General features: G+C 42.5%; 1 long non-coding RNA gene across 1 annotated transcript; it reads right to left on the bottom strand.

Moving 5' to 3' along the window:
* Positions 1–28043: 28043 nt before the first annotated feature.
* LOC121232887 lies at positions 28044–43962 on the bottom strand. Its single transcript, XR_005931743.1, has 3 exons — positions 43952–43962; positions 39699–39707; positions 28044–28183 (listed from the first exon to the last, which is right to left on the bottom strand). It is a non-coding gene; the product is annotated as an uncharacterized LOC121232887 (long non-coding RNA).
* Between the last annotated feature and the right edge of the window lie 28127 nt (positions 43963–72089).

The raw sequence follows: 72089 nt of genomic DNA, 5'->3' as shown, positions 1-72089 counted from the left end.
TTCCTTAAAGGGGTACCTTTCCTTCTGTCCTAGTTTCAGCTGGGATAGAGTTAACTGTCTTCCTAGTAGCTGGTACAGTGCTATGTTTTGAGTTCAGTATGAGAAGAATGTTGATAACACACTGATGTTTTCAGTTGTTGCTAAGTAGTGTTTAGACCAATGTCAAGGATTTTTCAGCTTCTCATGCCCAGCCAGCGAGAAGGCTGGAGGGGCACAGGAAGTTGGCACAGGACACAGCCAGGGCACCTGACCCAAACTGGCCAACAGGGTATTCCATACCTTGTGACATCACATCTAGTATAGGAACTGGGAAGTGGGGGCGGGGAATCGCCACGCGGTGTGTAGCGGGGTGCCGGTTGGCGGGTGGTGAGCAATTGCACTGCGCGTCATTTGTACATTCCAATCCTTTTATTATTGCTGTTGTCATTTTATTAGTGTTATCATTATCATTATTAATTTCTTTCTTTTCTGTTCTATTAAACCGTTCTTATCTCAACCCGTGGGTTTTGCTTCTTTTTCCCGATTTTCTCCCCCATCCCACTGGGTGGGTGGGTAGTGAGTGAGCGGCTGCGTGGTGCTTAGTTGCTGGCTGGGGTTAAACCACAACAAATACTCCCCGACTGCCTATTTTCCCTAAATTTTTAAGATAATTTTTGGCCCAGTTTGCCTGAAGAGAAACTGGTGGTTAACATTCTAAACTACACTGTAATTATAAACACTTGTCCTCATAATTGTTCCAAAAACATTGTTAGACAATTAAAATTTTCTTTGCCAAGGAAAATATGAATCCACTTGCCTAGTCCAGTAAAAAAAAAAGTGGAACAATTTTGAGTGAACCCCTCACTATTTCCAAATTTGGCATAGCTTGCAGTTCAGTAAGAAATACAATACATTGCTATGCATCTTATTTGGCAAAGCATATATTCATTAAAAAAAGAAAATATCCAGCTGGGAACAGACTTAAATAATATAAACCAACTTGAAAAATATCAATTAAACATAAAGCATCAGCTGTAAGAACTATAGTTATTTCAAAATATAACTGAAGATTCTATGCTAGTGCCTTTAAAAAGATATTATGTGTAATTAAATAAAAATTGAACATTCCAAATTTAATAGTTAAGGAAGTTTTACTTTTTTCTTTTTAGCACTTCCACCTTTCTCTGGAAGGGGAAAATGTTCTTCTAGGTATTCACCCAAAGCATTCAAGAGCTCTTTCTTATATGCCCTTAGTTTCAACATTTTATTTTTCAGTTCTTGAAATGCTCTAGTATCTAAAGTAATAGTAAAAACATAGCAATGGAATATGAAATTCAAGAAAATAATTAAAAAATTGTTCTTAAGTAAAAAACCCCTTATTTTCTACTTTTCTAAGTTGAACATCTTGAATCACGGGATATAAGCAGATTGTAGCAATATTTTCCATGTTTCAAATATGCATTACTTAGTTATTATTTAATCTATTTAACAAAACAAGTTGATGCCTTGAACAAAGGCAGGAGAAGGAAAAACGTTACTGTATCGCTGTACTAATGTACTTTTTGCTTGCTTGAATAACTTCGAAATTTTGGTATGTACTAATTAGATAAGGAAAACCTTGAGCTTTGTCAATGTTATGCGCTAAAGGCACCAACAGACAAGAAACCTTGGGCCCTGATGATAAGCTTTGATTTTTTGTAATTAAAAATTGCCAAGGCCAGCTAACTAGGAGAAAGAGATGACCCACACTGCGTGTGACCAAAGGGTGGACACTATGTAAATGATAATATGAATATGTATGACTGGAACAATATAAATTTTGATTGCTGTAGGTAACGGTGTGCACGATAGGTGGAGCGATCCCCCAGTTCACCCAGCGCTGCAATAAAGAATGCCTGCTTTCTAAAACTCCAAAATCGAGTCTTAGAGAGTTTCTTTGACCGGCTTTTTCAGTAACAAAGTAGTATGTTTTTAAGAGTTTGTTTGCTCAGTTGCTCTTGTTGGTATTTAAATTCTTCAATATAAAAAAATTCAACACTTTAGAAATACCTTTTTTCAGAAAATTGTACAACTTGTTTTTTCATCTCTTCTTCGATTCCATTAAGACCATCTAGTATCTGCTCCTGATCCTCATGCCACTGCTGTTCTCTTTGAAACATGAGAAGTAGGAAATGGCACAATAGATAAATAAAGTTTTCCTGGACAGTCAAAAAAATAAGGCGTGGTAAAATAAGCTTACAGCATTCATAAGTCCAAATTATTGTATTACCTTTTCAGGTCATCTTCAATTTTTTCATCCTTTGACTGAACTGCTGACAGCACCATGAAAAATAAAATGAATTGTTTTTTTTGCATTGTATGATGTAGATTTGTTTATACTGAAAATCAGCCTGGCTAGAGAGAAACTTGTGTAGCCTCTAAAAATCTAGCTTGGCTATCAGCAGCAGTTTAACCACATTTTGTGATGTCCTGCTGGGCTAATCTACCGTTAGTTTTCAGCTAATTAAATTAGACTGTGGTGTTAATGCTTCTGTGTTACTTTTTTGTACCTGAGCTAGTTCAGGTATATAATATTGAAATGCGAAGTACAGTCATACTTCAAGATAAGCAAGCCTGATTTTTCAGTGGAAGGGATTCCATCAACATTACCAACATGGGCAATCAAATTCCTCCAGTCTTCCAATTCCTCGTAAAACAGCCTTCTAACTGCTTGATCAGGACTGTAAAATCTATCAGATTTAAAGAATTTACAAAGCAAGGCAGGATCCTTACTGTTCACAAGAATAGCAACATGTAGGGAGACAAAAGGTCCAGCAAGGCCAATATTCTAACTCCAACCTTGAGCAACAGCAGTATTTAAGGGAAAATATGGTACCGTTGTGGTTTAACCCCAGCCAGCAACTAGGCACCATGCAGCTGTTCGCTCACTCCCCCCCTCCCAGTGTGATGGGGATGAGAATCAGAAAAAAAGTAACACTCATGGGTTGAGATAAGAATGATTTAATAACTAAAGTAAAATAAAATGTAATACTAACAATAATAATAATAAAATATAATAATAATAGTAATGAAAAGGAATAAAAATAAAACAAAGCCAACAAGAAAAAGACAAGTGATGCACAATGCAATTGCTCACCACCCGCTGACCGATGCCCAAGCAGCAATCTGCCCCTCCCAGCCAGCTCCTCCCCAGTTTATATACTGAGCATGATGTTCTATGATAATGTCCTGGGTTCAGCTGGGATAGAGTTAATTTTTACAGGAACCTGGGAGGTGGGGGGGCATAGCCGGGGCAGCTCACCTGAACTAGCCAAGGAGCTATTCCATACCATGTGACATCATGCCCAGTATATACATGGGGAGTGGGCCCGGGGGAGGGCTCTCCTGCTCTCTCTCTCGACTTTCGGTGGGGGAAGTGGCAGAGCGTCGGGTCCCGGGTGGTGAGCAGTTGCACTGTGCATCACTCTTTTCTGTATACTCTTTCATTAGTACCGTCGTTGTTGTTGTAACTTTTTTTGCGTTGTCCCAGTAAACTGCCCTTATCTCAACCCTCGAGGTTCCAGGTTTTTTTTTCTTTTCTCTCCTCCGTCTCCCCCCTATCCCACCGGAGGGGGCGGGAGGAGTGAGCGAGCGGCTGCGTGGCCCTTTGTTACCGGCTGGGCTGAAACCACGACAGTCCTTTTTGGCGCCCAACGTGGGGCACGAAGGGTTGAGATAACGACAGATCTGGCTAGAGCGTGTTGAAACAAATTTGTCATACGCATTCCTTATATTAGATAAATAGATGTTAGTCACAATGTTGATTAATTTGTTTACATGGTGGCGTTTTGTAAGTCCTTATATGCTCTATGTATTGCCTGTAGTTACGTTTCTCATCTCTGGGAGAGTGATTGGGATTATCATTTTGCTGTACTGGGCAATGTCGACTTGTGAAATGATTACATCACTGGTCATGAGGTTAAGCTGGTATCTGTATGAGGCAGTGATATAATTTCCATACTTTGGGCACCTTCTATCGGATTTTATTGGTAATTACAGCCAATCCATGGGGAAGTTAGGGGGGGATACTTCCCCCCGTCCGTTCGCCTCCCTTTTCTCCTTCCGACTAATTACAACAGCTTTTGAGAACTTTGAATATCCTTGGGATGCACAAGCCACTGTGCTGTTAGTGCTATGCCTCCTGAATATGTTTCAGGTCTTGTTTAGGGCTACAAAAAGGCTCTTTAAGAGTACCACCCAGAGATCTGCCCCAAAGCTGGATATTCATGGGTGGCACGGCATGTGGGAGGATATGGGCAGGTATCTAGAGAACTTCTCACCCCCAGTGGCTTGGAAGTTCACTCCCGAACAACTACAGAACCCTCATGAAGTGGTAGAATATTTGAAAGAAAAATGCTGTGGCTATTCCAAAGACGTACAACTCGCTGCACTGTGCTGGGCCCCTGGCCAGTATCTACCAAACACTGCTTGATATTAGGCAGCACCCTCAGGGAGAAAAGGGGGAAAAGATGGAAAACAGGACAGCAGGCACCGTGGCTACCCCTACCCCGACAGCAGGCACCGTGGCTACCCCTACCCCGGCAACAGGCACCGTGGCTACCCCTTCCCCGGCAACAGGCAGCGCGGCTACCCCTACCCCGGCAACAGGCAGCGCGGCTACCCCAACCGCAGTGACAGATACTGCAGCTAAACCAGAGAACCAACCTGTGCCAGTATCAGTCGCCCCTGTACAGAAAAAGAAACACACAAAGAAATCAGTTCGCTCAGTGAGAGATGAAGATGAACCAGGGTCATCACGAGAACAGGAGGAAGAGGCAGAACCTGAAATAATCACCCGATCTCTATCCCTGAGTGAGTTGCGTGACATGCGAAAAGATTTTAGCCGCCACCCAGGTGAGCACATTGTTACCTGGCTGCTCCGATGCTGGGATAATGGGGCTAGTAGTGTGGAATTAGAGGGTAAGGAAGCCAAGCAGTTGGGATCTCTGTCTAGGGAAGGGGGCATCGACAAGGCGATTGGGAGAAAAAACACAAGTCCTCAGCCTCTGGAGGCGACTTCTGTTAGGTGTAAAGGAAAGATACCCCTTCAAGGATGAAGTTACATGTCACCAAGGCAAGTGGACCACCATGGAGAGAGGTATCCAGTACCTGAGGGAATTAGCCGTGCTGGAGGTGATTTATAATGATCCAGAAAATGCGCAGTCACCCATAGACCCAGATGAAGTCCAATGCACACAACTGATGTGGCGGAAGTTTCTACGAAGTGCACCACCGACCTATGCCAACTCATTGGCAGTAATGTCCTGGAAAGAAGGCCATGGACAAACGGTGGATGAATTGGCTGTCCAACTCCGGCAATACGAAGGAAGTCTCTCTTCCTCCCTATGGGCCTGTGTCTCGGCTGTAGAGGAATTGTCCCGAGAGTTCCAGCAATTCAAAGTGGATATGTCCTCCTCCCCACCTGTACAGGCCCGCATCGCAGCTATTGGGAGTAAGCATTCCTCTGCCCAAGAGAGAGGAGAGAGAAAGTACACACGACGGGCTAACCTGTGGTTTTACCTGCGTGACCATGGAGAGGACATGAGGAAGTGGGATGGAAAACCTACCTCAGTCCTGGATGCACGGGTACGGGAGTTGCGAGAAAAAGCAACCAGAAAAGAGGATTCTTCTTGGAAAACTGCTGCTCCAGTTTCCTGTGAGCAGTTCCCCAGATGCAGTAGATGGGCTGATCACATTTCTGATCCTCTTGAAGGGACTTCTGATTCACGTGTGCGAAAAGTGAGTAACGAATATTCTAACCAGGATTAGAGGGGCCCTGCCTCCAGCCAGGTGGAGGAGAGGGACAACCGAGTCTACTGGACAATGTGGATTCGATGGCCTGGCACATCAGACCCACAGGAATATAAGGCTCTAGTAGACATTGGTGCACAATACACCCTAATGCCATCAAGTTATAAAGGGGCAGAACCCATCTGTATCTCTGGTGTGACAGGGGGATCGCAAGAGCTAACCGTATTGGAAGCTGAAATGAGTCTAACCGGGAATGACTGGCATAAACACCCCATTGCAACTGGCCCAGAGGCCCCGTGCATCCTTGGTATAGATTATCTCAGGAGGGGATATTTCAAGGACCCAAAAGGGTACCGTTGGGCTTTTGGTATAGCTGCATTGGAGACGGAGGAGATTGAACAGCTGTCTACCCTGCCTGATCTCTCTCAAGACCCTTCGGTTGTGGGGTTGCTGAAGGTTGAATAACAACAGGGGCCAATTGCTACCACGACGGTGCACCGGCGGCAATATCACACCAACCGAGATTCCCTGATCCCCATCCATAAGCTGATTTGCCAATTGGAGAGTCAAGGAGTGATCAGCAAGACTCACTCACCCTTTAATAGTCCCATATGGCCCATGCAGAAATCTAATGGGGAATGGAGACTAACAGTAGATTATCGTGGGCTGAATGAAGTCACGCCACCGCTGAGCGCTGCTGTGCCAGATATGTTAGAGCTTCAATATGAACTGGAATCACAGGCAGCTAAGTGGTATGCCACAATTGACATTGCTAATGCATTTTTTTCCATTCCTTTGGCAGCGGAGTGCAGGCCACAGTTTGCCTTCACTTGGAGGGGTGTCCAGTACACCTGGAATCGACTGCCCCAGGGGTGGAAACACAGCCCCACTATTTGCCATGGACTGATCCAGGCTGCACTAGAAAAAGGTGAAGCTCCAGAGCACCTGCAATATGTTGATGACATCATCGTATGGGGCAACACGGCAGAAGAAGTTTTTGAGAAAGGGAAGAAAATAATCCAAATCCTTTTGAAGGCTGGTTTTGCCATAAAAGAAAGTAAGGTCAAGGGACCTGCACAGGAGATCCAGTTTTTAGGAATAAAATGGCAAGATGGACATCGTCAGATCCCTATGGATGTGATCAACAAAATAGCAGCTATGTCCCCACCGACTAATAAAAAGGAAACACAAGCTTTCTTAGGTGTTGTGGGCTTTTGGAGAATGCATATTCCAAATTACAGTCAAATTGTAAGTCCTCTCTACCAAGTTACCCGGAAGAAGAATGATTTTAAATGGGGCCCTGAGCAACAACAAGCTTTTGAACAAATTAAACGGGAGATTGTTCATGCAGTAGCCCTTGGACCAGTCCCGGCAGGACAAGATGTTAAAAATGTGCTCTATACTGCAGCCGGGGAGAATGGCCCTACCTGCAGCCTCTGGCAGAAAGCACCTGGGGAGACCCGAGGCCGACCCCTGGGGTTTTGGAGTCGAGGATATCGAGGATCCGAGGCTCGCTATACTCCAACTGAAAAAGAGATATTGGCAGCATATGAAGGAGTCCGAGCTGCCTCAGAAGTGGTTGGTACTGAAACACAGCTCCTCTTAGCACCCCTACTGCCAGTGCTGGGCTGGATGTTCAAAGGGAAAGTCTCCTCTACACATCATGCAACTGATGCCATGTGGAGTAAGTGGGCCGCACTGATCACACAACGGGCTCGCATAGGAAACCCCAGTCGCCCAGGAATTGTGGAAGTGATCATGGACTGGCCAGAAGGCAAAAATTTTGGAATGTCACCAGAGAAGGAGGTAACGCGTGCTGAAGAAGCCCCGCTGTATAATAAACTGCCAGAAAATGAGAGGCAATATGCTCTGTTCACTGATGGGTCCTGTCGCATTGTGGGAAAGCATCGGAGGTGGAAGGCTGCTGTATGGAGTCCTACACGACTAGTCGCAGAAACTGCTGAAGGAAAAGGTGAATCGAGTCAGTTTGCAGAGGTGAAAGCCATCCAGCTAGCGTTAGACATTGCTGAAAGAGAAAAGTGGCCAGTGCTCTATCTCTATACTGACTCATGGATGGTGGCAAATGCCCTGTGGGGGTGGCTACAGCAATGGAAGCAGAGCAATTGGCAGCGCAGAGGTAAACTCATCTGGGCTGCCGCACTGGGGCAAGATATTGCTGTTCGGCTAGAGAATCTGGTTGTAAAAGTACGTCATGTAGATGCTCACGTACCCAAGAGTCAGGCCACTGAAGAACATCAAAACAACCAGCAGGCAGATCAGGCTGCCAAGATTGAAGTGTCTCAGGTGGACCTGGACTGGCAACGTAGGGGTGAGCTATTTATGGCTCAGTGGGCCCATGATACCTCGGGCCATCAGGGAAGAGATGCAACATATAGATGGGCTCGTGATCGAGGGGTGGACTTAACCATGGACACTATCGCACAGGTTATCCATGAATGTGAAACATGTGCTGCAATTAAGCAAGCCAAGCGACTGAAACCCCTGTCGTATGGAGGGCGATGGCTGAAATATAAACAGTGGGAGGCCTGGCAGATTGACGATATCACAATCCCACGAACCCGCCAAGGCAAGTGCCATGTGCTTAGAATGGTGGAAGCAACCACTGGATGGCTGGAAACATATCCTGTGTCCCACGCCACTGCCCAGAACACTATTCTGGGCCTTGATGAGAAAGTCTTATGGCAACACGGTACCCCAGAAAGAATCGAGTCAGACAACGGGACTCACTTCCGAAACAACCTCATAGACACCTGGGCCAAAGAGCATGGCATTGAGTGGGTGTATCACATCCCTTATCACGCACCAGCCTCTGGAAAAATCGAACGATACAATGGACTGCTGAAAACTACATTGAGAGCAATGGGGGGTGGAACTTTCAAACATTGGGATACACATTTAACAAAAGCCACCTGGTTAGTTAATACTAGAGGATCCACCAATCAGGCGGGCCCCGCCCAACCAAGACTTCCACATACTGTAGAAGGGGATAAAGTTCCTGTAGTGCACGAGGAGCATGTTAGGAAAGACAGTCTGGGTTAGTCCTCCCTCACGCAGAGACAAACCCATCCAAGGGATTGCTTTTGCTCAGGGACCTGGGTATACCTGGTGGGTGATGCAGAAGGATGGGGAAGTTCGATGCGTACCTCAGGGAGATTTGATTTTGGGAGAGAATAGCCAGTGAACTAGGCTGTATGATATTTAACTGCTAAATAACCTGCCAATGTATGTCATTGTATCTATAGTGTCTATATGCCATATCAAGGGTATTACTGTAAGAATTACCCAAATGACTGAAGAATGGACTTTGAAACTGAGCCAAGAACAACAGTGATAGAACTTGAACTGGCGCCCAGCAATTTCCTCAAGATCAACATCTTCGACCTGCAGACCAAGGGCATGGGTTGCACCAAATGTACCAGCCAGAAGTTCCAGAGACAGCATACAACAACCCAACACCTCACACCATCTCTCTTAGCCTGAAGAAGTGTTACAACAGATGGAGCCCCAAAGTCATGGACTAAATAAAATTGATGGACACATTGGAGGGATAACCCATTGACTAAGGGAATACTATTTGTATGTGTGTGTGTGGGGGGGGGGGGTCCATATACATATATATCTATATATAAGACAAGGAAAGTGGTAGTGGTTGATTGGAAAATGTAAGATCTGGGCATGATGTAAATGGTATAGAATAAGGGGTGGATAATGTCCTGGGTTCAGCTGGGATAGAGTTAATTTTTACAGGAACCTGGGAGGTGGGGGGGCATAGCCGGGGCAGCTGACCTGAACTAGCCAAGGAGCTATTCCATACCATGTGACATCATGCCCAGTATATAAATGGGGAGTGGGCCCGGGGGAGGGCTCTCCTGCTCTCTCTCAACTTTCGGTGGGGGAAGTGGCGGAGCGTCGGGTCCCGGGTGGTGAGCAGTTGCACTGTGCATCACTCTTTTCTGTATACTCTTTCATTAGTACCGTCGTTGTTGTTGTAACTTTTTTTGTGTTGTCCCAGTAAACTGCCCTTATCCCAACCCTCGAGGTTCCAGGTTTTTTTTTCTTTTCTCTCCTCCGTCTCCCCCCTATCCCACCGGAGGGGGGCGGGAGGAGTGAGCGAGCGGCTGCGTGGTCCTTTGTTACCGGCTGGGCTGAAACCACGACAGTATGGAATATCCCTTTGGCTAGTTTGGGTCAGGAAATCCTTAACCCTCTCATAAAAGCATTAAATGTCTCCTAAATAAAGTACAGTTGATTTCATAATTTTATAAAAGTACTTTTTTTTATAAAGTATATAGCTTTAAATCTCCACAAATTTTGAGATTAGTAGTTTTAAAAGCAGTTCAGAGATGAAAATCAGCAAATCTACTAAGTTCAAAATGCATTACATTTTATGTCACAATAAAATTCTTTTTACGTAGAGAATTACTGTCTCTAAATGTTGACACAAAATTTGAGTAGAGTGCTCCCAAATTAAGCTTATGTTTAAGAGCTGTGGGAGGTAGCAGTCTGTAGTATTATTAGAGCAAAATTTTTTTAATGACACAAATATCCTACATACACATGATAAAATTAATTGGTGCACTTTTATTCAGACTCACTGGCATACTTGAAGAAACCCATGCGACTCTTCCCCCCGCCCCCTGTGATTATTGTAAGCTCTCACTATCTGGAATTCTCAATTTCCACTATTGGTTTCTAACACTTCAGTGTTAAATACCTCATCCTGAGTATGTGATTCCCATTCAACAGTATTGCAGATTGTGTGAGTATCAGAATAGGAAGCCACATCTTCCCAGGTGTCCTGGTTTCAGCTGGGATAGAGTTAATTGTCTTCCTAGTAGCTGGTACAGTGCTATGTTTTTGAGTTAGGTATGAGAAGAATGTTGATAACACTGATGTTTTAGTTGTTGCTAAGTAGTGTTTAGACCAATGTCAAGGATTTTTCCAGCTTCTCATGCCCAGACAGAAAGCTGCAGGGACACAAGAAGTTGTGACAGGACACAGCCAGGGCAGCTGACCCAAAGTGGCCAACGGGGTATTCCATCCCATGTGATGTCACATCTAGTATATAAACTGGGGGGGAATGGGGGCGGGGGGATCACCACTCGGGGACTAGCTGGGTGTCAATTGGTGGTTGGCGAGCAATTGCATTGTGCATCACTTGTATATTCTAATCCTTTTATTATTACTGCTGTCATTTTATTATTGTTATTATTATCATTATGAGTTTCTTCATTTCTGTTCTATTAAACCATTCTTATCTCAACCCACGAGTTTTACTTCTTTTCCTGATTTTCTCCCCCATCCCACTGGGGGTGGGGGGAAATGAGTGAGCGGCTGCCTGGTGCTTAGTTGCCGAGTGGAGTTAAACCATGATACCAGGAAAGAAATCACTAACCCTAATTTAGTGATGGGACAGTGCAGATCATAAGAAACAGGGGCAACACAGTTATTGCAGTGTCACAACCCGTGCTGGACAGACCAAGGAGGGGTCATAGTGAGTTCTGAATTCCCTCGGGCTAAATTAAGGTGAAGTGACAGCAAACGATCAGTTGAATGTTTTATTCATGGCAGAAGCAAACTGAACTTGGAAGGCACAACAGTAGGTGGCATGGTTTCTCACAACAAGAACTGGCATGAAACTACATCAGTAAACGGTAACCACATATATATGGTTGTCAGCTCACCACACATTGTGTCTGCCACTCCTTCCTCTTCAGGGGGAGGACTCCTCACTCTTCCCCTGCTCCAGCGTGGGGTCCCTCCCACGGGAGACAGTCCTTCACAAACTATTCCAACATGAGTCCTTCCCCTGGGCTGCAGTCCTTCATGAACTTCCCCGGCATGGGTCCTTTCCATGGGCCGATCTTCAGTCACAGACTGCTCCAGCACGGGCTTTCCCATGGAGTCACGGCCATCTTTGGGAACATCCACCTGCTGTGGTGTGGGGTCCTCCACAGTCTGCAAGTGGGCATCTGCTTCACCGTTCACCTACATGGGCTGCTGGGGGACAGCCTGCCATATCACTATGGGCTGCAGGGGCATCACCTCCTCCAGTGCACCTCCTTCCCCTCCTTCTTCACTGACCTCTGTATCTGCATAGGTGTTTCTCTCACATTCCAATCTCCTCCCCCACTGTAGGTTCCCCTTCTTAAATATGTTATCCCAGAGGTGCTACCACCATCACTGATTGGGTCAGCCTTGGCCAGAGGCAGGTCCAACTTGGAGCCGGGGAAGCTTCTAGCAGCTTCTCACAGGAGCCACCCCTGCAGCCCCCTCCCCCACTACCAAACACCCCACCACACAAACCCAAAACAGATTCAGACAGTGTTTTCAATTAAGTAATTCCACATTCAAAAGAAACAATAGTTAGAAAGATGGACACACAAGATGTAAGCACAGTAAACTTCATTTTCATACAAGCAGTATAACTCTTGAAATTCTTAGCAGCAACTTCTTTTTCCCTCCCTCAGAAAGGTAGCCAAAAATGCAAAGCTTTGATTGCAAAATGATATTATTTGCATTACAGTACACATAGATCATTTCTCTAGTAGAAAATTATAATTTCTAATAATAAATTTTATGAGCTGGGAACAAGTAAGAATGGTTGAGCGAAGCAACTCAGCAAGCCAATAAAAATAGGTCAAGTCCCAAGAATATTTTTAAGCAAATAGCTCAAAGTTTAAAATAATTGCATATTTTAATAAGGAAAGCTAACATCTCCAGGTATTTTACCCAGATAAAAATTGTAAGTGCTTTCAATTCTTTTGCTTTAAGCCAGCAGCTTATTCATGAACAGCAGCCAAGAACAAGTATTTCCCAAAGTCATTTAGTGCCATACTCTTGGTCTACATACCTCTAAGAAGCATTTGAAGCTTACCATTCTTAGAAACAGGCTTACAAAGCACATGAACTATGAATTTATTCTAATAGAGCAACAATATCTATTTATAAGAAAGAAGAAATATTTTTTCCAGCTCCTATTACTTGATCACAATATTCAGCAAGTACATGAACTTGGAAAAAAACTGGAGATGTTACTTTAATGTTCATCTAAAAATGCATTCCAATTTGGCCAAATGACAAAGTATTGGAAATCACCATTTGCTGTCTACAACACATTTCTGTCATTGTGGAAACACTAAAAAAACCCAAGCCTCTTCTGGCATAAAAATATTCAAATAAGTCAATGTATCCACTTTAAAGATTAACCAATAAGTTTTACCGGGTTGAAAGGTACCAACAGGTCCTTGACAGGAGACATAACAGTTAATGCTACCAAAATACTAATGATAGTGCAGTGTAATCTGTTTTAGGAGTCTCCAAATGGGACATCTGAAAGACCAGATTACTTTACTCATGCTTAGATTCTGAATGGTTTTATTTTCACAGTGTCTAGCCACATCAGCCTTGCAACAAGAGTGAAATCAGGTAGCACTGATGCTTATGTACAGAAGGCATTTTGAAGAACTGAGGAATTTATACCTTTTGACTGATAATGCCTAACAACTATAAAAGCTACCACTTGTCTCAGTGGTTTGTGCTTCTAGGGATCAATAAGTGATCTGGATTCCTGTGCTGTTAAAATAAACTTAAGTGTCTTTTACTGCTTTTTCTTGATCTGAAATCTTGACCCCCTGTTAAATCCAACCTAGATATTTTATTAGAGTGTAGTGGGTTTACCACTAAAGGTTTATTTCAAAGTTTCAGCTAATACATCATAATACAAAACACTTCTGTGAAATATTAATAATAATAATAAAAAAATAAATCAAAGGAAGTATGGTTAAAAATATGTCTGAGTAAATTTTTGTTAGTTTATTAGCAATGCTTGCAAAGATAGAAAATATATCAGCTTCTTAAAAGACAAAATGAAGACAAAATTCTTTGCCAAAGTAGTTCTGTCCTAAAAAGGAAGTACAAGCAGAAGGAGAAGAAACAAGCACAGAAAGGAAAAAAACTGAAGGAGGGTAACAGCATAATCAACTTTTATTTGGGGCAAAACATTTTAGGAGATGTGCTAACAGGTTTTTTTCTGACTGATGAATGGTGATACAAATTATACATTTATTTGTCCAGAATCATAATATTAAGTTATAGTAAAATTCACTTTCAATTCTCTATTAACTTAGAACTAAAGTGCTAAAAGGATATAGAAATGAAACATACGTGCTATTGTGGGAAATATTTAAATTTAAGTAGTTACAGTATAATAATACAAATTAGCAGACATTCAATATATACACAGATTAAGATGCCTAGATGAAAGGGACTTTGCAGAAGTTTATATGAGTAGACCTTACATGTAAGCAGTTACTTACTTTCAAGACTTCTTTTTTGCCATTAATTATACTTCGCTGTTAAAGCTTTCACTCGCATCATTACCAAGGAAAGCTGTATAACAAGAAAAGAAGCATCTCTTGAAGTGTGCTGAGTTGCACTGGAGTAAAATGAGACAGAATGGGATAGAAATTCAATTTTTAAGTTTACACAAAATGAAAGAGCGCCTATCGCAAAAGACCACTTATTTCTTTAAAGGATTCAAAAAGCCACTTGCAGGGATCAAGAAATATTTTAATTCTTTTTTTTTTCAAAAGGGGGAAATCAGAAGTAGTTAGAGTTGGAATTTTCCCCCTAATTTCCTCTGCAATGTCAGACAATTACCACAACTGAAGATGAGCCACTAGAAACAATGACAATACTTCACATCCTCACTCCTCCTTAGATGCATGGTCGATACACATTTAAGGTTAAATGGACTGTGATTGATATGTGTGATGACTAAACAAAAGACTGTCTTCCAAAAAACCAGTAGTCAAATACATCTCCTATCAAAACCACATCTGTAGACTCAACAGAAATCCTTTAGAACTATTGTTCTAGCACACTGTAATCACTGAAAATATAGAAGCAATTAGACAAAACATCAGTTCAGGAAAGTTTATGAAGAAAAGCCCAAACTAAACAACTGTAGATTTAAAAAAATGTACTTATTTTAATTTCTTACTATGTTCTGGAGAAACAATATATTCATTATTACAATTCCATTTCCTGAAATTGGGGACTGCACCTATAATTTTTCTTCAAATACATTATGTTACATATAGATATCATATTACAAGTAATCTGATAAGAAATTAAGCATACATTTAAATACAAAAGGTACTGCTGATATGGTCAAGCATTCCATAAAAGGCACTGCAGATTGCATTTGGCTTTTCATCAACTAAAAAAAAAATTGAAGAGAAAAATGTGCTAAGAATCATCAGCCAAGTTCTCATAATAAAAATATCAAGAATTGAAAACTTAAGTTTGGCTTTTCACTACTCAAAATAATTTTGTAAAGTGCATCTTCAGAAGAAAACCTTTTAAAATAAAGGAAAAAACCCACAAAACAAAAGAAATAATCACCAGACAAACATTTCTTGTTTTCCAAATCAGGTGGTGTCATCTCTTTCATAATACTGGAGCACTACTGTTGACAGTACCATCAGCTCATTCTTTGATCCTTTAAACTTGATAAAAAAGGATGTATGAAATGTTCTGGATATTCCAGTAACTGGACAAAAAACTTATAACTAAATTAACACTACCATTCAGCAACCTTAAATCAAGGACAGTCTTTTCAACAGACAAATGCATACAGCAAATACGTACACCAGATGTGTCTCTCTCATGCCCTATATATTCCCAGCAAAATATGCTGCTCAGTAAGTAAACTATTACATTGTAGACTAGAATTAGTCCCCAAACTTAAAGCATAAAACCACACAGAATACATTTCAAGATTACAGTCTCAAGGTGATTAAGGAGTGAACATTAGTGACAAGGTCAACAGCAAGGAAAAAACCCATAGCTTCTTCACCAGCTACAATAAAAATGCAAGTGCCTATGTTAGGGCTGCAATAAGATCCCATGAAAGTTGCTGACAGAGGGTATAACATGACCTTTTCCTCTCCTCCCTACTTTCTATCACTAAGTGCAATCCATTGAATCATTGTCTTGCTATGACAGTTTTCAAGAAAAGCACATCTCCAAAGTTTAAATATTAATTGCAAGGGTATGATGTGGTTCAATAAAACTGCAAAGAAATATAAAAATCTGAATCTACACCCAATTAAAATTATACAAAATTTATTTCTGCTTTTAGGATTTTATCCCAAGTCCTAAAAGGAGAAAAAGATTGCATTTTATGCATTTGAATATGTATCTACATTTTTTTATTTGTTCTGATTAAATAATAGTTTAGAATATAGTTTATTACTAGCAAGAGACTTAGTAATTAACTAGTAACTAAATATCTGAATGTATTCAACAGATATATCTCTGAAGAAAAGTGCTCATTTTGTTAATCAGTAAAATATATTAACTATCTGAATACACTTAATGAAGTCATGCAAAATGGAGATTTATAAAACCTACATATTTCACCCAACCAGGTCAATGCTTAACTATTATATTTTCCAAATTTGGGGTCCTCATATAAATTCCATTTTAAAGGTTCCTATTTACAATTTACAAGCAACTAAACAGTCAGCCAGCGTTATGTTTTTGCACGTTCCCCAAAATTTGAGGGATACGGGAGCTCACAGTCATGCACTCAGCATCGCTCATTTCATTTCTAATTCAAGCACATCAGTTTTTTAATGATATTCACAAATGGGGAACAACTGTATTTTGCAAATACAAAGTTCCAGAGTAAAAATGAAGGGATCCATATACATTTTCACAAATTACATATACATTGATTAGGAAATAGTCCAAATGGCTATTAAAGTTACACACCCCTCCATTTTGCTGCCTATGTTAGTCATTTGCCAGATTGTGTAGCAGGACTCCATGGAACCTTTGCTACACTGTCCTGGTTTCAGCTGGGATAGAGTTAATTGTCTTCCTAGTAGCTGGTACAGTGCTATGTTTTTGAGTTTGGTATGAGAAGAATGTTGATAACACACTGATGTTTTAGTTGTTGCTAAGTAGTGTTTATACTAAAGTCAAGGATTTTTCAGCTTCTCATGCCCAGCCAGCAAGAAGGCTGGAGGGGCACAAGCAGTTGTGACAGGACACAGCCAGGACAGCTGACCCAAACTGGCCAAAGGGGTATTCCATACCATGTGACATCATGCCTAGTATATAAACTGGGGAGAGTTGGCCGGGGGGGGGGGGGCAGATTGCTGCTCAGGAACTAACTGGGCATCGGCCAGCGAGTAGTGAGCAATTGCATTGTGCATCACTTGATTTGTATATTCCAATCCTTTTACTATTATCTTCCGGAGCAACCACCACGCGTACTGAAGCCCTGCTTCCCAGGAAGTGGCCAGACATCACCTGCTGATGGGAAGTAGAGAATAACATAATTTGTTTTTCTTTGCTTTTGCGCGCGACCTTTGCTTTCACTTCATTAAACTGTCCTTATCTTGACCCACGAGCCTTTTGTCATATTTTCTCCCCCCTGTCCAGCTAAGGAGGGGGAGTGATAGAGCAGCTTTGGTGGGCACCTGGCACCCAGCCAGGGTCAACCTACCAGAATCACAAATTAACATATAGTCAGATTTTATCAATTGATAAGAGGTAAACGGAGCTGAATAATCAGTCACATCCCATCATTTTAGTAAAGTTACAGGCACAAATATTTGAGTGATTACTTGTATCTACAGTAATGTTATCTACCAATATGAAATTACAAAAAGTTCTCATGCAAACACACCCTTTTCCAATATATACAAGTACAGTTTCCAGGGTTTCATCAGGATGTATTTCAAAATGACAAACATTCTGTTCAGTGTCAAGACAAATGTCTTGAGCTTTGGTGGTATTGCTCTCACAAATAAATCCTTGTTGTTCTCATGTGATGCAGGCATCAACGTCAACAGTTGCCATTTATTTCTGTTTTGCTGGGCCCATACTCTATGTTCCAATGAATAGAGTATAGTTCCATCATGGTTTAATCCCAGCGCAATGCTTCGGTATATGGTATGTACCGAAGCATTGCGTATCATTAAGACAAAGGCATTGGCTTTACTCTCAGTGGGATCATAAGTGAAATTAACCAACTACCACCAGGATTGAAATTTCTTCTCCAATTCAGTTGCATTGTCCCACACTATTTTCCGAATTTCAGTAGGTAAGGTGCCTTCTTCACCTTCCCTTATGATTGTGGCTGCCATTGACTGCATCCACAGTTGAGCTTGGATACAACTAAGAGCCGGGGAAATGTTGTTTTGGGCTGCATCAAGTGCATTTATGATCAACTGATGATCCTTTTCACCAGTCTCTTCCCACTGAGGTAGTATGTTTGACAAAAGCCATTGGTTGGTTCCCAAAGCTAAGAGAGAAGATCGTAGAGGATGTTTCAACTTGTTTAGATCACTGGTTGTTGTGACCAGTTTATTTGCAAGCACTTCAGCATCTATGCTGTTTAAGACTCCTAATCCTGTTCCTAAGATTCCAGTCACATCTCTCTGATCGTCTCGAGGGAGTGAGGGTTCGTCCATGCAACCATGCTGACCATCCGGCATAAAAAATGCTCAGGAATGGTGAGCAGGTGGGTTTGGTCACAGAGATGTTGATCTGCATTCATAATTCCACTCGTTTGAGAGAATAAAATGGATTAAATAATACTTGTTGTTGACCCGTATTTTTAATTATATAAGGACCGATGTTAAAGATGTAAGGAGTTAGACTAATAAGAGGCCGAGTGGATACATTTTCAAAAGTCGGTGGGGACAGAGGTTTCTCACTCTTTACAATTGGCACAGAGGTTGCTGTGTCAATCATAAACTCAAATAATAATTCAGTGCCTCTGTAACCCCAAAGACAATATACAACGATAGGTTTGATAAAGGTAAAGTTATACCAGCAGTCTGAATTTGGTTCTGTTATTTTATAACACTCAGTGTTATAGTCTTTTGGTCTGGTAGAATCAACATAGACTGTCTTAATTTCGGTTGGTCTGCGATAGGTAGACCCATTGATCACTTGGCAGCTGATTTGTATTCTTTTTCCTGGAATGGCTTGGAGTTTAGCCATCCGAGGAGAGTCTTTCCAACTCCATTCACCTCTGGAATATACCTTGTTTCCTTGTATAACAAGAGTGGAGAGATTCCAATCTCTCTTGTTTTGTGGTGTTCCTATGCTTGCAGTGTATCTTGACAGTGCATGGTTCCAAGGGTCATCATCAGAAGCTATGGTATGAAGGGGTAGATTTCTAATTCCACTCAATAGTGTGGTCTCTGTATGGTTACTGACAGGCGTTTCAGATGGAGGAGGTGGGACTAGGTTAGGCAGTGTAGTTGGGTCAGGTCCAACCATATCTATTTTAACCTTGAATGACAATCCTATTTTGTGTTGTTGCCAAAGACAAACCACAATAGTGGGTTCCACCAGAGTGAAGTTATGCCAGCTATCCTGTTCATCGGTGGTTCAATGCTTTGTTGCTATTGGGTCTAAAAAAGTGTTGGCTGTTATTATTTGTGTGGCCCTTTCATGGGTCAACCCATTAATCATCCTACACCCTGCCTGAATTTCCTCTCCAGCTTTACCTCTCAGGAGTGGATACCACCTATCCCAGGTCCACTCGTGTTTTGAAAACACTTCGGTCCTATGCATAACTATGGTGGCCAAGTGTAAATTTTTCCCTGGCATTCCCATAATTCCAGTGTGTCTAACATAAGCTTGGGACCATGGCCATTCTGGGTCCCTTTGGCTGTAAATCAGAAAAAATTGCATTGTCAAGATACACATGAATCCAATCTGTTGGTTCATCATCTTAAAACCTGGTTTTCCAGGTACCAACACACAACAATAAAATAATGCAACAATAAAATAATACTGCAGCCAAGACGAGAGACAAAATTCCTTGGATACACTCAAGGTTAGCGTAGGTCGATCCGTCCATCCACATGCAGTTCATTTAGGGTTTCTGTAAACACACACAAAAAAATCTGCTCGGTCTTATTTGACCAACAGGGTTAAAAAGAAGGTGAGATCCACTGGGTGCTAATCCAGTGTATTTTTCCTGAACAGTCTCTAGCTTCCCATGCATAGAGATTTTTGGGTGTGGTTAGTACCAATGGTACTGTTCCAATCTGAGGCATTTTCACCAGTACAGGTTGCCCAGTATGAAATCCTGTAAGATATTCTCCTGGTTTGGTATGAACCTTTGGGGTGATTGTGTTAGCAGACACACAAAAGGCTTTCATTTTGGGGCAGCCATCCCCACTCCATCGGTTATTCAACTGATAGATGGCATCATTGAGTCGCAAATGCCACCCAGATTCATGAGGTTTTGCGAAACGCTTAACCAATCCATTGGTGCGTTCGACGATGCCATTAGCCCAAGGATAGTAGGGAGTATGGAATACCCACCGAATCCCTTTCTCTTTGGCCCAGTCCTGTATTATTGTAGCTGTAAAATGTAAGCCGTTGTCACTTTGAATTTCCTCTGGAAGGGGAAGTGTGCTGAACCATCTTTTAAGTCCCTTAACTGTGTTTTCTCCAGTGGCCAATGCAAAATCAGCAGCCATGGTAAGACCAGATATAACTTCTACCCCTACCAGGACATATTTTTTCCCACCCGATGGGTGCAATGGGCCAATATAGTCAATTTGCTAAGAGTGCCACAATGTTTTCTTATCCTGAATATGGAGGGGAGGCGCCTTGCTCAGATCGTCCTTGTTAAGTCGTAGGTGACATTGTGAACAGGCAGTCACCACTTGTTCGCATAGCTTGACTGACACAGGCTATCCTCGGTCTAGGCCTTCCCGATACAAATCGGCCTGTCCAGTATGGCCATGCTTAACATGTAACCATTCGAGTAAGCGTTCCCATTCCTGATCATCGTTTACAACATCCATTTGCTGCAGCCATGTGAGGCTGTCCACTTGTTGATTGAACTGAGCAGCGATTGAGTTAGAACGATCATGCCCTTTTACCCAACCAATGTGTAAGTCCCTCTGTTCTCCTATTTCCAACAGTTGTTTCCAACTATCGGTTTCCCAGACTGGGACTCTGTTCACTTGCAATCATTGGCTGCCCAGTGGCCTATCCATTCGGTGGCTCCTTTAAAAACAGCATGTGAGTTGGTGTAGATATAGCTAGCACTGTGTTGCAAGGCTAATAGGACAGCTCTAAGTTCCCCGACCTGTGCACTACCTTTACCTGTTTCAATCAATCTTTCTCCTGTTGCCACTTCCAATGCTACAGCTTTATATTTCCGCTCATTGTTTTCTTGGTGAGATGATGCATCGGTGAACCACACCCCTGTAAGATTACTGCCTTCCTTTAACAGACGTGCTTCCTGGATTGGGGATGGTTTGCTTGGTGGAGACTGAAACAACAGAGTTCCATCTATGTCCTTTTTCAGTTTAGACATTTTAATATTACCCTTGGTGATTGGTATAATTTCATTGATGCTTTCCAAATAAGCATACCACTTACGGACTGTGGGTTTCTGGGCAATGCCAGCTGGTGGTGCTGTCCCTTGTCCTGGGTTCAGCTGGGATAGAGTTAATTTTCACAGGAACCTGGGAGGGGGCACAGCCGGGACAGCTGACCTGAACTAGCCAAGGAGCTATTCCATGCCATGTGACATCATGCTCGGTATATAAATGGGGAGTGGGATGGGGGGGTCCTCTGGGCTTTCGGTGGGGGAAGTGGTGGAGCGTCAGGTTCCAGGTGGTGAGCAGTTGCACTGTGCATCACTCATTTTGTATATTCTTTTATTAGTACCATTGTTGTTGTTGTAATTTCTCTCCTTATGTTGTCCCAGTAAACTGTCCTTATCTCAACCCTCGAGGTTCCGTTATTTTTTTTTTTCTTTTCTCCTTTCTGATTCTCCTCCCCATCCCACCGGAGGGGGGCGGGAGGAGTGAGAGAGAGGCTGCGTGGTCCTTTGTTACCGGCTGGACTGAAACCACGACATCCCTTTACGGGCTATATCTAAGAGGCGGAAAGGTCCCTGAATGATTACACTTTGCTCTCTCCTTATTTGTTCTGCTCGTTTCAGCACTTGCACTAGGGACAGCAAACCCTTCTCAAGGTCCGAATATCTGCTTTTGGTATCATTGAAAGAGTGAGCGCTGAATTCCAGTGGTCAACTGTCGATAATCTACTGTGAAATGCCATTGTCTGGCTGGTTTCTTCACTGGCCACACTGGTGAATTATAAGGTGAATGAGTCCTTTTAATGATACATCTTTTTTCCAATTCTGTTACCACCCCATCAATCCCTGTGAGTACTGCTGCAGGCAACAGATATTGCCAAACATTGGTGATTTTGGAGGAAGGTAAAGGTATAGACGTTTCTAACAGACTTAATCTCATTGTGCCTGATTTTTCTCCATTTTGTGCAAAACTCCACACAGTCCTATCTGGGAGTTTCCACGTTCACCCACGCAGTATGTCAAATCCCAAGAGATTAGTATGTGCGGCACCAACTAATACCTCTGCCCTGGTTAATCTCCACTCCCCTGGCAACCAGAGGGTAATTTTTGCAGTAGGGCATTCCTTTACCACACCGTCAATCCCTGTGAATTTGACTCTGCGTCGGCCAGGTCTTACACCCAGGGTTTGTGCCATTTTGTTAGTGATTACTGACATTTGTGCCCCGGTATCAATGAGAAATTCTATTAATATTTTCCAGGATCCGGCAGGAACAGCAATGACAGGTTCAGAATGGTTGTCAGAAAAAGCCATTGAATTGCTAATACCTGCCGGGTAGGGTGGCTCACTGCCCTCCCCGGGGATGGAAGTTTTTTTGCTGGGGTTCTGTCAAATCAATCAGGTTTTGTTCTGATGCAGAAGGCACACCTTTTGTGTGGGTTGGGGGCTCTCTAGTTAAACATTTCTCCCCGACTGAGTTATTCTTAGATAAAGACTGAACTAATGCACGAAGATCCTCTGTAGAGACACCAGTAAAAATTGTTGAGGCACACCCAGATCTAGGGCTTTACACCACAATTCACTCCGTTCTGAATTAGATCTGAACCTCCCACCAGACTGAGGTTTTTAGGTATGGACTTGACGAACTCGGAGGGCTTGATCGGGGGGTTTTCCACTGGATGAACTGACCCAACCAATTTGGCGTCCATACCTATCTATTTCTTGTACAAATTCACTCCAGGTGGGTATGTGGGTGTGCTGACTTTGGCTACAATTGTGATTAGCATCTTTAAGGGCAGCTCTTATATGATCTTGAGTATTTGCTACAAATGTCTTGAGACAGTCAGGAAGGCCGCGAATGAGAGGGGTTAATCGTGCCAGGACCCAACATTGGGGATTTCCTTAACTCGTCTCTCTCATATATTGCTTGTATACAGGCTGCTTTCTCTACTGCTGCAGCCAGATCAGAATAGCCTGTAGCTCTAATCTCCAGTGGTTCCCCTCTCTCCTGAGGATCAATACCACCTGCCCAATATGCCGCTCGTGCAGTTAAGGAATAATTAAGACCTCCTGGCTTGGTGGTTAAAAATACTCCTGGCTCCCAATAGCATCCTGCTTCTTCCTCATCTAACATGATTCAGTCTCCCCCCTCAAGAGAGACTTGCCACACATACTCAACCTCAGACTCTCCTGGTTGCCTTGAATATTTCTCTTGTATTTTCATCAACTCGGATGGTGACCAGGGGATGGTACGCACAGAAGTGCATACCTCATCATCATCATCAACAGCGGTTTCAGTTTTAACCAGAGGTCGTAAGGGAATTAATTGAGAATCAGAATCGGGGTTTCCTTCGACCTCATCATCATCACTGTTGAGCCAAATTTCTACAGTCTGAGTTTCAAAATTTGGGTTATGCATTAGTCTACAAATCTGTTTGACGGGAACAGAAGGTTGCATATTATCTAATAACCAACTCACCCTTTCCAAAATTTGCTTAAGATGACTGTTCTCACACACAAGTTTATTGTTTTCACTCACAACTTTATCAATTCGGGTTCCTAGTTTTTCTCCTGTCTCCCTCTCAAAGGCCAATGATGAGCTTCTTCGATGTTATACCTTTCCTTAATGTGTGAACAATGCCGTACCTTTAATATAGGTTTAATTTCTAAGTCACCTCCAGTAGTTATTCCACAGGGGTGAGGTAAGCATGCAGTGAAGGATGGGGAGATGAACAAAAAAATGCTGAGAAAAGTTTACAACAAATCTAGTCCAACACCTGTGATTTGCATACCTCTTCCATCTGCTTTCAAATACTCTCACATTCATCCAAGAGTTCTTCCTTGGCATCTACAGGACAAACTGTGTCACTGATGATTTCTGGTAATTTTTCAGCCTATAAACAAGCAAAAAGAACAGTTACCATCTAGATCTACAATAAATATTAATGGGTTACTGAATCATACCTGCTACTTTAGGTCAAATATGTAACAGAGCAATCCCTTTGAATCCAAAGTTTTCAGTTAACTCCCTATAGGTCTAGCTAGCACCCAATCATTCAGTAAAATCAGCTAACCATATTACTATATGTCCTAGTTTCAGCTGGGATAGAGTTAACTGTCTTCCTAGTAGCTGGTACAGTGCTATGTTTTGAGTTCAGTATGCGAAGAATGTTGATAACACTGATGTTTTCAGTTGTTGCTAAGTAATATTTAGTCTAAAGACAAGGGGTTTTCAGCTTCTCATGCCCAGCCAGCGAGAAAGCTGGAGGGGCACAAGAAGTTGGCACAGGACACAGCCAGGGCACCTGACCCAAACTGGCCAACAGGGTATTCCATACCATATGACGTCCCATCTAGTATAGGAACTGGGAAGTGGGGGCGGGGAATCGCCGCTCAGGGGGACTAGCTGGGTGCCGGTCGGTGGGTGGTGAGCAATTGCACTGCGCATCATTTGTACATTCCAATCCTTTCATTATTGCTGTTGTAATTTTATTAGTGTTATCATTATCATTATTAGTTTCTTCTTTTCTGTTCTATTAAACTGTTCTTATCTCAACCCGTGGGTTTTGCTTCTTTTTTCCCGATTTTCTCCCCCATCCCACTGGGTAGGGGGGGAGTGAGTGAGCGGCTGCGTGGTGCTTAGTTGCTGGCTGGGGTTAAACCACGACACTATAGTAAAATTTGAAGACACTGATAACTTTTTTTTTATTGAATCACAAAGTCCTAAATTTTCAAAACTTCTTTGATCATCTGTACTTGTGTTTTTTTTTATTTTCTGACAACTTTATTGAAGAAACAATGACAGAATAAGTACACATCTACAAAGCCATGCTTTTCTTCCATATACCTGCAAATTCTTAAGCATAGTTACTTCTACTCTGTCTTCTAATAAATGTCTTTATCCATTCTCCTTATGATAACTTTCATTTGTTAATCAAAGACTCTGAATTCAAGTGTCCCTGAGGTTACTAGAAAAACAAACAACAAAAGAACCTGAAAGATATGCAGGCGACCAAGTAAAGAGGGCACCAGGACGGCCAAGAGAAAAATCATGACAGGTTAAATTTAAAAGTTTGAGAAACTGTTGGATCAAATAGAAACACATACAAATTCAGAAATACAATCCTAGTTAAATCTATAAAAAGACGCATAAATGACAATAGCAATTAAGAGGGGAAAAAAGAGAAGGGCCAAAATGGCACTCAAAGGGAATTTTTTTTTTAAGGTAAAACAACCAACAGAAATTTCCTAACTGTACAAGATGCAGGAAGCCTTTAGAAATACTTAAATGGATCACTAAACCCACCAAATAGGTAGAGATTACAAGGAGACATTAAAAAAGATAAAAAGCTAAAGACAAAAACCACATCTCTGCTTTCTTAATGATGCATAAATTCTTAAGTCAATCTTTTGTTCATCTTCAGAACAAAAATGAGGCAGAGAAAAATATGTTGAACAAATGAATAATTTAAAAGCTGTGAAATATTCAACTAGTCCTTCCGAAGTTCAAGTATGCCGTAGTAGAGTGGCTAAGAAAAAAAATCAGTATGTCTCACTGAACAATGGAAGTATTCTAGAGAACTGAAAGGTAGCAATACTTCTACTAAGCCTTCCTGGCAAATTTGTTGCATCAATAATTAAAAACAGAACACTAGAAAGTCTGGATTGCCATGATCTGATAAGGTCTAACAAGCACAGTTTTTGCAAAGGAAAATCATTATCTTCTTAGGAGTCTTGGAATGTCTCCATAACATAAAAGAGAACTCGTTCACATAATTTATTAAGACTTCTGAAATGCCTCCAGTAAAGTCCCCCACAGAAGGCTAATAAAGAAACTAAGCAGTCTTGAGATGTGATGTACTTTTTTTTCCTCTGACAAGAAGACAAACAAAAAAGCCCAAACAGATAATTTTTATCATGGCAAAAAGGCTCAGCAGCAGAGCTGAGAGGGCCTGAACCAAAAAAAAAAAAAGAAAAAAAAAGAAGAAAATATAACCTTTGGAAATTGGAAAGGGGTGTTGGGGTGGAACAAAAAGTCCTATCCCTCTGTCCCCCACCCCCAATAATACATTCCATCAACATGAAAAAATTATATGAAATAAATCTCTGAATATACAGCCAAAAAAACCAACACCCCAAACTGTTTAAATTATTATAATGATTATAGTTGACCTTCAAAATTTCCATGATTGATTTTACACAAAGTTTCAAAATATAGATATTATGAGGAGATACTACAGGCTTCTGTACCGCAAGCCAAATTGACTTGCGGTCTCTAATACTGTGCTGTTAATTACCTTATAAAGCATATACATCAAAGTGTCATGTTTGTTCAGATGTTTTTCTTTGTAGCTTGCAATTTCCCTGTTTCTGTATGGTAAGATTAGAATTCTATCTGTACGCCAAACCTGAAAACTTAAGACATTTTATTTGCGTGTCATTAATATTAATGCATTCCACTTTCAACATGTTATTCCTTCTTACCTCATTTTAGAACTACATAATTAGGTAAAAAATACATGCAGGGACAACTGTGCACTGTAGGTCACTTTCAAATAGCAGGTTTATCTGCTGTAGTTTAAAAATAAAGTGAAGACTTTTTCATTTCATAAATCCTTCCTACAAAAGTTTTCAAAAAACAAGGCCTCCTGTTAAAGAATTATAAGCTTGGGACAAATTGGGCAGCTCGCAACCAAGTTTAGTTTGCAAAAGAAAAAAAATTTCCCCCTAAGGGGAAAAATGTTTTTCTTTCACGGTTTCAGAATTTCTGTAAAGTTCTCACCTTCCACTCATGGATAAGGAATATCAACAAGAAGTGTGCAAAGAGTACATTATATTCATCAGAACCAGAAGAGACTGTGAAATTGAAGAGGGCTCTATACTAGGCAAGGGAATAGGTAAGCTTTATGGGAAGTGTCTCATGTCAAAAAATACAAAACGACTGACTAGTGGAAGAAATTCAGAGATGAGAAAGGAAAGTAACAGCAGCCCTGGGAAAACTGATAGGAAAAAGACTGAAAACCGGGAGTTCACCTTTGGAAAGAGAGTAATAAAAGCAGGATACAAATAACATCACAAAAAAGGTTAGACAGGGAGCTCCCATTCTCCTTAACATAAACCCCAGAACTACAGCCAGAGACAGGAAAACACGGGAAAGGAGATTATGACTCGTACACTAGGGCTGAGTCTATCCTTTTCCCATGCAGGAACAGGTGGACATAGTCGCAGAGGCCAGTCCGCTCCTGCCCCAGCACCCACACAGACCTAATGGCCACAAGCCCCCCCCGCCACCCCACAAGGCACCACAGCTGCCCCGGCTCCACAGGCAAGGAGCTACTCAGCTAAGCCAAAACCCGGGAGCTCCCCTTGAGCCAGCGGTGACGCTCAGGACACCCGGGTGGCCTGAGGGGTAGAGGCCTGCGGCTGCCCCTGCCCCCTTCCCGCTCATTACCATGGCACCTCCGCCCAGGGGAGGCCACCCAGGTGAAAAAGAGGAGAGGCAACAGAGTGGAGCTTTTGCTCACCTGCCTCTTCTTTGGGGAGTAGGTCCTTGAGGAATCCGCAGTGTTGCCTCAGGCTCTCTTGGGCACTGGGTTCACATCGGTGTTGCCGAAATCTGGAATAAAACTCCTTAACAGCAATGAGAAGTTAAGAAGCAGGCACTCCTTTATTGCAGCGCTGGGCACACAGGGGATCGCTCCACCTATCGTGTGCACCTGTCTGGTTTTATCATGCAGGTTAAATACACACCTGTTATACATATTCACTAAATTTCTGGGAAATGTCATGCATAATCATCAACTTCCCCATAAGCCATTAGCATATATAAATGTCTCTTTACGCAGACTCAGTGAAATCTCTGGTGGTCTTCAAAAGCCCTCTGGTGGTCTTCCATAGTCTTCCTCACTTTGTCCGATAGTTGACCTCTCTTATGTGATTCTGCGCAGTCCGATTTTTGCCATCATGTATTAGATTACATAAAATACATTCTATGTTAATTCTTAAATTTAACGTTTCTTGTTGTGAAACATTTTTAGCTAATGGTCACAAGAGCATTCCAGACACCTTTAGAAGGCCTTGAACAGAATAAACAGAAAACAAAAATAAGAAAGATACCAATTAGAAAAACACAGGTGCGCATTCCACGATAAAGAGAACTTGGCACAAACAACCTCAATTCGGCAGTTTATCTTGACCAATTAGACTGAGACAAGTCTCGCATGTTTTAGTTAGTATAACCAATTATGTTTTATGTTTATGCGCGTGTACAGTGTTGATATAACCAATCATTAAGTGTAACTGGACGCGTGGACAGTGCGTGAATAATGTGTGCAACCAATAGAAAAATAGCTAAACGCATGTACAGATGTAACTAATGTATAAAATGATGTCTGATGCTCTAGTAAAGTGGACTTCACCTGATCACATTGGTCTGTGTGTGTTGTCCTGTGCCTCCACAATTGGCGCCCGAACAGGGACCCTCGGATCGGTGTTGAATTCTTCGACGGGAGCCGACGGAGAGAGGGAGCGGAGAAGCCGGCCGAAATTATTCCTGCTGCCCCGGCAGGATAACCAGCTGGGCTGGGGCTGACAAAGACTGTGCGCGCGGCGGAAAAGGGGAATCTTACCCTGGTGGATCTCGCCCTAATCAGGTGAGCGGTCGGAGAAGGAGATGGGGTTGGACAAAGAGCAAGAAGTGGTCCTAAACCTCCTTCAACATATTCTCTCTACGAGAGGGTTGAAATGTGATAACTCCATTATAAAGGAGTTACTTTTATGGGCTTGGGAGAGAGAACTTATTCCGAGTATAAATGTTGCATTTGAAGTAGCGACTTGGGATGATGTAGGCAAGGTGCTGTGGGACACTATTAGCGCCGGGGGAGATAAGACAAAGGAAGCAATCAAATACGCAACGCACTGGAAGGTAGTTCGGGATGTGCTGCAGGCAATGAGGGCGGAACGGCAGGCAGCCGCTGCTGTCTGCGCGGCCGTGACCCCTTCTGATGCCTCCATGTCAGCCGCGTCAGCCTATCCCACTGCAGTTAGAGAAACATTTTCTACGCAGCTGTCTCTACCCCCCCGAGCATCCATTTCTGCTAGTGCTGAAACGTCTGTACAGACACAGCCTTTGCCTATACCCAGCCAGGTCGCTGGTGCCGAAAGTATCCCCCTGCCTGTTACTCCATGAGAGATGGAGGAATTAGGGGGGGGCCGTTTCTCGCCCGATTGATTCGGACGAGGCAGACTCGGAAGTGATTAATGTGGATAGACAGATTGTAGAAGCTATCGGAACCTCCCTATGGGATGAAATTAGTGACGGGTCTAAAGAAGTTAAAGGTCTTGCAACTTTATGGAAATTAATTAAGACAACTCTACAAGAAATGAAAGCAGATTGTAAAGCGTCTGCGTCTGCTTTTGCTGCGCTCTCTCCAACCACAAGCGAAGGGGAAATGCAGGGAGAAAAACATAATGCAGCGAGAGAAACTTTTGGCTTTCCCGGAGCTTGTCTGCCTGCTCCTGTGCCCTTGAATTCTGCTCCACTCCCTGGGACTGCCGATATTAATCAGCCATCTGACAGTTCCCAAGCCTCCCTAACCGTACACTTAAAGGAAACCCTACAGAATCAGGAAGCGAGTAAAAATCTGCCTAGGAAAAAACAGCCCCCAGATATCGCCGCTCAACATGAACAAATTATACCTAGCATATACCCTCCGTTGCCTTCGTCTACGCCCGGGTCGCCTCAAGAGCACAAAGAGGGGCCGGAGCTCACTTCGCAGCACTTGCCGTCAGTAATAGAAAAGCTGGCACAGCTGGAGCCTGCTGTGAAGCGAGAAAAACCACCAGCCGTATCCTTTGATGCACCCCTTTTACCTGCGCGGGGAATTATTCGCGATGCCTTAATTGAGGGAGAAATCATAGCAGCTCCCACAGCGTTTCTGGTTATTGCTGGGGCTGGGGGTAGACCTAATCAATGGGTTCTATTTGATTGGGAAATCATAAAAGAAACAAAAGTTACAATTGCTCAGTATGGTTTAAAATCTCCTTTTACGCAGGCAGTTTTGTCCCATACATTTTCTGGGTCACCTTTAACTCCACATGACTCGCGAATGCTTGCTGAAACCTTGTTGTCGACATGGAAATTTATTTATACTACGCTGGTGCATTTGCAGCCGGCAGAGAAAATAATATCAATACAACCTGATACTGCTTTTGAGGAGGCAGTTTGTAAGGAGGCCGCTAACGAGCAGGATTCTGATTCCAATAATAATTCTTTTGCATCAGGCAGGGTGGACTCTGAAAAAGAGCCGGATTTATATCCCTCATTACCTCCACTGCTGCCTGCCGCGGCCGTCCCGCCGCTGCCTCCCGCGGCCTCTGCGCGGCTGCGGCCGCTGCCGTGCCGCCACCGCCCCCCCCCCCCCCACCCCAATCACCTGGTACTCCCTCTCCAGGGTTTGCTGAACTTAAAACAGAACCTAACTTTACTGCACTACCTGTATCTCCTTTTCCTACTAACCCCTCTAACTCTATGCCTCTGTCTAATCTGTGATGATTCACTTAATGATTTGGGAAAAAATACACATAGCTTGATGGAACGCTGTCGAGAAAAAGCTCTACAGCAAGGAGATACCATGTTTACTTTTCCTGCTGTATGCACACCTGCCTCAAGAAATGCAAGAACCTCAAGAGTTGGAGTTCTTAGGATCAGTCATCATGAATGCCTGTGTGATGTTTAATTACACCCATAACACCACTCGAAAGGGTCAGAATGTAAATGCTATTTTGCCTGTATATAGAAATGCTACAGCTTGGTGTAACTATATCTATTCCAGAATATCACACTCTTTTTTCTATTCCAGCTGCTTTACCTGCGGTGATGTTTTTTCTCTATTTGAGAGAATAGAGCGTGGGAGAGGAATTCCATCAAAACTTAACGGGAGGCCATGTAGCCTCGGACAACTTACGTTACTAACACCCGATATCAATATGATTCACAGTAAAAGGCTCACGATAACTGACACAGCTTTAAGTGGATGGCTAACAAGTTTTGGAATTACGGGATGGTTGAAAGATTTGCTTATACATAACTTAGTTATTGTAATTGTAATATTAGCAGTTGTAATGATTGTACCACGTATCATAAAATAGTTGAATGTATGATTGCAAAAGCGTTTCTTGTAACTTGGCTTGCAAAAAAAAAAAAAAAAAAAAAAAAGTGGGGAAACAGTGTGGGGTAAACGTCCGGATGCCCAGAAGTTATCAGATTATTGACAAGACATGAAACGACACAAGAAGGTATTAGGTGCGCCACCGTTGGTGGAAACACTTTGCTGCCTCATCACAATATGTGCCGTGGTACAGCCATCATTACCATTACACCGAATTAACCCAAGGCAAAATATGTGGATAACCTGGGCCACCCAGACAGGACAACAGTCTTTTTGCCTCTCAATGAGTACACCCTCAGATCCATTTCGAACATGTTTGGTGGGAGTGCCATATTTGTATCTGCCAGATTTTCGAGCATGGGTTTCTGATGGCAGTGCTTTGAATGAAACAAAGATCAATGAGACCTGTTACAGCTTGTATTCGTCGCACATCCCACAGCAGCATTGTCAAAATCTTACAGGGGTAGCAACTGCAAAGATTATCAATTCTCTTAATGTTACATTGCCCTGGGATCCGCAAGAGCTTATTTAGTAGGATCAACATATGGTAATAAGTCATGTGTATATTTGGCAGGAGGGTTTAGCACAGGAATTAATTATTATCGGCAACACAATATGTCGGGGTGGACAAATGTATCTAGTCCAAGCTCTTGGTATAAGTTTATGGATAGTAGGGATTATTGTGTAGGAGCCGTGGGAGCAGAAACCCAGGGGAGTAAGATATTTATAGGTACTAATTATACCGCCAAGGCTTTACCAAGAGGATATTTTTTTTTGATATGCGGTGATCGTGCTTGGCACGGCATCCAGTGAGATCTTTTGGCGGACCATGTTACTTGGGTAAGCTTACATTGTTTGCACCCTCTATTATTCAGTTACTGAATTTAACAGACAATCAAAGACACAAGAGATCTATAGAAAATCTTGGGCCTGATTGTAACGATAACGTACGACTGTTAGGCAAGGCCACAAGAGTGCTGCTATCTCTTTTTACACCAGGGGCTGCAGCGGGTAATGCATTATGGGAGTTGCAACGTTTAGCATGTTGGACGTCGAAGCAATTAAATCTTACATCTAGTATTATAAATGATCTCTTAGAAGACACAGAAAACATAAGGCATGCTATTTTACAAAATAGGGCGGCTATAGATTTTTTATTGTTAGCACAAGGACATGGCTGTGAGGATTTTGAAGGAATGTGCTGTATGAACATATCAGGTCATTCGAAGTCTATACATGAAAAGTTGCAGCAGTTGAAAGATAACATGAATAAAGTGGTAGTAGAGAAGAGCCCCTTGGATGAATAGTTTGGGTCATTAGGGATAACAGGTTGGTTTAAAGAATTGTGTCGCATGGATATTGTTGTAGTTATCGTGATTTTAGCTATTGTAATAACTTTACCTTGTTTGGTTAGCTTGTTGAGGAAAATGGCATCCCAAGTTATTAGTCAAGTCTGGATTGCTCATAAACAAAAGAAGGGAATTGTGGGAGATTTCATGGAAAATAGGGGAACATTTCTTTGAGCCTGATTATTTAGATTTAGCATAAGTAGCCCGCAGTCAACATGAGTGGACTGAAGTATGTGACAGCTGCAGTATGAACGGACCTTTGAACCACCAGAAAAACAACGGACATGAAGAACTTGGACAGTGGAGCAATTAATAAACAAGATAACAGAACTGCAGAGGCAAGAAGGAGCTGCAAGAGTTTCAACGCAATTAAGAAAGCTGCCATTTCGGCTTAGAACATTTAGCTGCGGGATGGGGACTTAGGAGTTGGTTTGTATCTTTGTTAAAAATCGGGGTTTCTTTTGTTCTTGTGTATTTTATTAGGTATAATGTTGCTTTTACTGTGTTTTAATTAATTGTATTCATACATATTTGCAAAGGGCTGAGTTCACAGGCCCACGATGGACTCCCGCTCGATTTGTACGACCATCATCATCTGGAACACCCTAGATGGTGCGACAATGTGAATACCACCTCAGCCAAAAACTAACGTGTAGGTCACCTTGACCAACATAACAGGTCAAGATTCTCTGTGCATTGCAACCGCATCACAAAGCCCGTGAACCAATAGACAGGATAGCTATGACTCGTGCGGCACGCCTGGCCAGCAACCGCATGTGCCATAGGCTCCCCATGTTTCAACTGAGGCGAATTTTGGCACCCGCTGGCCACGTGTGCTGAAATCCGTTCCTCTGCAAATGTATAAATACCGGGACTTTCCGAAGAGCATCGGGCTGGTGTACGGCAAGGCCATCGTTGCCTCTGTGGGGACGCCCACGTGGAGCTGGCACCTACCGATTGCTGGGCTGAGTTCGCGGATGGTGGCGACTAGATCTGTTAATGCTCTTTTTAAAGAAAAAGGGGGGAAATGTTGTGAAACATTTTTAGCTAATGGTCACAAGAGCATTCCAGACGCCTTTAGAAGGCCTTGAACAGAATAAACAGAAGACAAAAATAAGAAAGATACCAATTACAAAAACACAGGTGCACATTCCACGATAAAGAGAACTTGGCACAAACAACCTCAATTCGGCAGTTTATCTTGACCAATTAGACTGAGACAAGTCTCGCATGTTTTAGTTAGTATAGCCAATTATGTCTTATGTTTATGCGCGTGTACAGTGTTGATATAACCAATCATTAGGTGTATTTAGGCGCGTGGACAGTGCGTGAATAATGTGTGCAACCAATAGTAAAATAGCTAAACGCATGTACAGATGTAACTAATGTATAAAATGATGTCTGATGCTCTAGTAAAGTGGACTTCACCTGATCACATTGGTCTGTGTGTGTTGTCCTGTGCCTCCGCAACCCAAGAGTTGGGCCACTGAAGAACATCAAAATAACCAGCAGGTGGACCAGGCTGCCAAGATTGAAGTGGCTCAGGTGGACCTGGACTGGCAACATAAGGGTGAGCTATTTATGGCTCTGTGGGCCCATAACACCTCAGGCCATCAGGGAAGAGATGCAACATATAGATGGGCTCGTGACCGAGGGGTGGACTTGACCATGGACACTATTGCACAGGTTATCCATGAATGTGAAACCTGTGCTGCAATTAAGCAAACCAAGCGGTTAAAGCCCCTGTGGTATGGAGGGCGATGGCTGAAATATAAATATGGGGAAGCCTGGCAGATTGACGATATCACAATCCCACGAACCCGCCAAGGCAAGTGCCATGTGCTTAGAATGGTGGAAGCAACCACCGGATGGCTGGAAACATATTCTGTACCCCATGCCACCACCCGGAACACTATCCTGGGCCTTGAAAAGCAGGTCCTGTGGCGACATGGCCCCCCAGAAAGAATTGAGTCAGACAACGGGACTCATTTCTGAAACAACCTCATAGACACCTGGGCCAAAGAGCATGGCATTGAGTGGGTGTATCACATCCCCTATCATGCACCAGCCTCTGGGAAAATTGAGCGATACAATGGACTGTTAAAGACTACATTGAGAGCAATGGGGGGTGGAACTTTCAAACATTGGGATACACATTTAGCAAAAGCCACCTGGTTAGTCAACACCAGAGGATCTGCTAATCGGGGCAGCCCTGCCCAGTCAGAACTTTTATGTACTGTAGAAGGGGATAAAGTCCCTGTGGTGCACATAACAAATATGTTAGGGAAGACAGTCTGGGTTACTCCTGCCTCAGGCAAAGGTAAACCCATTTGTGGGATTGCTTTTGCTCAAGGGCCTGGGTGCACTTGGTGGGTGATGCGAAAAGATGGGGAAGTCCGATGTGTGCCTCAAGGGGATTTGATTTTAGGTGAGAATAGCCAGAATTAAACTGTATGATATTAGTTGCAATATAACCCTGCTACTGTATGTTATCATTACTATAATTGTTATATGCTATATCCATAGTACTATAGTAAGAATCACTTAGATGAAGCAAGAAAGAACTGTGATAAAACTGAGCAAAGCGCAGTAGTGATGGAACCAGAACTGACTCCAGCATGCAACAATCCAACGGTGCACACCATCCTCCTGCTGCGCCCAATGTCACCTGCTCGTCACTACTGCACTGAACGTGGTCCTGCTCTACCGACTGAGAGGACTTTGCACCATCCCTCCTGCCCAGAAAGACTGGTATGACAGATGGAGCCCAGAGTCAGGAACTAAATGAACTCAATGAACATTTTATGAACACGACCCATAAACTAAAGGAATGATATCTCTGTGTGTGTATACATATATACATATATCATTGTTCATATGTCTCAAAGGGATGGAAAAGCTGATGATGATTGACCAGGATGTAACTAAAGGTATGGGAACTGAGCATGACGTCAATGGTATAGAATAAGGGGTGGATACTGTCCACTGCACTGCGCATCATTTGTACATTCCAATCCTTTTATTATTACTGTTGTCATTTTATTAGTGTTATCATTATCGTTATTAGTTTCTTCTTTTCTGTTCTATTAAACCGTTCTTATCTCAACCCGTGGGTTTTGCTGCTTTTTTTCCCGATTTTCTCCCCCGTCCCACTGGGTGGGGGGGGGGGAGTGAGTGAGCGAGCAGCTGCGTGGTGCTTAGTTGCTAGCTGGGGTTAAACCACGACACATGGAGAGGCAGGCTGTCTCCCTGCAGCCCATGGAGGTCCACGCTGGAGCAGATATCCACCTGTAGCCCGTGGAGGAACCCATGCTGGAGCAGGTGGGTGTCCGAAGGAGGCTGTGACCCCGTGGGAACCCCGCGCTGGAGCAGGCTCCTGGCAGGACCTGCAGATCTGTGGAGAGAGGAGCCCACGCTAGAGCAGGTTTTCTGGCAGGACTTGTGACCCCGTGGGGGACCCACGCTGGAGCAGTGTGCTCCTGAAGGACTGCATGCCATGGAAGGGACCCATGCTGGAGCAGTTCATGAAGAATTGCAGCCCATGGGAAGGACCCATGTTGGAGAAGTTTGTGGAGGACTGTCTCCCGTGGGAGGGACCCCACGCTGGAGCAGGGGAAGAGTGTGATGAGTCCTGCCCCTGAGGAGGATGAAGTGGCAGAAATAACGTGTGATGAACTGATCGTAAACCCCATTCCCCGTCCCCCTGCGCCGCTGCGGGGGTTGGTAGAGAATCCGGGAGTGAAGTTGTGCCCGGGAAGAAGGGAGGGGTGGAGGGAAGGTGTTTTGAGATTTGGTTTTATTTCTCATTACCCTACTCTGGTTGATTGGTAATAAATTGAGTTAATTTTCCCCAAGTTGAGTTTATTTTGCCCGTGATGGTGATTGGTGAGTGATCTCTCCCTGTCCTTATCTTGACCCATGAGCCCTTTGTTATTTTTTTCTCTCCCCTGTCCAGCTGAGGAGGGGGAGTGATAGAACGGCTTTGGTGGGCACCTGGCGTTCAGGTTTCCTCCGTTTGCATTAAAAAGTGCACCCAATACTTTTATTTATTTTAGTACTACTCTACCTCCAGGAAATATCTGTGACTCATTTTTGTCCACACATTGACATCTGTGACAAAGAGAAAAATATTGACGCTCCTGGTTCAGATAAGTTTTTGTTTTCAGTTATTTTCCATCTGTTTTGAATATGTCATAGATACTTAGCATGTTAGAACTAGCCCATGTCTTTTAAGGCTTACTATATCCTTGGTGATTTTACACAAGCTTCTTTTGTATATGAAGAACTAATAAAAAGTAAACGAGTTTGAATGCTCTACTCTCTTTGGTTCAAGTTCTTGCTTTGGAACTCTAGTTTGAAAACAAAGACAGCCAGGAAGAAAATCACTCTTGGTCCAAACAGTTTGTTGTGGCCGCCTTTGTACTCTTCCAGCTTGACAGCTTGCCCATGGACTTACAGTCTTCTCACCAGCAGCTGTATTAAAGTTCCATAATATTGACAAGATGTACTCCTACTTGAGTCCCCAGAATACATTAGTGAGATGGCAATTGATCTCTGACTTCAGAATGACTTGTGGAAATACATTCTAGGATGAAAAGCAAGAGAAATCACATAATAGTGAAGAGATGCTACTAGGAAATGGATCATGTAGAGCTTAAGTCCCTTCCATCTAGCTGTTTCCTCCTGTGGGGTGTAAGGTTCTTAAATTAGGAGTTTACACCTCTAAAAATAACAAGCCCCTGAAAGGAAACACCCATCAGTGCAGGCACAGATGGCCAGATATCATTCTCCACAAAAAAAGGAGGAGTTGCTTACATCACTGGAAAAAACTGTTAGATCTTGATAGAAGAGCTTGAGTCTGATGGAAGACAGAGCTACGCTACAGAGGAAAGGAGAATCATGGCCTGTTCAGAGGTATCGAGTGGTATGTTATAAATGGTATAGAGCTCTGAGTATCAGCTTATACAGTTCTGCAGTACCTGTCAAGATATTCTGAACACTAATTGTAAAGCAGGACTGTGGAGTGCATGCCAGTGAAATGGTCTATAAACACAGAGGGCAAAGAAAGCCTGGAGCATGTTTCTGTGCGGATATCTAAGAGATGGTATAAGGTGATGACATTTCATTACAGTTGTGAAAATTGCTCATTCCTTAATATGCAGTTTTAGGCTAGAAATACAGTAGATAAATACTACTGGGATGTTGGTGACTAAGTTCTGTAATTCATAAAATGAGTGCTGCATTGTTTAATGATCCAAAACTATTGGTTATATATGTGTGTGTTTACAGCCAAAATACTAATATTGCTGTGTCCACTCCAGGCGTTACTACATTGTGAAGAAAGAGTTGTTTTTAAAGCTGTTTTACATTTGCATTATATTGTTTCCTGCTCTAATATATAGATCAATGACAGTCAATGGCTAGAGGAGTGACAGCAGAAACTGATTCATTAAAGCTTTACATTTTATTGAAGTCATATTCTACTTGTACAGACTCAAAACTTAGCAATCTAAGAAGAGCTGAAAGCAAAAATTATTCCAATAATCACTGCTTGGTCTTTTTTAATTCTACTGATTTTAAAAGGTTATTATTATAAAGGCAAATTTTGTTGGCCAGACTGTCGTGGTTTAACCCCAGCCAGTAACTAAGCACCACGCAGCTGCTCACTCACTCCCCCCACTCAGTGGGATGGGGGAGAGAATCAGGAAAAGAAGCAAAACCCATGGGTTGAGATAAGAACAGTTTAATAGAACAGAAAAGAAGAAACTAATAATGATGATGATAACGATAACACTAATAAAATGACTACAGCAATAATGAAAGGATTGGAATGTACAAATGATGCGCAGTGCAATTGCTCACCACCCACCGACCGGCACCCCGCTAGTCCCCGAGCAGCGATTCCCCGCCCCCACTTCCCAGTTCCTATACTAGATGGGACGTCACATGGTATGGAATACCCTGTTGGCCAGTTTGGGTCAGGTGCCCTGGCTGTGTCCTGTGCCAACTTCTTGTGCCCCTCCAGCTTTCTCGCTGGCTGGGCATGAGAAGCTGAAAAATCCTTGACATTGGTCTAAACACTACTTAGCAACAACTGAAAACATCAGTGTGTTATCAACATTCTTCTCATACTGAACCCAAAGCATAGCACTATACCAGCTACTAGAAATAAAATTAACCGTATCCCAGCTGAAACCAGGACACAGACCTTTTTTTATCTTTTCTATATCTGGAGGTAGGCAGACTTGTTCCCAGTTAGAGAGCTACAAAAATAATAGTAAATTGTTGCTATTTTTGCTTTACTGGAACTGCTTGACTATTTGAGGATAATCTTGTTTTGTTAAATTGATATGCTACTATTTTTAAAGGCTGTTACACTGCAATCAGTCAAGCTTTAGTACACTGAATATCACAATCACAGGAAGCATTTTCTCCCTATGAATGCACACTGCAGCCAGTAAGATCATATGCAGTGGCTCTGTAGCACCAGAACTCAGCAGAACACTTATGAATGTAAAAATGCACCTAAATTTACCTATGTTTTTAAGTCTTATTTAGTTCCATAGGGTTAAAGCATGTGCTTAAGAACTTTCCTGAACTGGGGATCCTATTATTAAAGGAGGGTTCTCATTAAGCTTTCGGCTGCTTGAAGCACTGAGAGAACATTGTCATTCAAAGCAAGAGAAAACAATAGCTGGAAGACAAAGTCAGCTTCACAAGTATCTATACTTCTGAATAGGCTGCAGTGGGTAGAGGAGTCTTTTAGTTTTGTCTCTGATTAACTTAGAGCTTTTGGCAAAAGCAGATGAATCTTCCCTGTTTCTGAGTTTCTGTGGCATCACTGCCTTAATATGGAGTTAATGCCTGCACTAGTTTGAATTAACATTCACTTCAAGATGGTTTATCACTAATGATTTGCTCTTGTTAGGGTCCCAAACTGGGGTCTTTTTTTTATTTTTCTGAACAAAACATTATAAAAAGGATAGAATGGTTAAAACCCTGACACATTAGACCTAGTGCTTCTTATACTGGTCAGTTGGTATCTAAGTAGTCCACTGCATCTAGTCTTTCTACAACATCTCCAGGTCCTCACCAGAAGGCTGTAGACCAATGCAAACAGTTGCTTTTTACCAGGCTTAAGTATTGTTACATAACCCATTTTAATTTTCTGCAGACTGTGGGACCCTCTGAAGTTTCTCTTGACTTATGATAGAGTATTTCAAGCCAAAGCTGCACTTCCAAGGTTCCCTTCACAGATTTCATTCAGGGGACCTGCCAAGCTTTTACTGAGAAAATCAGTGGTGTCTCTTCTGGCATTTTTTTAATTGAGTCCCAAGTATGGAGAGCAGAACTAGAGGTTTGAGTTGTCTTCTACATTAGCTCTTGTAGCATGATAGGCATCTTTATGGATTTGCAGCCAGAAAAAAATACGCAAGGCTATATGTCGATCTTTTACTGTTCCAGGTGGCTGGAACATTGTTAAGCTTTCCACCTTAATAAGAAAGTGAAACTTGCAATTGGTTCACTATTATTTTTCTTGGAATGCATCAAGACTTAAAGTCTTAGAAGATCTTTAGAGCATTTTTTTTCAATAAAGAACTAAAGGCAATTTTATTATCCTCATGGACCTAACTTTCATCCGTCCATAATCATGACTTGTTCTAGGATTCAGCTCAATGTATGAGCATTCTGCTGTTTCAGCTGGAAATCTGGAAATCTTGGGTTCTATTTTATGATTTGTCTGGGTTCTTTTTTGAATGTCATATTCATTATAATGGGGTTCAAGACCACTCTCAAGTTGTGCTCTAAAAATTCTTAAAAAGCCTTTCTCATTACTACCATGATTGGAGCCTTTATTTTCCCCCTTCAAGTCAGAGAATCTTTTGGGGGGGACATGTTTCTGGCTGGTGGTGCACTTTTCTTTTTGCATTTTCCTCTTTTAGCTAGCTATGAACAAGTCAGGGCTTCAGAAGGGAAGCCACCCTGTTTATCTATATCTATATTCTGTCAAGATCACTAGGGTTAGATCTCAACCGGAGCAAAGAGCCAAACAAGTCCCGGCTGCTTTCCAGATGAAATAAGAACAAGCCTTTTGTGAAACAGATTCAGAATATTTATTCTATTTACCCATACTTTACAGAAGCCACTTCTTTGGGGGCCACCATCCCCTCTCACCAAATTCTTTTCGCAACTGAACTCTATTTGCTTCATGCTCATTTACACACACACACACACACACACGGTTGATGTGTGCTTCTGAGTCTGTTTTGGGATGGTGCAGATATCCATAACATCCATAATCACACTCTTTATAAGGGCATCCACTTCTAGTATGCATTATGACCTGAGCTCAGAGGCTGAGTCAGTCTTTTACTGCCTAACCACACAATGCTCTCTTTCTGAAACTATAAGTAATATTATCATGGAATTTAGCATAAGATGAGTGTAAAGAGAAGACAGATATCAACCAACATTAACAGTAAGTTAAAAATTTACCAAATTAAATGTTAACTTGCTAAATTGTCTGTCAATCAGAAGGCTTTATAAGTTTCATTGCCATTATGTCATTGAACTCTTCTTCATTCACTTCACTGAAGATATAAAGCTAGGAACTTGAATAAATGCAAGAAACTTCAATGCAAATCAGCATAATGTGTTAAGAGTACCTAATTATAAAAACACAAGTTAAAGTTTGCTGATACCTTTCTGAATTACATATTATATTTCTATATAATATTGCTTTGATGCATTATGATCAAACCCATATGAAAATTACTCAATGCCTAATTACATCACAGCTTCGGAACACAGAGAGGAATGCTTAAGACTGATACACTGTCTGCCTTGTCCTGAAAGTGTAAAGAAACCTCTTGATCTACATGGGACATCTCCAATCTCTCTACCTTATGTAACTTTTGATCATACAACATTTTTGTATACAGCTTGTAGGGTAAGAAAAGTCTTATACCTAACAGAGGACCTTCTCTATTTGTAAGGGCTCAAAGCAATGAATCATGGAATCATAGAATCAGAGAATGGTTTGGGTTGGAAGGGACAATAAAAAGGTCATCTAGTCCAACTCCCTTGCCATGGGCAGAGACATCTTTCACTTGATCAGGTTGCTCAAAGCCCCATCTTACTTAGAAAAACATGGAATTAGTCCAAGTCCCAAATTTTCTGATGAATGGATTTGTGATAATTGCCATAATTGCAAATCCATGGAAGAACAACTAAAGTCAGCCGGAGGCAATATAAAGGATGGAAAAGGAAAGGGAATCATTTGCAAAATGTTAGGCACCTGCTTAGAAGCAGACTATCAGTTTAGGACTAAAAGAGAAAAAGACCTAAAGGAAGAAATGGAAGGCAGAAAAACAACTGAATTACTACTGTCCTTGAAAACTGAGCAGCTGCAGGAACAGTTAAAGGAAGAAAAAGAAAAAAAAAAGTTAGAGGAAAAGGTTGAAATGATGCTTATGCAAGCTCCCCACCCCCCTGACATCATGCAAATTAGAAAACTAATTGTATCCCCTGAAGAATGGGATGGAAACATATGGGGCAACCCTGATGATGACTATGTAAAACAAAATGATCCTCTATATCCTCCATTACCTTTAAACCCTCCTGAATATGAGGCTAGGCCCATTATAAAAACAGAGGAAACCACTGGACCTCAGGGTGGAGCAGGGGATCGTACCCAAAAAACAACCCCATTTGATCCAATTCAAATGGCTAATTTACAAGAACGCTACGGCCATAAGCCAGGCAAAACTGAAACTGAATACCTATGGCGAGCGTGTTTAACTGGGGGAGATAGAATTTTACTTAATGGAGATGAAGCCAATGGATTTTGGGACCCTGGTGTCTTTTTAAATGCTGGATCCACACCCCCAGATGATCCCCACTTGATAACAAGTAGAGTGGCATACTGGGCTGGTGGAATAGATGTTTTAGAGAGAGGAGAGCCTCTAGTAATACCCATCAAATCCTTGAATGAGCTCTCTACAGCTATTACAAAAGCTGCCTGTATCCAGGCCATGCATGAACGCAGCCCTCAATGTTCCCATATCAGCAATTGTGGATCCTGACATGCTAAAGCCTTTAATTAAGGGAGTCCCTGCTATGCTTAAACCCTACCTCATTGCAAAAAGAGATGAAATCAGGAGAGACGCAGACTTTAATGCCCTTTTGGCCATAAGAGAAGCTGCTGACAATGAGGAAGAGGCCCTAGTGTGAGGAAATCTCCCTACCTGGGCTACATTAATGCACGACATCATAAATTATGGATGAGAAACAGGATGGGATGATCTACCAGATGAAACCAAAAAGACAAATCGTAATGTTAGGCAACTTAAACAATCATCCCAAGATAACCCCCCAGTACAGGAACCCACTGATCACCAATCCAAAACTCAGAAGTGGAGAGAATTATACAATCAAGCATTGCTACTAGGTATCCCTAGAATTGCAATTCAAAGATGGAGTGCCAGTGCTATTCAGAGTCTAATTCATACACTTCAAAAATATACTGATGACACTCGCAAAGGAAATATTCCAAATACTCAGACACCTACCCCTCCTCCGAGAGGGAGTAATAACCCTTTTTCTCCCAAAGATTAGGAAACAAAAAACTAGTAATGCCAGGACGATGATTTGGTCTGTTGGTCCGGCAAGTACAATCTTATCAATGGATTGATAACAATGGCCCATACATTTTGATTCCAATTGGTTCTCGACAACAATTAGTAAAATTCCTAATGATACGGGAGCACAAATTTCAATCTTAACACAACATGATGCTGAGAAGCTGGGTGTAAGACCTGGATGGCAAAGAGTTAAAATCACTGGAGTAAATGGAGCCAGTGTTCTGTGCCAAACTGCAAAAGTAAATTTATGGCTCCCGGGCGAGAAGCGTATGTTATCTACTCGCTTGGCTATCAAGAATCACAATGAAAATATTTTAGGCTTTGATGTTGTCGTGGTTTAACCCCAGCCAGCAACTAAGCACCACGCAGCTGCTCACTCACTACCCACCCACCCAGTGGGATGGGGGAGAAAATCAGTAAAAGAAGTAAAACTCGTGGGTTGAGATAAGAACGGTTTAATAGAACAGAAAAGAAAAAACTAATAATGATAATGATAACACTAATAAAATTACAACAGCAATAATAAAAGGATTGGAATGTACAAATGATGCGCAGTGCAATTGCTCACCACCCGCCGATCGACGCCCAGTTAGTCCCCCAGTGGCGATTCCCCCCGCCCCCACTGCCCCCAGTTCCTATACTAGATGGGATGTCACATGGTATGGAATACCCTGTTGGCCATTTTGGGTCAGCTGCCCTGGCTGTGTCCTGTGCCAACTTCTTGTGCCCCTCCAGCTTTCTTGCTGGCTGGGCATGAGAAGCTGAAAAATCCTTGACTTTAGACTAAACCCTACTGAGCAACAACTGAAAACATCAGTGTTATCAACATTCTTCTCATACTGAACTCAAAACATAGCACTGTACCAGCTACTAGGAAGACAATTAACTCTATCCCAGCTGAAACCAGGATAGATGTTTTGAACGGCCGAACCTGGCACCTGCCGGATGGTAGTGTGTGGTCATTTGGTTCAAACCCCAACCCTGACAAAAAACAGGAGGCTACTGTGCGTGTACTCCACACAGCCCTTGCACTTCCTGATTCAAAGATCACTGATGTGCCACAATACCCGATTTCTGCTATGGCACGAAATGGAATTTCAGAAGTAATAACAGATTTAGAGAATAGACAAATTATTTCTAGAACCCATTCCCCATATAATTCGTCCGTCTGGCCAGTCCATAAACCGGATGGGAGGTGGCGTTTAACAACTGATTATCGGTGCTTGAATGCCAATACAGCCCTGTTAACAGCTGCTGTACCAAACATTGCAAACTTAACAGCTACTTTGCAAGCAGCCACACACCCGTGGATGGCAACATTAGATGTGAAAGACATGTTCTTCATGGCCCACTTGCTTGGGAAGCTACTGATAACACTGGTGCAAGACATAGAATCAGTGCTAGGTGGATTTATCCTACATCATAAAGGGGTAACCCATTTGGCCTTCCCCACTGAAACTTTTCTTTCTTTTCTTTTTCAGGAGAAAATGGATCTGTATGGATGGCAACGACGACTATGGCTGTTTATCCCCAGATTAATCTCAATTTTTCTCTTGATTGGGATAAGTATAATTCCTTTGGTCCAGACATGAGACCTTTGGGACTATGCACTAGTAAATTATACTGAAAACATTGGAATGACACCAGAAAATAAGGCAAACATGAACCTTGCTACCTTGGTGATACATGGAGATGATGCATATCTAAAAGATACATGGAAATGGGAGACATTAGACATAAAAGGATTTAGGATATCTCACAATAATAACAACATTCAACAAATACTATCACTTCAGGCCTTACCAGGAGAGGAAATAAAAATAGGGTGTCTGGCAATCAATGGGTCTACCCATGAAAAACCCACAGAAATCAAAATATACTACACTAATTTTTCTAAAGCAAAAACAATGAGAAATCTTGCCATAAGATCTTGGAACCAGACTGCTGGTACAATTTCACTTTCACACAACCTATACTCGCACTCTGCTTCTGGGGTAAACATGTGTTATGGGTTTCTGTGGTGCGGTTTTTTGGTAGCGGGGGAGGGGCTGCAGGGGTGGCTCCTGTGAGAAGCTGCTAGAAGCTCCCCTGGCTCCAAGCCAGACCTGCCTCTGGCCAAGGCTAACCCAATCAGTGACAGTGGTAGCGCCTCTGGGATAACAGATTTAAGAAGGGGCATATTTAAGTGGTGAGATTGGAATGTGAGAGGAACACCTATGCAGATACTGAGGTAAGTGAAGAAGGAGGGGGAGGAGGGGCACCTCAGGAGGTTGATGCCCCTGCAACGCATGGTGAGATAGCAGGCTGTCCCCCTGCAGCCCACGGAGGTGAGCGGTGGAGCAGATGCCCACTTGCAGGCTGTGGAGAAGCCCATGCCGGAGCAGTCAGGTGCCCCCGAAGATGGCCATGACTCCATGGGAAAGCACACGCTGAAGCAGTTTGTGACTGAAGATCAGCCTGCAGAAAGGACCCATGCCAGGGAAGTTTGTGAGGAACTGCAGCCCGCAGAAAGGACTCACGTTGGAGGCGTTCATGAAGGACTGTCTCCTGTGGGAGGGACTCCACAGTGGAGCAGGGGAAGAGTGAGGAGTCCTCCCCCTGAGGAGGAAGGAGTGGCAGAGACAATGTGTAGCGAGCTGACCCCAACCCCCATTCCCCTGTTCCCCTGCGCAGCTGGGAGGAGGAGGTAGAGAGAACTGGGAATGGAGTTGAGCCAGGAAGGAGGGAGAGGTGGGGTGAAGGTGTTCTAAGGTTTGGTTTTACTTCCCATTATCCTTGCTTTGATTTGATTTGATTTGATTTGTAGTAAATTAAATTTATTTTGTTTCTTCCCCAAGTTGAGCCTGTCTTTTGCCCGTAACCACAAGTGGTGAGTGATCCCTCCCAGTCCTTGTCTCGACTGACGAGCCTTTCTTTATATTTTCTCCTCATCCCACCGTGGCCGGGGCTGGGGGGGAGGAGTGAGTGAGCGACTGTGTGGTGCTTTGTTCCCGGTTTGGGTTTAAACCACGACAACATGGTGTGGAATTATTGTTTGATTTTATGATTAGCGAACGCAACTTATAGAGCTCATGTATGACGGGGTGGCCATGGACTGATGCATACATACTTTTTGACACACCTACGCTCAATCTAAATTTATCTGTGACAACACTACACAATAACATCTCCTTTTGCAGGCAGGAATGGATGATTAAAGACAAAAATGAAAATCAACATATTCCATCTTTGAAAGGAATTAAGGGAGATACCATTTCAGTAGGATGCCAAATTGAAAATCACACTAGATGTATGACATTGACTTTACACATCATTGTAAACTACACTGAAGGAAGACACAACATACATACCTGTCCTTTTAAACAGGAATGTTGGTATATTTTTACTATATCTCATTCAGCACACATAATGTGTTTGTGGACAGATTTCAACTCTCATTCTGACCTAGGCCTTCAATTCAGGATTGAAATTGAACAGCCAAATTTACCAACTCAGCCCCCCATCAAACTATCTCCTCACATTCTTAATACTGGACCCTACATAATTAAAAACATAGGACAACAAAGAGTGTTATTTAACCCGACATGGTCTCTCAAACGAGTGGAACTATCAATGCAGGTTGATATCTCTGCAATTGAACCTACCTGCTCTCCATTCCTGACTACATCCTATACAGGATGGTTAGCATGGTTACATGGATGGATTCTCACCTCTCCAAAACGATCAAGGAGAGATGTAACAGGCATACTAGGAACAGGACTAGGAATACTAAACAGCATAGATGCTGAAGTGTTAGCAAACAAAATAAACTTGGCAACCAGCAATTTATAGAATCTAGAACATGCATTACAATCTTCTTTGACTACATTAGGAACTAGTCGATGGCTTTTGGCTGATATATTACCTAAGAACCAATGAAAAAGACCACCAGCTAATTACCAATGCATTAAGCACTACCCAAAATAATGTTTCTCTAGCTCTTAGCTGTATCCAAGCCCAATTGTGGATACAATCTACTGTGGCAGCAATTCTGAGAAGGCGATGAGGGCATCTTACCCACTGAAATTCAAAAGGTAATCTGGGATAATGCAACTAAATTTGAAAGAGAATTCCAATCTTGGTGGCATCTAAACAATTTCACTTATGACCATACCACCAGTAAAGCCACAGCTTTTGTTTTGACAATACGCAGTGCTTTGGTATACACCATATACCCAATCATTGCGCTGGGATTAAATCACCATGGAACTATACTCTATCCCATAGAACATAGAGTATGGGCCCTACAAGAAGGAAACAAATGGCAAACTCTTGATATGGATGCATGCGTTGTACGGGAACACCAAGGATTCATTTGCAAAAGTAATACCATTAAGGCTCAAGACATTTGTCTTGACACTGAACAAAATCTTTGTCATTTTGAAATACATCCTGATGAAACCCCTGAAACTGTGCTTATATATGTTGGAAACGGATGTGTTTGTATGAGAACCCTTTGTGATTCTATACTTACAGACAATACCACTGTGGAGATATATAATCACTCAAATATCTGTGTTTGCAATTTTACCAAAATTATAGGATGCGATTTTAACTATTCAGCTCCTGTCATGACTTACCAATTGCTACAATCTAACTACACATCTTATAATGACTTACTGCCTACTCCCATTGGAATGAATCTTACATTGGTGAGAAAACTGCTACAACATAATGACCTAAACCAATTGCTAACACGAATTTGAGACAACGGACAACGAACCCTAATTACTGTCCATCATGATGCAGAAAAGATACTTCATATTCTGGAAAGAGTGAAGAAAGATGGAGAACACCACTGGTGGGATACCTTATTTAGATGGTCACCAACAGCAACAGGAACTTTAAATTGAATGTTATATCCTGTGATAATTTTACTCATTTCTGTTATATTATGGTTGTTGGTAAACATCATTCTATGTATTAGAATGTGGAAAATTCAGACAAATATCACTGTCGCAAAAATCTCCTTGCATATATAAAATTGCTTAATTATATCTGTCAAACATTTAGAATTAGGCAAACCTACAAAAATTTCCCTCAAATTACAATTGGAACACGGCATTGATCTGTTTATAGTCACAGAGGCAAGAGGCGACCACACCGCCGCTCTGTGAAAGAGAGATGGATTGACTTCAGTCACAGGGTGGAATGTGGTGGTGCATTTCTTTCCCCCTCTCCAGGCTGATTTATGAACTTGGGAAGGCTCACTAGGCCTTAGCATAAGTGTAATGAGTCAGGCAGTTAAGCAACCCTTGACTGTGCCAGGAACTCGTACACAGCTAAGACAGGGAGATATACTGTGCGTCTCAAGGACTCCTGCTGCCCAGTGAAGGCGGGGGGATGGGAGTAGATAGCCAGTTCTCATAACAGCCTGCAGCCAGTTCTTTCTCATAACAACCTTGAGACATTACAATCCTCCCCTGACAATCTTGGAGCATTCCGTATCTATGTTTTGAGTTATTCTCCAACAGTCTCGGAATTTTCCAGCGCAGCTGGGATTCTAGAAATTTGTTGATGAGGAAAGTCAATCATCTCCTGAACCTATAAACAGCGGTACTAAGTGAGGCCCTTTGAGCTCTCCTGGACCACAGCGGGCTGTGACCAGCATCTCCCTCTGAGTGGGACACCTCTCAGAGCTCGCAAACTTTCCAGTTTGCGAAAATCGGAGGTCTGTTGCTGAAAGCCGACATGACCTGGGCTGATTCTCTTCGTTCCTTGAGGCTCGACCCTTTGCCCATTGAGACAAATGCCGAAGCATTTGATGTGAATATTTTCACTGACCTCGAAGGGAATTTTTAACAGGTATACCTCTTTTTCTCTCTCTTTTACTCTCTTTTATTCTCTTATATGTATTTCTCTTAGTGTCTTTATGCATGCATGTATACTAACCTGAATACTATAGTAAGTTATAGCAAGTATATTATAAGATATTAAGTTATAGCAAGTACATTATAAGTTAAGTATGTTATAGCAAGTATATTATAAGATAGATTATAAGTTATTACTTTCAAATTTATAATTAAATTACTGTCATGATTTTTATTCAACCGTGAATGAATTATACTCATAATCCCTTTAGATATCAACCGTTGACCAAGTCTGGGACTAGGAGTCAATCCAGCCGCACCTAGACTCTGACAGGAGTTTAGAAAGCAAGGGGGTCTTCTCTGAATGTCATGACTCAATGGGAGGGTCTTCCTTACCCTTTCCCACATTTCCTTTTACCCTATTATGTTTTTGGTCCCTATATACATAAGTTCAGTTTGATTCTGATTTAATTTTCCTGTGTGCATTTTATCCATGTACTAAGTAATAGAGTGAACCTCGCCAACGATTTCTGTGAATTCACACTTTTATACAAATTTCTTTTAAATAATTTTTCTATTGCTAATACAATTGCAATTCGAAGCCCTCTCTCATCTTTTTAATTCCCCCTGGGACACCATCCAACCTGGCTTTGAACACTTCCAATGATGGGGCATCCACAATTTCTCTGGGTAACCTGTTCCAGTGTCTCGCCACCCTCATTGTAAAAAATTTCTTCCTTATTGTAAGAGACTGAATTGTTATCTCGAGCCATTTGTCTCAAAGACTGTTAGGTGTGAGGGACTGGACTGTCATCTCAAGGAACTGTGAACTGTTTATCTCAAGCCCTTTGTCTCTGAGATGGCCTGTTTAAGCAGGACACTCCTCTGTCCATAACAACAATTACCAGGCCATTGAGGCATCCAGGGGAGGAAATGGGGCTGGAGCTGATAAGATACTGGTTTCTGGTGTTAATCATGCGAAGGTCATGTGATAGACGAAACCTGCAGTGTGTGACATCATCAAAATATGCCCTATAAAAACCGTGGAGACAAGCCGTGGGGGCTCCCACCACCGAAGAATTGAAGATTGAGGATGAACAGGATGCCGCTGGATCCGTGGTGGTGATTATCCTTGCAACTCCCACCACTGACTGCTTGCTTGAGGACCAACGGGACGCTGCTGGATCCATGGTGGTGACTATCCTTGCAATTCTATCCCGACTGCTTGCTTGATTTCTGCCTTTTCTTCCATTCTATCCTATCATTGCCACTTTTGATACTTTTGATAATAAAAGCTCTTTTGGGTATACGGCATTTGACCTCGTTTGTGTCTTAATCTCGCTCTTGGGATCATATCGAAACCTTCCCCGACATTGGATCAGGACAATTATGTTGAATCTAAATCTTCCCTCTTTCAGATAAAAATCCATTGCCCCTTGTCCTGTCACTACAGGCCCTGACAAAAAGTCTCTCTCTGTTTTTCTTATAAACTCCCTTTATATTGAAAGGCTGCAATCAGGTCTCCCTGGAGCCTTTTCTTCTCCAGGCCGAACAAGTCCAGTTCTCTCAGCCTTTCTTCATAGGAGACGTGTTCCAGCCCTCTGACCATTTTTGTGGCCCTCATTTGGAACCACTCTAACAGGTCCATGTCTTTCTTGCACTAGGGACCCCAGAGCTGGACACAGTACTCCAAATGGGGTCTCATGAGAGTGGAGTAGAGGGGCAGAATAACCTCCCTCCACCTGCTGGCCACACTTCTTTTTATGCATCCCAGGATACAGTTGGCTTTCTGGACTGCAAGCACATATTGCCAGCTCATGTCCAGCTTTTCATCCACCAGTATCCCCAAGTCCTTCTCTGCCCCTACCCAGGTGCAGGACCTTGCACTTGGCCTTGTTGAACTTCATGGGGTTCACATGGGCCCACTCCTCAAGCTTGTCCAGGTCGCTCTGGATGGCATCCCTTCCCTCGAGCAAATCAACTGCACCACTCAGGTTCGTCTCATCTTGTATCAGAAATAGTGTTGCCAGCAGGATTAGGGAAGTGATTGTGCCTTTGTACTCGGCACTGATGGGGCCGCACCTCGAATACTGTGTTCAGTTTTGGGCCTCTCACTACAGGAAAGACATTGAGGTGCTGGAGCGTGTACAAAGAAGAACAACAAAGCTGGTGAAGGGTCTAGAGAGCAAGTCATATGAGGAGCAGCTGAGGGAACTGGGGTTATTTATTCTGGAGAAAAGGAGGCTGAGGGGAGACCTTATCGCGCTCTACAACTATCTGAAAGGAGGTTGTAGCGAGGTGGGTGTCAGTCTCTTCTCCCAAGAAACAAGAGATAGGACGAGAGGAAATGGCCTCAAGTTGCACCAGGGGAGGTTTAGATTCGATATTAGGAAAAATTTCTTCACTGAAAGGGTCATCAAGTGCTGGAATAAGCTGCCCAGGGAAGTGGTGGACTCACCGTCCCCGGAGGTATTTAAAAGACATGTAGATGTGGCACTTAGGGACATGGTTTATTGGTGGACTTGGCAGTGTTAGGTTTATGGTTGGACTCGATGATCTTAACAGTCTTTTCCAACCTAAATGATTCTATTATTGTATGATCTGCAAACTTGCTGAGTGAAACAGTGAAGTAAAGACTAAGTAACAAAATGGATGCCAATTCAAAGTGCAGAGAGAGAGTGCCAAACATCTATGAAAAACTGATCAGAGATTACAAGTAGCACTGTGAAAAGGAATGCATATACACAAAACAGGTTTTGCATTCTCTGGGCAGTACAAGACGTCAAGCAAGCAAAGGTACTAAAACTTAAGCAGAGTTAAAAAACAAACAAACAAACAAATGCCCACCGCCCCTAAAAAAATGCTGCAAAAATGTAAACAACTGCTCCAGGAAAATACTTCCATAATGTAAAAACTGCACCAGATACAAGTGGAAGACATATGTGATGGGTTGACCCTGGCTGGTTGCCAGGTGCCCACCAAAGCCGTTCTATCACTCCCCCTCCTCAGATGGACAGGGGAGAGAAAATATAACAAAGAGCTTGTGGGTTGAGATAAGGACAGGAGAGAGATCACTCACCAATTACCGTCACGGGCAAAACAGACTCAGCTTGGGGGAAATTAACTCACTTTATTACAAATCAACCAGAGCAGGGTAATGAGAAATAAAACCAAATCTCAGAACACCTTCCCTCCACCCCTCCCTTCTTCCCGGGCACAACTTCACTCCCGGATTCTCTACCAACCCCCCACAGCGGCACAGGGGGACGGGGAATGGGGTTTACGATCAGTTCATCACACGTTATTTTCTGCCGCTTCATCATCCTCAGGGGCAGGACTCCTCACAATCTTCCCCTGCTCCAGCGTGGGGTCCCACCCATGGGAGACAGTCCTCCACGAACTTCTCCAATGTGGGTCCTTCCCACGGGCTGCAGTTCTTCACAAACTGCCCCAGCATGGGTCCTTTCCACAGTGTGCACTCCTTCAGGAGCACACTGCTCCAGCGTGGGTCCCCCACGGGGTCACAAGTCCTGCCAGAAAACCTGCTCCGTGGGCTCCTCTCTCCACAGATCCGCAGGTCCTGCCAGGAGCCTGCTCCAGCGCGGGGTTCCCACGGGGTCACAGCCTCCTTCGGGCACCCACCTGCTCCAGCGTGGGGTCCTCCACGGGCTGCAGGTGGATATCTGCTCCAGCGTGGACCTCCATGGACTGCAGGGGGACAGCCTGCCTCACCATGGTCTTCACCATGGGCTGCAGGGGAATCTCTGCTCTGGCGCCTGGAGCATCTCCTTCCCCTCCTTCTTCACTGACCTTGGTGTCTGCAGGGTTGTTTTCTCTTACATGTTCTCACTCCTCTCTCCGGCTGCAGTTTACTCTCTATCCCAACTGTTTTCCTTCTTAAAAATGTTATCACAGAGGCGTTACCACTATCACTGATTGGCTCGGCCTTAGCCGGCTGCGGGTCCGTCTTAGAGCCTGCTGGTATTGGCTCTCTCTCGAAAACAGGGGAAGCTTCCAGCAGCTTCTTACAGAAGCCACCCCTGTAACCCCCCCCCGCTACCAAAACCTTGCCACACAAAGCCAATACAACATAATACAAACTCAGAGTCTGTTAGTAAAAGTCTTTTTTACAAGATAGTAAAAAAAGATATTGCTGGGATCTGGAGAGAAGACCAAGCAAAGCCTGTGTTATGCAGACTTTTCCAAGTGCTCATTCTCTGCCAGCTGGTGAGAAGGACAGGCATGTTTGGAATCTGATTGCAAATTTCAGGAGTGGAAATAATGTTGGTAAGTTAGAAACCTTGCCGACCCCTCTTCCTACTAATAATGTTTTGCTAGTAGAAGAAATGCTGGATTTATTTCAGCTTCTGTAACTTACTGATATACTGGGGCTTTCATTGTTAAATACTATTAAACTGCCATCAGCTCCTTTTTTTAAACAATGCAAATTAATGAGGTTTGATGGGAAATAAGAAATTGAAGTGTAGATAATGACAAACAGCCAATAGCTAGTAGGTAGTGACTATATATGTGTGCTGGGTTGTATATTGCTTGAATAAACACAGATTGCATGCAGAACATTTAAATCAGCAAGGCCAACTGTTTGTTGTGAGCCAGGTTTGATAGAAGGTTTATTCCAATATTGCTTTCTCTTACATGGCTATGAAGAATAAATGCCACATGGCTGCATCTACAAGCAGGGGAGATTCCTACATAAAGTGCCATTTCCATTTCATCTTTTCTGTAAAATACAACAGAAAAAAAGCAAATACAAAATAGAAGAAATACACTGCTAGTGCATTAAGAGACACAGCTCTGCAGCAGATTACATCCTAGGTGTTCATATTACAACTGAATAATGAAACATTTGCAAGTGTAGGATATTAGTATAATTACAGAACTTGCCAAGTCAAGAACTGTGACAATGAAAGCTACAGAAAAAAGAAAATACATGATTCTGGGTAATTCTCTTATCACAGAAAGGAAGGTTTTGTCAGGCAGATATATTTCATTCTTCCAGGCAGTGAAAGGTTGATTTAAGAAGCTCAAAATGCCCAAAACTAAAGCCACAGACCCATTAAAAAAAATGTATGGGTGTTATTATAATAAAATAACTATTTCAAACAAGCTGCTAAGAAAACATTTGAAGGTTGGCAGATTAAAGGCAAGTCTATTTGTAATGTTAGAAGGGGTAATAATATTATGAACAAATCTTTTATATAGACAGAGTAACTTTTAATCCCAAATGTTTTATAAGCTGTATTCAGGAATTGTTTTCCCCACCAGTAAAAGGCAATCACTGAGGGAACATAAGCTGGCCCCTTCTAGCTGTACACTGACTTGGATCAATTTGTCCCTGAGAGAAAGGGCAGTTTTGCTTCAGAGAACCAGATGGAGTTATAGGGGTGGAGCAGAGCATAGGAAAGGGCAAAGAAGTGTTGGCACTAATCTCCATAGTTCAATACTTGTTACCTGTCTTGAGATATCCTGGAAAAAGGTGAATCAGAGATGTTTTGTATTACAGCTCTACTTCCACACAGGCTTTCCACCATCAAAAGCCTTGGGCCCTGGAATCAGCTGAAGGAAATATCTCCTTAGTCATGCAAGACCAGAAATTCTACACAGTAAGGTAAGGTACAAAAGTAAGAATTGCAAGGAGTCATGATATATACTGTGAGGAAGTAAAAAGTTATGACATACAATAGAGCTGGCCACAGGGAAAGGGCAAAACATGTAATATACTATTGCTATGCAGCTAATCAGTACATTCAGCAAAAAAGGTTTATGCTTATAGTGTAAATCCTAGCAATTAAAAAAAAAAAAAGCATTAAAGCAGTCCCCACTACCTCTCTGCACTTCAGGGTACAAGTCCATGCCTAATCCACTTTATTTCCATTCTGGTTTAAAAATTTTAAATTCATTTTACTAGAATTGTGTTTATTTACAGCCTTTTTTACTGTGGATCTCACTAAGAGTTTGCTGATTTAATTGGTAAATAACTACATGTCTAAGTTGACACACAGACTCCTTTGGTACAGTTTGTGTGAGTGACTGCCCACTGTGGAAAGGAAGCAGAGAGTTCTTAACATGTTGTGGTGGGTTGACCCTGGCTGGATGCACATGTGCCTGAGAATTTGCGTTATCAAAGATAAATAAGGCAGCATCTTGCAGTCTCCTGGGCAAAATAAAGTGTTGTATTAAAGTTGTTTAATAAGCTTGTCTAGAGAAACATTGTAACTTGATTTAACCCATAAAATGTTGCCCAAACTTGGATTAGAGATTCCAGACAATATCAGAGGGTGCAGTAACTTTTTTTAAAAGGCCTAAAAAAGTGGCCTTATATTTAGACTCTAATGTTTATTATGTATAAATATTTTACAGTCTTCATTATATCTCACAGATTTGCAATTAACTGTTAAATGAAGGATCACAAATTGGCTAGAAGTGTGTTTGGATATTCTTTGATATAGCTCCAAGCAGAGTCAAAGAGATATAGGATATTATTATGTCGGCCTGCTGTATCTGTTTAACTAGGATATTTCTGTATACTGTGTTATTCTCTCCAACAATTAAAAACTGTTCTGCCTGAATAACCCCTCTTTACAATTTTACTCACCTAGACTTAATTTCATTATGTCATTTTCTGGTGTTTGATTGCCATCTTTGGACCCATATATTTCTCCAAACAGATATCCTGTCATAAAGTATACATGTCATCATACTCAAAGTACTATCTTATGCAAAGTCTTTCCTACATATATATAGGTAGATACACAGACAAGTATTTATGCTACTGTAAAAATATCCCTCTCACACAGAGAGGAAAAAAAAAGTGGAGGAAAGAATGAAGGAGCTTAGCAACTATTATCTCTCAATACTAAAGAGATTAGATAAGTGTGGGATTTGATGAAATCTACTATAGACTCTCCATGTAGATCTCATTTACTAGGAAACTGCTTGGTTACTACACCGATGAGGGCTACCAAATATCATAATGTAATTTCAATGAGGCCTCAGGCATCCTGGATGTGTCCCATGTCCTAGTAAAAGAAAAAAAACAACCACTAAGCTGTTGGGAAGTGACAGTCATTTGGGACTGCACTTAAGCAAAATTATTCAATCCTCAATTCAGGCAGATGAATTCCTAGATGACACAAACTGCATGGCTAGATTCTCAAAGGAACAGACCTGCTAGTTAGCACTCTAACAGCAATGTCCTCAGGCTGATCTGCAGCATGGCCAAAGAGGAGACCATAAAATGTGACATGAAAAAATCATGTTGGAAATTATGGCTTTTTTTTCCTTTTCACGTGAACTTGCAACACTGCACTCTGGGAAATGAAACTTTCACTTATACACCCCTGAAAGGCAGTAAAATTCAAGAAATACCCATGTTGTGCTGCTTGTTGCCCTCAACTTAGTACTGGAAAGAATGCTACTAAAGGGGTGAAAACAGTCCAAGGTAGAGGAGTCAGGAATGGACAAGTGAAGTCAATCCAGGGAAATAAAAGGTGTGGGGGGAGGAAGGTGTTGTTTTTAGTATTGTCTTTGTTTCTCACCATCCTACTCTATTTTCACTTAGCAATAAATTAAATTAATTTTCCCCAAGTCAAATGTGCTTTGCCCGTAATGGTGATTGGTAAGCAATCACCCTGTCTTTATCTCGACCCACAAGCTATTTTATTTTCTCCTTGTGTCCTGCTGAGGAGGGGGAATGAAAAAGCAGCTAGGTGGGGGTCTGGCAGTTGGCCAAGGTCAACTCACCACACTTCCAAAACTCAAAGACCCACTAGAAAGTAATGCTATTCAGTCATTATTTGCTTGTGTATTGGGTTTGCGTGGCAAGGTTTTGGTAGTGGGGGGGTTACAGGGGTGGCTTCTGTGAGAAGCTGCTAGAAGCTTCCCCTATGTCCAATAGAGCCAATGCCAGCCGGCTCCAAGAAGAACCTGCCGCTGGCCAAGGCTGAGCCAACCAGCGACAGTGGTAGCACCTCTGGGATAACATATTTAAGAAGGGGAAAAAAAAGCTGTGCAACAAAAAACTGCAGCCAGAGAGAGGAGTGAGAATATGTGAAAGAAACACCTCTGCAGACACCAAGGTCAGTGAAGAAGGAAGGGGAGGAGGTGCACCAGGCACTGGAGCAGAGATTCCCCTGCAGCCCATAGCAAAGACCATGGTGAGGCAGGCTGTCCCCCTGCAGCCCATGGAGGTCCATGGTGGAGCAGATATCCACCTGCAGCCTGTGGAGGACCACACGCTGGAGCAGGTCAATGCCTGAAGGAGGCTGTGACGCCATGTCCGTGCTGGAGCAGGTTTTCTGGCAGGACCTGTGGACCCATGGAGAGAGGAGCACACATTGGAGCAGGTTTGCTGGCAGGACTTGTGACCTCGTGGGGGACCCATGCTGGAGCAGTCTGTTCCTGAAGCTGGAGCAGTTTGTGAAGAACTGCAGCCCGTGGGAAGGACTCATATTGGAGAAGTTTGTGGAGGACTGTCTCCTGTGGGAGGAACCCCACACTGGAGCAGGGAAAGAGTGTGAGGAGCCTTCTGTTTCACAAATTGAGCATTCGGTGATGGAGTTCAGTATTCTTTATTGCAGCGCTGGAAGCACGGGGGATCGCTCCTCCAAACGTGCTTAACCACGAGCTTAACTGTATGGGTTAAATACATGCCTTACATACATATTCACTAGATTTCCGAGAAATGTTATGCATAGTCATTAGTTATCCGAAAAGCTATTAGCATATGTAAATGTCCTTTACGCAAGCGCATTGGAGGTCTCTGGTGGTCGTCCATAGTCTTCCTCACTTGTCCGCTGTTTGACCCTTGTTGTATGAGTTTGCGCAGTATGCTCCTCTTCTGGGCCTCACAAACAACTTCTCTGCTTATCTCCTAACTTTAGCTCAGACATCACAAAAGACAGAACATCTCCCCTTATCACACAGGATACCTCCACGAACAAGACATATCATTACATACACAGGCTTATGTCCTTGGCTTGTCTACGTAAATCAACTTATGAAGACAGTTGTTAATCTTTTAACAAATTCCGAAGTCCTTTATCTTACAATACACTGAGTCAAAACATACGCTCTATTTCTGCATCTACTAGGCCTAGTGTCAGCCTCTGCATCGCTTCCCCCTGAGGAGGAAGGAGCAGCAGAGACAACATGTGATGAAGTGACCGCAATTCCCATTCCCCTGTCCCCCTGCGCCATTCAGGGGGAGGAGGTAGAGAAAATCGGGAGTGAAGTTGTGCCTGGGAAGAAGGGAGGGGTGGGGGAAAGGTGTTTTAAGATTTGGTTTTATTTCTCATTATCCTACTCTGATTTGATTGGTAATAAATGAAACTAATTTCCCCACGTCGAGTCTGTTTTGTCTGTGATGGTAATTGGTGAATGATCTCTCCTGTCCTTATCTCAACCCACAGGCTTTTTGTTATATTTTCTCTCCCCTGTCCAGCTGAGGGGGGGGAGTGATAGAGCAGCTTTGGTGGGTACCTGGCATCTAGCCAGGGTCAACCCATCACATATGTAATGTGTGCTTAAATGTGTATTAATGGCTAACACACCAAGAGGACTGTATCAAGGTATTGATTTTTATGAGGCAGTATTAAATGGAAATCTTTGTCTTTGTCGTGGTTTCAGCTCAGCCGGTAACAAAGGACCACGCAGCCGCTTGCTCACTCCTCCCGCCCCCCTCCGGTGGGATAGGGAGGAGACGGAGGAGAGAAAAGAAAAAAAAACCTGGAACCTCGAGGGTTGAGATAAGGGCAGTTTACTGGGACAACACAAAAAAAAAAAAAAAAGGTTACAACAACAACAACGGTACTAATGAAAGAATATACAAAAAGAGTGATGCACAGTGCAACTGCTCACCACCCAGAACCCGACGCTCCGCCACTTCCCCCACCGAAAGTCGAGAGAGCTCCTCCTAGCCCGCTCCCCATTTATATACTGAGCATGATGTCACATGGTATGGAATAGCTCCTTGGCTAGTTCAGGTCAGCTGCCCCGGCTATGCCCCCCCCACCTCCCAGGTTCCTGTAAAAAATTAACTCTATCCCAGCTGAACCCAGGACAGTCTTACATACAGATTAGCACTTAAAAGCAAAGATGTTGCATTTTGCCGATACTAACAACTGCTCTCATAGCACTCACTTAAAGGCTACAGTAAGGGAGACATCTTACACATATGGGAAACTGAGCAAAGATAGGGATGTCCACATTTTCCCTTAAGCAACTCAAATTCTTGCTGCAAAGCTTAATGCATCTGTGCTTGATTTTCAGAGGAGGCAAGCAACTCTAGCTTGATATATGATGTCAATGAGAATTGTCATTGTGGTACAACTTTGAAAAACTGATAAAAAGTTCTTCTGAGTTCTAAGAGTTGATGAACCCTTTTGGAAATTTGGGCCCAGATGTTTTGCTCAAGGTTGCAACATAGCTCAGGGATGTCAGAGGAAGGATTAGAGTGCAGGAGATGCTGTCTTTTTGGTCTTCTGCTCAGACTGTTTGAGCACACTTCTGTTCAGCAAAACATAGAATGGAAGACTGTGTAGATACCCTCATTAATATTGTCTCTGATAAAATTCTAAAAAGGAAACATTTTTATATTTTTTACACACCACAAGAAAAATAATTTTGGACAGAGTAATGAAATCGATCTTTACCTTGTCATGTTGTGTCATAAATATATGATGTATCCTTCCATTAGATATTTCTCCTTTGACTTTGCATTGCTGCCACACTGGTCTAAGGAAAAATAGCTTAGAATAAGTATGTATTTTGCATTATTTCCTTTGCTGTCTGAAAATTATATTAAAAGTTCTCCTTCTTCCCCAGCATATTACAAGTCTTTGAAATGAAGCTATCAAGAGAAAAATAACCATAAATAAGAAATAGTACAGGCTCTAGTCTAGGATGATGATGCAGAAAGAGAATGATCTCCCTCTACTTTTTTTTGTGGTGTCCTGCTTTCTAGGAAAGATTAAGACAGGCTGTCTGCACACCCCACAGTGCAAGGAACACATGGAGTCTCTGGTGTGACCCTTCCATAGCTACCCAAAGGGCCAACAGACACTTGTATTTTAGAGCAAATCTGTTTTACTGTAAAAATGCCAAAGTCTCATAAAAAATGACTAATTTCCAAGTCAAAAACAAGCCTAAGTTGCAGGAGGTGGGGGCAGGAAAGATGGGGAAGAGAGGAATGTTTTATTAATCAGTTTCAAAAGATAAATAGTTGAGAAGAGCATAGGATACTGTCTGATATCAATGTTGGCTGTAAAATATCTTTTGCATCTCCTGGGAGGCTGGTATTAGTCTGCAAAAAACTCTTATTTTCCAACAGTTTATTTTATAAGGACATTTAATATCTTAAGGAGGAAATAATTTGTGACATGGAAAGCTACCTAAATTCATTGTATACATATCAGTACAGTATGTATTTTCATCAGAAAAGCCTCCAAACACATATATCATTTGCTGAACTGCAGTAAAAGCATGGCACAACCTGAAAAGAATGAAGTAACTTCTGATTCCAACAGTTTCTAGAATTAATTAAATTAACACAATTATTAAATGAAGAGAAATAAGACTAGCGTTAGATGATGAGAAAAATATTGCAGAAATTATATCCTGTTTATAATGCTATCAGTAGAAGGTTTTTTTTCCTTTTCTGAAGAGGTGATAAGTCTTAATTCCATACTCCCAGTTTGTTTCAATATCACTGAAAAAATAATTCTTACCATTGAGTTTCCCTCATCCACTTTTCAGCATCTTGGGCTAAATCTCCAAATGTACAAAATGGGTATGCTTTGCATGCTTTGATGGTGGAAAGTCTTCGTCAAGACTGGAAACAAGAAATATCGTGACAGAGCATATTTTCAGAAGATCTGGGTTACCAGGAGACTGCTACCAACCTGGGACCACTATATCCCAGTGCAGATAAAAGTAGATTTAAGAAACAGACAATAAAAGAATTTGTAAAAGAGATTATAAAATAATCTGTTTCAAAAGAATGAAAAACATTTTCAAATTAAAACATAATAATGAAAGCCAATAATTAGTACATAAGAGAAATGGAGTAACTCCTACACAGCAAAGCCAAGTCTTAATTTACAAAACATCAAATTAAATCATTAAAGAGAAATTTAAAAATGTATGTGGTAAAATACTATATCAGAGAATATAAATGAAAATGTCCATATATGTTGTCCTTGGAGGACAGTCTCTCTGTGTTGACAAAACATATGGCCTTTCCAAAGTGTTGAAGTTCTCCACATGACCAAGTTTAAGAGATATAAGGCATGTTTATTATGACTTTTAACATCTTAACAGAAGGGAGCAAACTCTCCACTGATTTAAAATGTTGATTACCTAAAACATACCCTCAGAAGGATTTTAAGTGCATTTCTTGTCAAAAAAACAAATGTTGTAAATTATTTTATTTCATACTGAGAATTTTATTCTCTAAAAGGTAAAGTTAGGCACATTTCTAAGTGTCATTGTTGTGGGAGAAATTGTGGGAGTACAAAGGAAACTGCACAAGGCACAACTGTTGTTGTAAGTTTGCTAACTGCACAAAGGCACAATTATTATGAGCTTGCTGAAGAATGCACAAAAAGTAGAACAAGGTCGGGCGTACGTGACTGATAACAGGAGGGCGATGTGACTGAAGACAGAGTGCAAGACAGCATGCAGGTGGAGGAAACTATTCGCGTGATTAGAAGACTTTATCCAATTAGACTATTGTTTAAGCGCGTGAACGGCACATGTTATCCAATCAACAAATGGCTTATGCGTGAGTAGATACTAGAAACATATATAACCGAGTGTTGCGCAGTTAATAAACGGAGAAATCGTTTGATCCACAGTATCTGTGTTGGTCCGTTTTCTCCCCAGGGCGAGTCCCTGGCGATGTGTCATTTTCCCTAGATTGTCGCAGCGGAGAAAGTGCGACAAGTGGTGACCCCGACGCGGACGCGGAGTGTGCGAGTGTTTTGCCTGGCCAGGCGATTGGAAGAGAGTCCTCAGGGCGATCCTGCCGGTGACGATGGCATCCATCGGAACAATTATTAAGGTATTAAAGGCGGTAGGCAGGGATGTGGACTGGAGTGCATACGGCTCCAGTCACGAGTCTCATCCAGTGGATGATACAACGGGGCTTCATAGTAAAGCCGGGAGAGATATTTGACACGTCGCGGCTGCGGGCTGCGCGCGAGGAGTTGGTGGAGGAGTGTTTGAGTGGAAAGAAAGCAGCTGCGGATAAGCTCACAGCTCTTGGTTCAGTGTTGACAGTATTGAGGAAGGGGAGAGAGGCAAAGGCGGTTTGGATGGCGGCTACAGCGGTGTTACGCGGAGAGGCGAGTGGAGAGGTGCTTGATTTGTTAGAGGTACAGGCTGACAAAGAGAGTAAAGGTGTTACTGGAGTCGGAGGTGAGGAGATGTTGGGAAAACAAGTAGAGAGACTGGAAAGAGCGGAGGATGCTCCGGACGCCTTGGCGTTTCCAGTCTCTCGCAGGCAACCAGAGGATTCTTTTTTTGGCTATCCACCCCTTCCCCCGCCAGGATTGTTTTCACATGAGGCAGAGGAGCCCTCTAAGTATGTCCCGCCAGCGAGTAGTACAACCACGGGTCCTAGTGCACCTCCGATGTCTATGATGGAGGTAGATTCGGGTGAAAAAGAACGTTGCATTAGAAAGAAATTGCAAGCAGAAGCAGTTCCATTGCCGGACTCGGATGAGGAGAGTCCACCGAATGCAAAACAGAATCAGATCACTGACGTAACGGAGGTTTTGACGAAATTTAAAAATTTAGTGGCGACTATTGAACAGACAGTACAGCATGCTCAAAGCGTTGTAGATCGTGCAGCACAACCTCCGGTGTTTACGGATTGGAAGTTAATAGCAAAAAATTGTGTTCTAGAGGGTGTGGATTTCAAACCTTCAGATGAAGGGGGAGTATTAGCGTGTCCGTTGTTAATCACTCAAGATGGACCTAGATGGCAACCATTAGATTACAATTTAGTAAAGGAATGGCAGACGAGCTGTAGAGATGACGGATTGAATGGCCCAAGGACGCGAGCTCTGTTAGATGTGATTTATGCTCAGCCGTTACTGCCCTTTGATTCGAGACAGCTGGCGCGTGCAGCACTTAGGGCACCTTTGATGTGCCTCTGGGAGCAGGCGTTTAAAGAGGAAGCAGAAGCGGTTGTTTTGGACGCTCTTACTCCAGGACACGATTTAGTAGGGGTCTCTATGGCGCAGTTAACGGGGACCGGAGATCATGCATCCCCTCAAAATCAGGCCCGTTTGCGAGGTCGGGTGATAACAGCTTCTTCAAAGTGTGCTAGAAATGCATTTATGAAGGTCAGTAAGTTTGAAAAGAAGAGTCCCGTATACAAAGGTTATTCAGAGACTTAATGAACCATATCAGGATTTCTTAGAGCGTTTGCAAAAGGCGGTGGAGGTAGCAGACAGACCGGACGAGGTTAAGCCAGTTCTTGCGAAAGAATTAGCTCGTACACAAGCAAATGACCAGACAAGGCAAATTTTATCGCAATTGCCAGCAAAAGCTTCAGTAGCAGATATGATTAAATGGGTGTTAGAAGCAGAAGCTCAAACCGCAGCGGCACCTGTGGTTGCAGCAGTTACAGCTGTACTTCACAATTGCACAAACAACAACCCGAGGAAAAACATCTGTTTTGGTTGTGAGGGAAGCGGTCACGTTAGAAGCCAGTGTCCTTCAGTGTCTAGAGCCAATCTGGGCAGGACGCCAAATTCAGACCAACAAAGGAGTTGTTTCCGCTGTGGGAAGTTAGGGCATCTTGCAAAGCAATGTCGCATGACACGGGCCGGGGAACATCAGGGAAACTACAGGGGCGGTCCCAGCACGGGGCGGGCGGGGCTGCCGGAGAACAATCCGTCCTGTCAAGCATATCCCGTAGAATGCCGAGAATCACCGACGATTGGACAGCAAAAGGACGAGCTCCTGCCCTGGAAGATCACAACCGACGGCCTTTAAGAACAACCACAGGGGTTTGGGTGGGCCAACCCACAACGATAACTTTGAAGGGAGGAGGATCAGGAGAGAATGTGGGTGGCATTCTAGTGGGCAATGGGGCTCATAAATGGGGGGTTGATATTATTCCGGGAATGTACAATGAAACAAATGACACGATACAAGCCACTATAGTTCCCCTCACTGAAATACCAATGTATATTCCAGAAGATACTTTTATGGCTCATTTAGTATTGGATATGTCAACACGTCCTATGATTGGATGTCTTTTACAACCAGTGGGCGAACAATGGGGACAGGGCATTCAAATTCGAGCCCTTTTAGACTCTGGGGCTGATGTCACTGTGATTCCCCAAGAAATTTGGCCCAAAATATGGCCCTTGGAAGAGATTAGTGTCTCCGTGACTGGGGTTGGTGGCAGTCAAGGTACCCGAAAAAGTATTTTACCCATCCAAATTCAAATATTGGGAGATAGAGATCATCACCCATCAACTGTGATCAGACCATTTGTGTTAAAAGGGCTTCCTTTACCTCTGTTGGGACGAGATGCTATGCAAGGTCTATCGCTTCGCATAGTTTCTGATCCACAATTGAACACTGATCCCCATTTTTCGTAGGGGCCGCTGGCCAATTCCCGCCAGCCATAGCCATGAATTGGAAGACCCAACAGCCGGTGTGGGTTGACCAGTGGCCCCTTCCTCAGGAAAAATTGTCTCAATTACAGATATTAGTACAACAAGAAGTAGAAAAAGGACATTTAGTCCCAACCACCAGTCCATGGAATTGCCCTGTGTTTGTCATCCAAAAGAAGTCAGGTGCCTGGCGTCTTTTGCATGATCTTAGGGCAGTCAATGCTGTTCTTGAAGACATGGGACCATTGCAACCAGGCCTGCCCTGGCCGTCCATGTTGCCCCAAGACTGACCAGTTGCTGTAATTGACATAAAAGATTGTTTCTGTTCTATTCCACTCCATCCGGACGATCAACCCAGATTTGCGATGACGATCCCGACGATCAACAATCAAGAACCAGTACAGCGCTATCATTGGACGGTGTTACCACAGGGGATGAAAAATTCCCCAACTCTGTGTCAGTGGTTTGTTTCTCGCGCGTTGCGTCACTTTCGAGATACACATCAAAATTGGGTTCTCTATCATTATATGGCTGATATTTTGCTATGCGGGGAGGGAGACATTAACACAACCTTAAAACACTTGGTTCAAACTCTTAAGGAGCATGGTCTAGAAGTAGCACCTGAAAAAGTACAAACAACTGTTCCAGTGAAATATTTGGGAACACTCATTCAGAAACGAGCAGTCCAGCCTCAAAAACTACACATTGAACACCAAGTGTCAACCTTACACGACCTACAGGTGTTGGTTGGTAACCTACAGTGGTTAAGACAATTCATTCCCATAACACACAAGGAGTTACAACCCTTGTTAGCAGATTTAGCAGGAACCCCAGACGCCGCAGCTCCTCGCACATTGACAGACACACAAAAGGCTGTGTTACAACAGATAACTACTAAACTAGCTCACAAGAGTCTCAGCCGTTATACCCCAGAAATCCCATTAGAATTGCATATAACTATGCAACGAGAAGGAGCAAACGGACTAATATATCAATTCATTGATTCACGGGTATGTCCTTTGTTATGGCTGTATACCAGTTATCCCAAACAAGCTGCACCACAATTTTTAGTAGCATTGGCAGATGCAATCTCTCGAGGACGACGACGAACGCAGCAGTTATCAGGAAGAGATCCTAAATTTATTTCAACATCTGTTAGTCCCCGTAATTTTGAACAGTTACTAATGTTTGATATGTGTTTACAAGCGGCCTTAGCAGATTTTATGGGGCAAATTATCCCGGCTAGGGGTGACCCTCTCATTAAGAGTCTATTATCATCAACCTTCAAACCACAAACACCCATTTCAGAGAAACCCCTCCAAGGCCTCACTGTGTTTACAGATGCCTCCGGAACGACTCAACAGGCAGCTATAGCCTGGTTTTTGGACAATCAATGGCATACCAGAGCTTGGAAAAGCCAAGGATCTGTACAAATTTTAGAATTACATGCTGTGTTAACTGCTTTAACGACTTGGCCTACCATCCCTCTAAATATTGTAACAGATAGCGAATATGTGTATAACTTAACACGATGTAAACAAAGTTTGCCGGGGGGGGACTGGACCTGCTCGGGAACTTTTGTCAATATTAGAGAAATGTGGACACATGTTTAGCTAACATCGGCCGCAAGAGCATTCCAGAGGCCTTTAGAAGACCTTGAACAGAATAAACAAGAAGACTAAAAAAGAAAGACGCCAATTAGAAGAACACAGGTGCACATTCCACGATAAAGGGAACTTGGCACAAAGAACCTCAATTCGGCAGTTTATCTTGACCAATTAGACTGAGACAAGTTTCGCATGTTTTAATTGGTATAACCAATTATATCCTATGTTTATGCGCGTGTACAGAGTTAGTATAACCAATTATATCTTATGTTTATGCGCGTGTACAGTGCTGATATAACCAATCATATTTTATGCTTGTGCGCGTGTACAGTGACTTTGCAGAATTTGTGACTATAAGTATGTGTGTGTTTTAGCAATAAAGGGTCGTCTGTTGTCTGCTCTCAAGATTACAGGCGTCCGTCTACTTCAATCTCCTCAAATGGTGACCCCGACGTGATAGCGGGTCGAGAGAACGCTGGAATTGCTGGAAGTGCGTCCGGAGGAGACTCTAGCCGAACGGTCGTCTAGCCAGCTGGACTGAGCGGACAACTTTCTCCCGGGAGATCAATCACCTGCTCGTTTGGAAGTAAGGTGAGCGGCTAGAAAGATTAAAATGGGTGCCCAGATGTCTGTGGAAGAAGGGGCAATTGTACAAATGCTTTCGCATATCCTCTCCATGAGAGGAGTTAAATATGATTCAAATACTTTACGTATGATGCTGAAATGGCTTAAGGACCATGGAGCCCCCACTTCGAATATAGAAGTCTTTGAAATTAAAAATTGGGAAGAAATGGGAAAAGTAATTTGGGACTTTGTATCGCGTGGGGACGTGAAGGCTCAGAAAATCTCCGCTACGTGGAGACTGGTGCTGGAAACGTTGAAAGCCCTTAAGGCAGAAAAGGAGGTGGCTGCTGCTGTAAAAATTTCAATTGAAAATACCCCGGAAAAAGAGAAAAGTGTGTGTGGCGAGGTGGTAAATAATTCGGACAGTGATGAGCAATTAAACACCGAGGGAGATGTCATTAATGAAGGCAACAATCAACTTTTAAGTAACCTGTCTCTCGAGCAGAGACCTATCCCCTCTGCACCTCCCTATGAGGCAGCTACATCCCCAGGAGAGGCTATAAAAAAGCGATGGAAGGACATAAATGATAAAATGTTAACTGAAGGTCTAAATCCTGTGGCTTTTCCAGTTACAGTCAGGCAGAATGCCCCAAACGTGTGGCAACCTTTCAATTGGGATTTAATAAAAGAAGTACGGAAAACAGTAATGGCTAATGGATTGTCTGCTCCGTTTAGTCAGGCATTATTGGAGAATATATTTTCTGGTCAAATTTTAACGGGCTTTGACTGTACACAATTGGCTACTATGATTTTAACCCCGACTCAGCGTCTATTATGGAAGGTGAAATGGGCAGAATTATGTGATTTAGCAGCACTAAAAAATTTGGACCGCCCAGAAGGAGATCCACGATATATGATCACTTCTGCACAAATGATGGGGACTGGTGACTTTGCAGATGTTAATAGGCAGGCAAGGCTACCGGTGGAAGTATTACAAGAATCAGCTTCCTTAGCTCTGAAGGCAATGGTAACCTTGCCTGAAGCCGGAAAGCCACAACAATCATTTACAAGTGTAAAGCAGGGTAATACGGAGCCTTATATGTCCTTTATTGATCGTCTGCGAGATGCTATTGAAAAGCAAATAGATAATGTTGATGCCAAAGAAGCATTGATAATAAAATTGGCCGTGGAAAATGCAAATCCAGACTGTAAAAAAATATTACAATCAATGCCAGGAAGAGTGACGCTAGTAGATATGATAGAGGCCTGTAACAAAGTTGGGTCTTTGGAGCATAAAACTACATTAATGGCCAATGCTTTTGCTGTAGCCATGCGAATGGATACAAAAAATGTTAAGAAATGCTATAAATGTGGACAACCGGGACATTTGCAATTTCAGTGTAAAGAGGGGCGAAACAAACTGGAAGTTGAGCCTAATATATGCCCTCATTGTCATAAAGGGAGACATTATGCTAACAAATGTAGATCTCGTTTTACAAGTGAAGGTGTAGCTCTGCCACCCCGAGGTACTCAATCGCCGGGAAACTACAAGAAGAGCGCGAGGAGCGGTGCGATGACCCCAACAACTCCGAAAGGATCCTGGAACGGCGCCAAGAAGGATGTCTGGCAGAATTGCCAGCCCGAACAGCTGGAAGTGCCGGAGTGGATGTCTCAACAATAGAAACCATCTCCCTATGGAACTCTCAGGTACACCGTGTGCCAGTAAACGCACAAGGACCATTAGGTAATGGGCTTAGTGCCCTGTTGTTGGGACGGTCTAGTATAACATTACAAGGAATTTTTGTGCTTCCCGGGGTGATTGATGCGGACTACACAGGTCGCATTTATGCTATGATTTGGACACCGTCTCCACCAGTATCGATACAGGAAGGAAGTAGAATTGCACAGCTAGTCCCTTTTAAATCAAATGTACCATGTAAGATTAATAAGCAGCGTGGCAATGCAGGGTTTGGATCTACGGGATTAGAAGCTCAAATTATGTGGTCAATGGAGATCAATAAAACAAAACCTAGTATATCAGTAGAGTTACAAAATGCAAAAAACAGGCCAGAAAAAATAAAATTACAAGCATTAGTGGATACTGGAGCAGATGTAACAGTTCTGTCATGGGAGAACTGGCCTGTTACTTGGGAGCTTTCTGAGATGGATTCGAAACTGTTCGGTGTGGGAGGATTATCAAAAACTCGACAAAGCAAATATATGATTCAATTGATTTGTCAAAATTCAGTTTCTTATATCAAACCTTATGTAACCAATATCCCTATGAACCTGATAGGTAGGGATGCACTAAGTCAAATGGGATGTGTGCTTAGTACAGGAGACAAATTTGTGGCGCGGCCATTGACGGGCGACCATGCCTAAAACTAAAATGGAAAACAGAGGAACCGATTTGGGTAGATCAGTGGCCGCTGACTGAATCTAAGGTCGCCATCCTGAAACAATTAGTACAGGAGCAATTGGAACAGGGGCACTTGGTGAATACCACGAGCCCTTGGAATACACCAGTTTTTGTCATTCCAAAAAAATCTGGGAAATGGAGACTGTTGCATGATTTAAGAAAAATAAATGAAGTAATGGAAAATATGGGAGCCCTTCAATTAGGGTTACCCACGCCTACTATGATTCCACAAGGATGGAACATTTTGATTATTGATTTAAAGGACTGTTTTTTTACAATATATCTAGACCCAAAAGATGCAGAAAAATTTGCCTTTTCTATCCCCACCATAAACAAACAGGAACCCATGGAACGTTATCATTGGGTAGTTCTGCCACAAGGAATGAAAAATTCTCCAACCATATGCCAATCCTATGTATCCCAAGCTCTAAAAGGGTTTAGACAACAAAATCCAGACTTGATTATTTATCACTATATGGATGATATCTTGATTGCAGGGAAAAGAGAGCTATCTGAAAAGCTCAAAGAATTGACTACACAATTGTCTGATTTTGGTTTAAAAATAGCACCAGAAAAGGTACAAAAAATGCAACCATGGAAATATTTAGGCTGGAAGATTTTAGAAAAAACGATAGTTCCACAAAAACTGCAAATTACAGACAAGATTGAAACATTGAATGATGTGCAAAAATTACTGGGGACAATCAATTGGGTTCGAACGCTGTTGGGAATAGATAATGAGCTTTTGACCCCTTTATTTGAAATGTTACGGGGCGACACTACCTTAACGGCACCTCGACAATTGACCCCTCAAGGTAAACAAGCATTACAACAGATAGCAAATATAATATCCCAGAGTCAGGCTTTTAGGATTAAAGAAAATCTTGACATTAATCTTAGCATTTTAAACCGAGAAAAACAACCCCTTGGGATCATATATCAATGGGAGGGGAGTCACAAAGACTTGTTAATAATAGAATGGATCTTTTTAGCTCATCAGGCCCGAAAAACCATATTTTCTCGAATTGAAATGATTTCAGAATTAATTATAAAGGGGAGACATCGGATTATTGAGATTTGTGGACAAGAACCACACACGATTGTTGTTCCTTTGACTCAAGGATATTTACAATGGTGTCTACAGAATAGTCTAACTTTACAAATTGCTTTTGCAGATTTCAAAGGAAAGATAGATATTCATCTTCCTGCACACAAAATGTTTACCTTGCTACAAAATATACAACTAGAAGAAAAAGAATTGTGTGCAGAGTTACCTACTGATGGTCCTACAGTATTTACAGATGGCAGTGGAAAAACAGGAAAGGCAGTGGTAGTTTGGAAAGAAGGTCAGGTATGGAAAAATCACATTGTCACATGTGAAGGCTCCCCTCAAGTGGTGGAACTTCAAGCTGTAATAGAAGTATTTAAAAGGTGGCAGGATGTTGAGGTCAATATTATTGCTGATTCTTTATATGTGGTAGGTGTAGTAAAACGCTTGAGACGGGCTTATTTGAAAGAAATTGATAACATTACATTGTTTGAAAAATTTAAGATGTTGCTATTTCTGTTAAACCAACGGACAAAGTGTTATTATATAATGCATGTGCGAAGTCACACCAGTTTGCCTGGATGGATCACAGAAGGGAATAAACGAGCTGATTTACTAGCTAATCCCGTATGGACTGGGCCACCCCCCAATAAACTTTTACAAGCACGTGGAGCTCATAGTTTTTTCCACCAACCAGCAAAAGTATTAGCCAAACAGTTTCAAATTTCTATAGCAGATGCCAAAGCCATCATTCAATCCTGTGCTGAGTGCCAGAAATTATCTGGACACAGAGATGGCGCTGTAAATCCTAGGGGTCTGCAATCCTTGCAATTATGGCAAACTGATGTGACTCATGTACCAGCTTTTGGAAAATTGCGTTTTGTTCATGTCTCTGTTGATACATATTCCTTGATGATATGGGCCACAGCACTTGCGGGTGAAACAAGTCGACATTTACAAACACACTTACGACAAGCATTTGCAGTAATGGGTGTCCCGGCCCAGATAAAAACAGATAATGGACCATGTTTTATAGCACAACGGACTCAGGAATTTTTTCAGCAATGGGGAGTTACTCATATTACCGGCATTCCTCATTCTCCCACAGGTCAAGCTATAATTGAACGTACTCATAAAGTATTAAAAGATTTTTTGGAAAAACAAAAAACGGGGGAATTAGGGGAACCTCCTTCAAATAGACTCATGAAAGCAGTATATGTGATGAATTTTTTGACCTTGCGTGGAGAATCAGTTGTTCCCCCTGTAGTTCGGCATTTTCAAACAATGAATAGTGGGATTCAAAATATTGATAATGGGTGGAAAGTCTGGGTTAAAAATATTGAGCGCCAGCAATGGGAAGGACCTTTTAAAGTAATAACGTGGGGTCGAGGTTATGCTTGTGTCATTACAGAAAATGGGCCAAAGTGGATTCCAACTAAATGGACGAAACCTTAAGCTGAGATTGATATGGAACACACTGACTGTAGTAAGCAGCATGACAGTGACACCGGTGTTTGATCCACATCGTTTAACGCCGTGGGACAGTAAGAATGTTTGGGTGACAGTGGCTGAAGCTATTAATCAAACCTCTTTTTGTGTGTCTTTTATTCTTATGTATTTT

Source organism: Aquila chrysaetos, assembly GCF_900496995.4.
Source record: "Aquila chrysaetos chrysaetos chromosome W unlocalized genomic scaffold, bAquChr1.4 W_unloc_1, whole genome shotgun sequence".
Classification (NCBI taxonomy): domain Eukaryota; kingdom Metazoa; phylum Chordata; class Aves; order Accipitriformes; family Accipitridae; genus Aquila; species Aquila chrysaetos.
The sequence above is the reverse complement of the archived record's forward strand: the minus strand, read 5'-3'. Positions and strand labels throughout refer to the sequence as shown.